This window comes from Juglans regia, chromosome 2 (assembly GCF_001411555.2).
Source record: "Juglans regia cultivar Chandler chromosome 2, Walnut 2.0, whole genome shotgun sequence".
Lineage (NCBI taxonomy): Eukaryota > Viridiplantae > Streptophyta > Magnoliopsida > Fagales > Juglandaceae > Juglans > Juglans regia.
This window is the reverse complement of record NC_049902.1, coordinates 36,239,539-36,301,169: the sequence shown is the minus strand read 5'-3', so window position 1 is coordinate 36,301,169 and position 61,631 is coordinate 36,239,539. Positions and strand designations below refer to the sequence as shown.

The following is a 61,631-nucleotide window of genomic DNA, read 5'->3' as shown; positions in this document are numbered from 1 at the left end:
TCAAACGTTGAAGCTTGATGTTAAATCTATAACTTTGCAGAAAATTTCAAGGGTGGCTTGTAATCTAGATCTGGGTTTTATTGGGTTTTCGCTAGCCGCCTTTTTCATATTGAGAGGCGTATTTGGAGGTTAATTAAGGTGGTGTTACTGTTGGTGACTTATGGAATTTTTGTGTTTGTCGTCTTTTAACTATCTCGTTTATTTTTATTTTTAGAGATGGGACGAGTTGAGATTAAAATTAAAAAATTGAATAAAATATTATTAGAATATATTTTTTAATATTAATTTTATTTTGATATTTAAAAAATTTGAATTATTTATTTTATTTTGTATTAAAAATTAAAAAAAATTATAATGATGGATCAAAATCAAAGTTTTCAAAGTTTTGAATTAAAGGCAAGGGCAGTAGTCTTTAAAGCAAACCATGTGATTTTCAAAATTGCTCATGTGATTTTGTTTCAAATGTCAGGTTTAGGTAGCTCGGGGACGAAGGCTTCCATTTATCTAGCTTTTTGTTTTTGAGAGGCGGTTCAGTAGTGGCAAATATTGAAAATAATTGATCAAGGGTAATGTTAGGGATCCGGGGATCTTGCTCCAAGGTCCCGCCCCATTTTTTTTTTTTACTTAGGATTAAGAAAATTTTGTTTAATATTATTGTGATTTTTTTTTCTTTTTTAAAAAATATTTAAAAGTATTAAAAAATGATGTGAAAACTTTTTTTTTTCACATCAATTTTTTAATACTTTTAAATATTTAAAAAAAAAAATAAAAAAATTGAAAATATTTTTAAACAACATTTTTTTGATCACTAAGTCCAAACTTTTATTTTTGAAATATAATTTTTTCCTTAAACTAGTCTACTGCCTAATATGGGGTAGGGATGGTCAATGGTGCAACCGCGTCCACCGTTCGTAGCTCCCAGCGGGGAGCTAGCTGTTAACTATAATTGTTCTTCTTATTTTTTATTATCTTTTTTATATGTATTTTTAAATATTTTTTAAAAAAATCAAAAAATTACAATATTATTAAAAAAATATTTTTTTAATCATTAAGTAAAAAAAATTAAAAAAAAAAAAAGATTTCAATAGTAACACCGAACTGTAAGAATAAATAGTGAGAGTATTATTTTTCTGATTCTCGCTAGTTATTTTGATGTGTTTTTTTTTTTACTTTTTTTTACATGTATTTTTTAATATTTTTAAATATATATATATATTTTAAAAAAAAAATCATAATATTATTAAAAATACTTCTTTAATCACGAAATAAAATAAAAAAAAAATTACCAGCGTGCCGCTCCCAGTAGGAGCTGAGAGCGGCACGCTTAGCATTTTCCTATGGGGTAGGGTTTCGCTCATCCCAAATTCCAAGCGCCTCCGCCCACAATCTAGCAGTTATTATTACCCACAGAAACAACAGTACAAATATGACGAATTTGGTGCTGCTGCTGTGATGATTTAGGCTCTGCAATATAATGAAGGTGCGGCAGTTCACAGGGGTTGTGCAATACCGAGTCTACAAAGCAATTAGCTGCTTCACACTCAACGGAAATGTGTATTTTGAAGGACCGTCAAAAATGTTGTCCACAAGGATGCGCTGAGCGGCCTCTGTAGGATGGAATGGGTCCCAGAAGAGGTGGTCGCTTCTGTTGGAACAATAGGGCGAAGTTCGGAAGCAAGTAAGTTTACCACGATAGTTCCCTTGTCCACAACATGCAGCTTTAAACTCATCAAATCCTGAAATGAAATACGACAATAATAGGTAATTCATAAATAGTTCCTATAATAAAACTTAACAGGAAAAGGAGCAAATTAGGTATATTTAAAAAAAAATAAGAAAAATTATTAACATGGACTAAAAACTTCCTTGTTTCGATCCAAAAAACTTTTCCATTTCCAAAAAACTTATAAGTATTAATCAGACCCGAATAAGTTCAAAAAAAATTTAGACTTTTCTATCAGTGATAATAAATAAATAAAATAACAGTACTGTTACTGTACGTACCATGAAGTTTTGCGTTCTGGATTAAGTCTTGCAAGATACCGTACGAATCGCAGTAAGTGTAGCTCATATTCTTGACTTCTGATTTCAATTTCCGCAACATCGGCTCAAGGCATTCATTGAACGTTACAATCATGGAGTTCACTACTTCGTTGCATTCTCCTCCGTCCCAAGCCCTCTGAAACGGGCAGCACCCGAGTGCGGGGACCCCCGTAACCACAAACTTACGTGCACCGTAATCGTATAGACGCTGTCCAGAAAAAATTCAAAACACAAACACATGGTGAGCTAATGATTTAAAACTTAAAAACTCATTTGTCTCCATGCACTTGCACATAGTACTGTATTTCTTGCCTTTGTTTCTTTCGTATCATATGATTTATGTAATACGAAAGATAACCCAAGCATTTGCATCTGTGCATGATATATAATTCGGTTTGGAATGAAATAAACAAACAAAAGCAGAAAATCCGTCTCTTTTGTTATATTTTCAGATCCGAAAATGAGATTGAAAAAAAAAAAATGGGGCGCTATTATATTACCCTTAATTGTTCTTTTAGTGCATCAAGTACAAAATCTATGCGCTGCTGTTGGGTGTTGTACTTGCCGCTGGGATCAGGACTCGCCACGTAATAGAGCATATCGTTGGTTGCAGTCACAATCACGAAGATAGATTTAGCAAAAAGCTTCTTCGCACCAGAGGGTCCTAGCTTTTGCTTCAACTCTTCAGATACCGTTGCAAAGTAGTCTACTTGTGTCGGCAAAGCTATTAACTCTTTCTGGGAAAAACCAAAAAAACAAACAACGCCAGTGGTCGAGTGTTAGCGGCCAGTTGGTGGGTGCAGGCCGGGGTTAGATGGAAGGTCTGAAGTTCGCGTGAATCAAAGGAAAATGGTGAACGAATGTCCTCTAAAATTCTTATTATTTTTTTTTTTATTTTACGCGGGGAATTTTCAGTCCCAAACGTAATTTATTTTCAAAACAATCCCTCTCTAAGATTTTGTCACGATAAAATATATCACTTCTACCAACATTCAAGTCTTACTATATATATATATATATATATATAGTTCATGGTTTCTAAAATTTTACTATTGAATAATTAATGTTGATGCAATAATGCAGAATGGGTGCACGTACGAAAAAAGGGAAAAGTGTACTAATTATAATTTGTTGTTTCACTAACATAAAGTGCCAATCCTGTGGTGTTAAGGACGCCAGCAGCTCCGGAGGCGAAGTTTCCACCAGTTAGCAACGACGTCGCGTTGTTGATTTTGTCAGGCCTGGATACCAAGGAGAGATATGGTGGTGGAGAAGGCAAGCCAATTCTCTCAGCTGCCCAACAATTCCATCCAACATCAAGATCATCGAAGTTAGTGCAGAGAGAATTAATATAATCACATAAACAGTAAATCTAGCTAATTTGTCCTGATTTCGAAAGGTCAAAGTAATATATATATATATATATATATAGTACGGTTATAAATATCTTTTTTCATATATATACATTAATCATTAATGGAGCATGCATGCATGGCTATTGCCTAATATTAGTCTAGATCTTGATGATCAGATGAGCTTTATCAAGTGATCAAGCACTGTTGCTGAAGGTGTATATATATATATATATATATATATAACTCTATATATACCAATGAAGTCTGCAATATTCTTGCCGTTGCAAAACCTCCCGGTAGGTTTCATGCCGGGAAAGTCGACTCCGTGCGGGAGGAAATTTGCTTTGACAATTGAATCCTTCAGGTAGTTGTTGTTGCCCACGTCTACTAGAGAATCTCCCAATATATATACGGCCGGGGCCAACTGAGCATCCGAGAAAGTGAAGCTCGACAGAAATATGAGGAGGAAATTGATCAGTAGCAAAACAATATTGGAATTAACCATTGTTGGAGTGTCAGACAACGTCTCAGCTGATCTGTACTACTTACATATCTTTCAAAATCTGGTGGGTGGTATATATATATATATATATATATATATATATATATATATATATATATATATGCAGGGGAAGCCAGTGGTTCCGTACGTTGGGTTTTATATATGGGGTCGCTATCTTGTAGAATGTAGACACGCATACCATTCAATATTCTAAATTTTTTTTTTCTTTTTTTTTTTAAATAAACAAGATTGGCCGCAAATAGTTATAAAGAGTATTTATGCTCTTTGGAATCAATAAATTCTCGCATCTAGCGCTATTCATGTTTAATTAGGTGTATCTTGTAAATTCCTTGGAATGAAAAAACCAAAAAGATTAAAAATAAATATAGATAGAAGTCACTATTAGGAGCATCCATTTTACACACATGATGTAACATTATGTAGACTATATATCTCTCCAAATGAGTGTTGGGAATAATCAACTAGAAGCAGCCACGCAACAGTGAGTGTAAAATATATACTGTTATAGTGACTTCTCTCTAACATTATTCAAAGATTAATCACCCACCTGCTGGTTGCCAGCTACGTTCTTATCAAATATATATATGTCCATGCTATTTGGCTTAGGGCACGTATGCAGCTTTCTTAAACCATATGCCTTGCCTAAGTTCAGATAAAAGTCCTCAAAAAATCATTGTAAAACTAGGTGGTCATATATATATATACAAGCATAAAATGTAGTACTGTAAAATTTTACATACATGATTTATTTTATTAATTTATTTTTTATAATTTTCAACGTATCAATAATTTGAGACGTGAATAAATATATATATATTTAAAAAAAATACAGGTAGCAGTTTTAAATTCAACACCAAACAAGAGCCAATCCCTATGGGATCAAATTCTCTTACCTAAACTTTAAAGCTTAAAGTGAGAAAGTATTGAAAAATCTTTCCATTTAAGAATCTTAATTGGCCCAACAAGAAAAGTACTGTGGCGCGAATTAGTACTGAATATTAATTAACCCACTTTCCGCAATGTGCGGGTACACGATAGTAGCGGTGTATTTGGTTATAGGAGTAGTACTAATGTTAGATATATACATTTGGATGAATTCGCAATATTTTGGAATTTTCAATAAGTGAATCTAAGGATCAAATTCCCTTCTCTCATGTGTAAAAGATAAAAGATATAGTTATAGTTGTGCAATAGTCATACATTTTTTTTAAAAAAATATTAGAGTCTATTATTAAAAAATTAATTTTTTTTTATATCGATGTCATATTAACTCTTTTTTTTTAAAATAATGCATGACATTTGTGTACTCGAATAAAAATATCATTTTTACTTTTTTTCAAAAATAATAATGATAGGATTATTATATTACTACTACTTCATTTATTATTTTTTTTATATTTGATTTTTTTAAAATTTTTTAATTTTACTTTATGATTAAGAAAGTAATTATTAATAAAATTATATATATATTTTTTAATTTTTTTAATATACTTAAAAAATAAAAAAAAATAAAAAAAATTTGAAATACACTTGAATAGTAGTTCGTCATTAATATGGTAAATGCCAGTTGTATGGCCTTATCCGGACACTACGCACGACTCGAATATTCTAAACCAAATGTCGAGAACTAATTTCTGCCAATCCATGAAATGGCTGGTTTCCTTTTTCGGTGGTCTGCTCACAGAGCATCCATCTTTTACAGTGCAATATCCATTTTGTATTAATATTAATTACTAGGTACAAATTTTAAATAAATAAATTTCGTATATATATATATTTTAAAGAAATATGCATGTCTCATTGAGAAAGAATATATATTTTTTAATTTCTTATGATGGAATCTATTTTTCTAGAAAAAAATTACAAAATTTATCCATTCATGACTCGTAAAAATTATTATTCAATATATATATATATATATATATATATATGGTTGTACTTTCCCTTCCCAAATTACAGTGTTTTCCACTTTTATTAGTAAAGCCTTATACTTTTTAAATGTAAAACTTTGATAGAAAATAAAATATAATATAAAAGAAAATGGAGGAAGGAGAAAGAGGAAAAAGATTTTAAAGACTAAATTTTTCCTTTCTGAATTATTGCTAAATACAAGACATTCATCTCTATTTATAGAAAAATTTAATAATTGAGATAAGCTGATAAGATAAATATCTTAAACATTATGAAAATCAAGATAATATCAAATTTAAGTGATTTGATAATTGCTTTGATATTATCTTCAACATTTCCTCTCAAATTTAAGGTGGAGAATTTTGACAACTCGAGTTTAAAATTTAAATGTAACATTCATATTCATTAATTGATAACTGATGAGACGAATGTGGCATCGTACAATGTAATGCTATTATGGCGTGCATTAAACAATAAAACTTTGTTATTCATAAGCTCTCACATACCATGCACACACAATACTTTCTTTTATTTTTAGTTTCTTTTAATTTTATTATTCTTAAAATAATTGAATTCTTTTCTTCGTCATCTATATATCATATATTTGATAAAATATAAAATAAAAAAAAAAGTGGTGTGTAATGTTTGCGGCTAATTATAAATATAATTTTTCGAGACGATATATTGTAATTGTAATTAGGAGTCTAAATTAACGGCAATTTTAAAGACGTAGGTCCTAAAAGAACGGCGAACTCATGCTGATCATAAAAAAGTTGCACGGCATTCACATTGATAGCCATATAATGGCGAGCGTACGTAGAGACGTCTAGACTGCAAGTAGCTGCGCGCCTCACATTCAATGGGAATGTGAATTATATATTGTGAAAGACAAATATCGTCTGCGATAAGGCGCGATCAATGAGCAGCCTCCGTTGGATGGTGTATATAGATCCCAGAAAAGGTCATACATTTATTCCAAATGACACAAATATACTTGATGATGGTAAATGGAAGATACACTCAATCATAGTACCTCACATGAATCTCATCTTAAGTTCTAAGTTATTAATATATATGGATCATTCTAGCCCTGGGCTTATAAATTATTTTTGTTTTTTTTTTTTGGTTTTTTTAAAGTATTTTTTAATATTTTTAATCTTTAAAAAAATAAAATAAAAATTACAATTTTATTAATAATCACTTTCTTAATTTAATTATTAAATAAAAAAAATTAAAAAAAAATACATGAGCGATAAAATTGAGGGACAAACTCATGAGGCCATATCTGACATTTTCCTATTAATATATAGGCACAGAAACAACAGTAAAATAACAAATTTTGTGCTGCTACTGTGGTTATTTAGGCCTCGTCCTGGCATTATGAAGGCGGCACTTCACGGAGGCTAGCTAGCTGTGTAATGCCGAGTCTACAAAGCAATTAGCTGCCTCAAACTCAATGGAAATGTGTATTTTGAAGGACCGTCAAAAATGATGTCTACAAGGATGCGCTGAGCGGCCTCTGTAGGATGGAATGGGTCCCAGAAGAGGTAGTCGCTTCTGTTGGAGCAATGGGGCGAAGTTTCGAAGCAAGTAAGTTTACCACGATAGTTCCCTTGTCCACAACATGCAGCTTTAATCTCTTCAAATCCTGAAATAATATTGAAATACGACAATCATAGATAGCTAAGCTAGGTAATTCATAACTATTCCTATAATAAAATTTAACAGGAAAAGGAGCAAATTATTTAGCTATACTTAAATTTTAAAAATAATAATAAAATTATAAATATCGACTAAAAACTTCATTGTTTCGATCTAAATTAAACATTTTTCAATTTCCAGAAGAAATAATATTATATCCTTTCTCCTCCATGTCTTTTTTAATCAATTAATACTGTACGTACCATAAAGTTTTGCGTTCTGGATTAAGTGTTGCAAGACACCGTACGAATCGCAGTAAGTGTAGCTCATATCCTTGATTTCTGATTTCAATTTCCGCAACATCGGCTCAACGCCTTCATTGTACGTTATACTCAGGGAGTTCAATACTTCATTGCATTCTCCTCCTTCGTCCCAAGCCCTCAAAAAGGGGCAGCACCCGACTGCAGAGGCCCCCATAACCACAAACTTACGTGCACCGTAATCGTATAGACGCTGTCCAGGAAATGTTCAAAACACAAACACATGGTGAGCTAATGATTTAAAACTTAAAACTCAATGTCTCTATGCAAAGGCTACAACATATACGGCCTTTTGCGGTGCTTTTGGTTCTGGGGATATAGATTCCGTCGCAAGAGCAAACGAATTTGAATAGCAACTAGATGTTTATCGGGCACTAATTGAAGCGCCGTCAAAACATACGCTGCAAAAACATAACGCAGCAACAGGACACCATTTACGGCAGTTTGCTTAGCCGCAGAGATGAAAAGCTAATGAAGCGAGAACAACTCACCGCAACTGGAGAATCATAGTGATGCCAATTGCCGACAGTTAGTTTAACCGTGGTAAACCATAGTTTTCGGCGCCGCAAATACCATAGTATTTGTTTCTTTCGTATCATATGATTTATGTAATACAAATTAAAGAGAACCCAATTCAGCAGTATTTGCATCTGTGATAATTCGGTTTGGAATGAAATAAACAAACAAAAACCGAAAATCCCTCTCTTTTGTTATATTTTTCAGATCCGAATTAAAAAAACATTGAAAATTTTATTACATACCCTTAATTGTTCTTCTAGTATAGCAGGTACCAAATCCACGAGCTGCTGTGGGGTGTTGTTCTTGCCGCTGGGATCAGGAAGAAGCGCGGAAAAGATGACATCGTTGTTTCCAGTCTCAATCACAATGATAGATTTAGCAAAGAACTTCTGCGCAGCAGAGGGTCCCAACTGTTGCTTCAACTCTTTAGATACAGTTGCAAAATAGTCTATTTGTGTCGACAAAGGTATTACCTCTCCCTGGGATGAAAAAAAAAAAACAAAAAACAAAAAACAAAAAAGGCACCAAACGGGCGTGAGCCAGTTGATGGCTGGGGCAGACTGCAATCACGTTTGATTTTGTAGATTAAATGAGTTGAATTGATATTAAAATTAAAAATTAAATAAAATATGATTAACATATATTTTTTAATATTATTTTTATTTTAAAATTTAAAAAAATTAAATTATTTATTTTATTTTATCTAAGAATTTAAAAATTTTTAATAATTAAATAAGATAAAATCACTAGAGAGGAATTGTAAAAATAAATGAGAAAGTATATATGAAGTTGGCGTGAAATTTTTATCATATAATAATTTTGATATAATACATTAAAAATATTTAAATATAGAAAATACTCTAACCACAAAAAAATTACACAAAAGTAATTCTATAAATTGATGGTGGTATAATGTGGTTCGTCAGATTATAAATATACTTTTATTGTAAAGTAGATCTAACGAATTATATAAAATTATATCAATTTATAAGATTATTTTTATGTAATTTTTTTAATGACTGTAGCATTACTATTTAAATATATTTCAAATCATTGTAAAAATGTCAAATATTAATGCGCAAAATTACTTAGAATTAGATTTTTCCTTTATTATTACTTTCTTTAGAAAGCCTTTTGTGGTTTCGAAAATTTTACTATAGAATAATTAATGTTGATTCAATAATGCAGAATATATAGGTGCACAAAAGAATTAAAAATGGTGCCGTACGTAGTAGTGCAATGCACCACGAAAAAAGAAGAAGGGAAAAGTAGTACTAAGTTGTCGTTTTCACTAACAAAAATTGTTCCTGTACTGTTAAGGATTCCAGCAGCTGCGGAGGCGAAGTTTGCACCAGTTAGGAACGACGTCGCGTTGTTGATCTCGCCAGACCTGGATACCAAGGAGAGATATGGTGGTGAAGAAGGCAACCCCGCTCTCTCAGCTGCCCAACAATTCCATCCAATTTCAAATTTTAGGTCGTGAAAACCTGGCAATATCAATAGTACTAATATATATATGCAGCAGTACTGTCTCTGCTACTGTATATTAATTGTCAAAAATGAAATTCATAACCATTCCCATATATACATAAATATATATATATATATATATATATATATATATAACTTCTGAATGCATGATATTCATGTCTGGTCTCAGATGCAGTAAATTATTAATTCTCGGTTAATTAAAGCTTTTACCACATGAAAAAGCGAAAACAGTTGTGTAGAGATCAGAATTATGAACAGTAAATCTAATTTGATCTCTTGCTGTACGTACTATAATAATGGAGCATGCAAGCATGCATGCATGGCTATTGCCTAATATTGATCTCTTGAGAGAGACTTGATCAAGTAAACTACTATTGTTGCTGATCGAGGTATATAATTCTACATATATATATGTATACCAATGAAGTCTGCAATATTCTTGCCGTTGCAAAACCTCCCGGTAGGTGTCATGCCAGGAAAGTCGATTCCGTTGGGGGTGAAATTTGCTTTGGCAATTGTATTCTTCAGGTAGTTGTTGTTGCCCACGTCTGCTATAGAATCTCCAAATATAAATACGGCCGGGACCAACTGAGCCTCCGAGAAATTCAATCTCCAGAGAAGGATCATGTGGAGGATATTGAGTAACAAAACATTGGAATTAGCCATTGTTGGAGTGCCAGACTACTGATCTGACGATGATCTATAACGTATCTTTTCAAAATCTTGTGGGTGGTATTTATATATATATGCAGGGAAGCCATTGGTTCCGTTGGGTTTTATGTAAGTACCAATGATCGATATATCGATGTAGATGCATGTTGTAAACAGTGGATCGAGTAAATTAAAGAACTGCAACAACAACATTCAACTATTGAAGTGTACGTACGTGCAGACGCATATATAAATATTCAACATAGGTTCTAAAATAGAGTACGTACGTACGCATACCTTTCATGATCAGCTTGTAGACGCATATATACCATTCAAGTTTTCAACTATTCTGTATACGTAAGAGTCGATCTTAGTACTGAATATAAAACCCACTTTCTGCGATGTACTGTGGGTACACAACAGTAGCGTTGTCTTTTGCTATGGTTATCATGATTAATATTCATGCGTATAGTTTCCGTCGAAACTCAAAAAAAAAAAAAAGAGTTTAGTTTCCATCAAAATAATATCAAGAATAAAATTGAAAGCACATGCAAACTTGGGTTTGTTTGGAAATACAATCATTTTCAGATATTTTCATACTATTTCATTATTATTTATAAATTATTTATTATTATTCTTACTACTATTAGCAAATCATCTATAATATTCTTAATATACAAATGAACCTTAAGATTTGCGTGCAGTTAAGTTTGGCACAATTCCCCCCTAGACAAGATGATACTGTCCAAGAAAATTTTTATGATCAAGTTAAAACACACTTAACAAAGTACTTATACGACATAATTTGATCGATTTTAAAAATAAATTTTAAAATTTAAATCTTAAAATCAAATCTTATATACTATTCAATAAATGTAAATGGTGTACTCTACACACATACTAGAATAACTTCATTGTCAACTGATAATTTCTTCCATATCCATAGAATAACTTCATTGTCGACTGATAATTTCTTCCATATCCATAATATGCTTGGTTTCCATTTTTGGTGGTATGCCCGTAGAGCATCCATCCCATGTTACTTACAGTGTAATTAGCTAGTGCAGTCCCGCCCCACCCCCAAAATTTAAGCTCAGTAATATCCTTTTTGTACCTTTATATGTATCACTTTCATATATATGAAAGTCATGAGAGGTGGCACATATATATATATATAATAATAATGTTATATACTACACTCTTATATCACTTTTATCTCATATGATTTTATTATTTAATGGTAATAAATATGTCATATCTTATATAATAGAATGAAATTGAAGTGAATAGTCACGTGGTTAATAGAATTTTCTCTATATATATAAACGGTTGTACTTGATCCGCTCCCAAACTACTACATTTTCCACTTTTATTAATATAATAATAAAAAAGCCTCATTTTTTTTTCATGTAAGGTTTTATTTGGACAGTGAGATAAGATGATATTATTTTAGATAAAAATTAAAAGTTGAATAAAATATTATTTTTTAATATTATTATTATTTTGATATTTAAAAAGTTGAATTACTTATTATATTTTATGTGAAAATTTAAAAAAATTATAATAATAAGATAAGATGAAATACTATTTCTGAATCTAAACCAACTTTAAAAAAAAAAAAAAAAAGTAGTTTGGTGGTTGAAAAAGATTGTTTATTAACAGCAATATTAATATCTGTCTCTAGATCTCAAGAAAACGGTAGCGAGATGAATGCGCGGCGTGTCAAAAGGTCGTACAATGTAATGCTATTGAGCAGTAGAATTTTAGGCACAATATTATATTGCGTATAAAACAATAAAACAAGATATTGAAATTAGCAACTCATGCATGATCATAATAAAGGCGCACGGCATTTATTATCGAAATAAGAACCTCAGTATGTAAGAGCCATGTTGCTCAGTTATCAGATTATCGAAAAAGACTTGAAACTTCTGTTTTTCCCTTTCATTTTATTCTGGAGGTACTCACCCTCTCGAAGTGAGATTACTATATATATTTATCAGATCTGTTACAGCATGATTCACATGGTTAGCCGTATAATGGCGAGTAGTGTAGAGTCTAGACTGCAACTAGCTGCCTCACGTTCAATGGGAATGTGAATTGTGAAGGACCATCAAACAAGTTGTCTACGATAAGGCGATGAGCAGCCTCTGTTGGATGGTATAGATCCCAGAAAAGGTGCTCTCTTCTGTTGGAGCAATAGGTAGATATTGGAAGGCAACCAACCTTTGCATTCAGGTTCCCTAACCCACAACATGCAGCTTTAACATCTACGAATCCTGAAACCAAACAGGAAAACGTTAGTTAATCACATATGAACAGACACTTGAATATAACCAATTATTTCTAACGAAATGATTATTTTCTGTTAAAATAAATATATTTTCATCGTAAATAATCCTTTTCATTACAAATAATTGATCAGAAACATCCATTTTTCTTATAACGATCTAGCTAGCTCTAATATTGTCTGCAAAATTAATTGAACTTGCTTGCTCAAGGAACTAGCTTGCAGGTTGAGAAAATTAAATTATGAGAAGGAAAGAAGCACTGTACCATAAGCTTGTGGTTTCTGGACGAAGTTTTTCAAGATACTGTATGTATCTAAGTAAGAGTAGCTAATGCCTTTGAGTTCTGATTTCCATTTCTGCAACATTGAAGTAAGGCCTTGATTGTATTTGACAGACAAGCGGTTTGTTTCCTCGTTGCATTCTTCTGTTTTGTTCTTATTTCTCTGTGATGGGCAGCATCCGATTGCCCCGATCCCCGTAATCACAAATTTACGAGCACCACCATTGTACATACGCTGCCCGGCCCCAAAGTTCATATTAGTTTGTATTTTTTATTTTTTAATTAAATATTAAAGGGAAGAAAGACCAACATCTGTCAAAAAAGTTGATCATCCTTTTGACGTTGTATGGTCTATAGATCAAAACAATTAACCAAAAAGTTAAGACACTTTTTTTTACCTTCAATTGTTCTTTCAGTGTAAGAGCCATCAAGTCCACGTACTGCTGTGGGGTGTTCTTGCTGCGGAGATCAGAAGAGCCGGAGTAACCAAAGATATCGTTGCTTCCAATCACAACGACAACGAGAGATTTGGATAAAAGGTTTTGTGCAGATGAGGAGGAGCCTAGCTGTTGCTTCAACTTTTCACACACCGTCAAGAAGTAGTCTACTTGTTTGGTCAGAGGTATTGATTGGCGCTGAATAAAACAAAACAAACAGTAAAGCATGTTAACATGAGGGCCAGGAGAGATCGATGCATGCACATTGATATTGGACTCTGTTTTTACATTTTGTTGCTTTTAATTTCAACTTTTGTATGAGTGGGCCACGCTTGTATTTTTTTGGAAAGAATGATAGGTTCTTGCTTTGGGCATATCAGGCCCATATTCTAACACAGCCCAATTACAGGAATTCGAGAAAAAAAATTTCTAATACTAATCACAACTAGTAGATATGTTTTTTTTAAAAAAAATAAAAATAAAAATAAATTCTCATTAATATTATAACAATTCGATAAATTCTATATTAAAGAGCAATCTTAGGAGAAAGTGGAATTTAATATAAAAAATGATATTTACAATAATAGACGTATAAATATGGGATTAATATAAAAAAAATTAATTAATTTTTTAATAATAAACTTACTATTTTTCAAAGCGATTGTAGCATTACTCATTCAGTATATTTGTTTCACTACTTACAATACGTTCGTCCATGCCATCAAAGATGCCGGCACCTCCAGAGGCGAAGCTAACACCAGTTAGAAACGAAGCGTTGTTCTTGTTGGAGTTGGATACAAGGGAGAGATACGGTGGCGAAGTTGGGAGGCCAACTTTCTCAGCTGTTGATCAAAACATCAAATTAATTGAAAAGTCGTGAAAAAAAAACCCTATCAGAATGCGGTAAATGCAAATTGCAATCTGTTTTTTAAATTATTAATGAAAAGGACGTTTCTGTGCCGACGATTGTTTTAGAATAAATGGTCATCATCTGGTTTATAGCCAGCTACTCATGTCAATATAGAACATATTTCACATCAAAAAAGGCGTGATTCCACCTTTATTTATGCACCAAAACTGGAACAAATTAACAATCCTGACAAGAAAAAGCAAAGCCATGCATTGAAAAGACTTATATGGTGTACTTGTACTTTGATCAGATTAAAATCAGTTTAAAGTTTTAGAATAAATGGTAATTTAACACGTTTGCACGTACCAAGAAAGTCGGCAGCATTCTTGCCATTACTAAACCTCCCGGTTGGCTTATGGGTGGGGAAGTCGAGGCCGTTGTGGAGGAAATCTGCTTTGGCAAGCGAAAGCGGGAGGTAATTGTTGTTTCCCACATCTACAAGAGAGTCTCCCAATACAAACACGGCCGGAACCATCCGAGCCTCCAAGATATAATTAGTTCCCAAGACGAAGAAACAGATGAAGAAGAGGCCGTAACTCACTAAGAAAGCTTTGGAAGCCATGTTTAATGGGGTGAATAGAACTGCAGCTAGCAGATCTTCGATCGGAAGTAGTAGTACTACTACTTAATTTCTCTATGCATGAGCTCTCTATCTCAAATTCTGTGGGGGCAGCAGATAAATGGTTGAGTTGGGTTTTAATAGATAAGAGCTGGATGTAAACTGGTCACGCGTCATCGATGATGGGAGGAGTTTGGTGTGTGAAAAGAAGATACATCGTACTCAGAGACCACTTGCGTGGACTGTTGTGGTCGTGGCTGAGGAAAAAAACTACTCCGGCCAAAAACATTCAACCCATTAATGAACAATATCTATGTCACTTTCTCAAACAACTTTCCAGCTTTCAACTTTAATTTCCAAATATATTAATTTAGCCACGTTTTAAGCATATCGATCGATCTAGGTTAAGGTTCTTGCTAAAAGGTACTATAAATTAGACACATATATATATAATATGATACGTACGTACTTAGCATATATATATAAACTATATAATAATAATATTATGTCTCATGTGACACCGTTTCATGTGAATTGTGACGGTACCTGATCATCAGTTCCGGCGGCCTCCACAAGTATTGATATGATCTATATATTTCTGAGAATAAAAATTAATTTGGTACTTTCGGTTTGCATATTTTATATATATATATATATATATATAATATGTTTAATCGGTACAACTACTAGATTATGGGCATCACGCGCATGATGCAGGGCCGTCCCACTTAGCATAAAGTATTATTATCATTCTAAAGCAAATTAATGGGTCCAAATTGTCGAATCAAGAAAAGTGTAGAAAGCACGGCAGGATCAGGCCGTCAGTTGAAACATAACAGTAGTACTGGTACCCCAATACGCACGTACTACAATATTATATTTATGTTCCAACTATATATATATATATATATATGAAAAATAACAATTATTTTTCAATTATCTCATGAATTAAAACAGGCGCCCTTATAACATGATCAACCGTTTTAACAACTACTGCATAACAAATCAAACCCTCATCGTACGTATTAGATATGATAACCCATTTATTAATATATGATACATCAAACATATATAACCACGATATGCAATATATTATTTCCACCGATCGGATATTCGGCGCAACATAAATTGTTGCAAATGATTATATACAGCAATTTTTTGAGTTATTTACGACTAATTTAAGCGTTGTAAAATGTTATTTTTTGTGTAGTGCGAATATATATATATATAGTTCTATGTATAATGTTTTTGGAGCTCAGGAAATTAAAGCGATCTAGCACGCATATATATATATATATATATGTATACACGCTACTCGATCCTGCATTTTTCTTGGGATTGATCATAAATATAAAGTATTATAACATTCATGAACTTATTTGGTCGGTTGTTGCAATATTCCATGCTGGCCTGCCATCATTAATATTGGAAAATATTTAGAAAGCAATTTTTCTATATATATATATATAATATTCACATGATCGTGCATAAAACGTAAATTTACGTGTTTTGTGCATGTATAAGGACTGGTCATGATCAGCTAGTGACATTAATCTTTCACGACTACGAGTGGCTTCTAAAGATAATTAATGATGACAAGTTAATGCGACTTTGACAAAACAAAAAAAAACAATGGTTTCGATTGATCCCGCCAGTCAACATCCATTAATTACATGATTAAAACCTAAATAGTACTTTGAAATAAGATCCTTTCTATATATCCAACTCATCATGATGTGATTGGGTGGAGTAGTTCAAGTACCAAAACGAGTGGTTCAGGCTAGTTAGTTCCCTTGAGCCACAGGAAATTCATTAGTGTGGAACGATAAACACAGCACGTACGCACCCTACGACCGGCCTCCATCATCTACTGCGCGCTGATCTGTCCGTCTTGGTTTCTTGGAAAATGCTAGATGTTCCGCTGGACTCTCGTCGGATTCTAATATTTTTTTATATATATATTTTAATTTTTTTTATATAAATTTTTTTAATAATTTTTAATATTTATAAAAAATAAAATAAAAATTATAATATTTTTAAAAAAAACTTCCTTAATCATAAAGTAGAATAAAAATTATTTTTTATTCTATTTCGTAATTAAAGAAATATTTTTTAATAATATTTTTTATTTTTTGATTAAAAAAATATTTTTTATTGATATTTTAAATTTATTTATTTTTTAAAAATATTACAAATTATTAAAAAAATTTATATAAAAAATAAATATAAAAAAGTAGATACTAAGCCCAGCGGGGCTGTAGCATGATCATTGTTTCTTTAGCCCTTCTTTTGGGATTTTTGTGCTTCAGAAATTCAACGATATGAACATGGAAAATCACAAGACTTCAAACATCCAATGACTTATGAACCAAAATTTTCTAAAATGCCGACTAGAATTATGAACCCAAAACGTGACGTTGAAGCACGGAAGTAATTGAACGAGTCCTTGATGCAGCTAATTTAATAATGGTTCCATTTTGTTGTTTTGTAATATAAACGCGTATGGACTTGAGCGTGCATGGACTCTAATATATAATATTGAAATAATATCATGAGTGTTAATGTTGTGTTTTGTATGACTTTAGGCCGGATTCCAGTAATTCGGATCTTGAGTATTTTACTTGCACACTTAAGAAAACACGGAGAGTGGGGGTTCTTGGTGGAGGCTGATGAGTCTTTGATGCTAAAATTAGTATATTTCCTTAGAAGTTTGTGCATGAGCTTAGAGAATTAAGAGAAAGTTCTTCGTATTTAGAGGTTGGCCTTTATACTAGATTTCTGGATGGGGACAACTCACACCTGGCTTCGGGGAGTTCTTGTCACTTCAACTGTTCGTTTAGTCCGAGTCCTTTAATGTGGTGTGGCTTCTGGGGCGGTATCATTAATGCGGCATAGAATTTGTAGAGTGACGCCATTAATGAAGCGTGGCTTCCTGACTCACTTTACCCTACGGACGCTCCCTATTAAGCCCCTCCATGCATGTTATCAGGAGATCAAAGACTCTCCATATTTTCCACCCACTTGCATGCATAGGTTCCCGAAGGTAGGGTGTTATTGGGGTGGTATCAGGGTGGCGAGTCCATCTGCCCCTACCGTTGGCTTTCCTTACGCGTGGGTTGCTTCATGCGTGGGTTTTACTCGTGGGCCAAGTACTCTTCAGAGGTCCATTGACTCCTTTTAGTGGAGAGTCGTTGGACTTGACTGAGCTCTCTGATTTGCTTCCCCCGTGGTCCATCGTGGGCTTGCTATATACGAGCAGAAAGGGGAAAACTCTTTTACAGTTACCTTACCAATTCTCATCAGACTAGTTCAATAGGAATTCTTTCTTACCTTCATCTTTATGCTATATATTTTTCCACAGTCGCTGCAGTTGAGGTTCTCTTCCCTAGAAATGGGCAGTTATTACTCTCCGAGCTCTTTTACTTGTCAGGTTTTGGGCTCTAAATTATGTTCGTATGGCTTTTTTGTTATTTTAACGATGTCAGACGATGATTCCTCTCCTAAATTTATTGACACGTTTTCTGACGATTGGATTTTGCACTTTATTGTGCCTTTCCAATTCCCTCAGTATTGATGGTGTCAGGCAGCTCCTTCTCTCCACGTCACATTGTTCAGTACATGTCGTGGGATGCATGCATGTCTTGCTAGCTTCGTGGGGCTCGTGCGTTCCCCCGACTTTGGAATGCTAACCATCGTCGAGATCTATTTGAATTCCCCCCCTTCGTCTTTGGAGCTCATGTCGCATCGTGTCGCGTGTTTTATGGGATTTGAATCCTTTTATATCCCTCATCTGACACATGGGTATAGAAGACCAAATGTCACTTCCCCCTTATATAAACACGGTTCTACCCCCCTTTACCACATTCTCGTCTCTTTATGCTCCAATTTTCTCATTCTCTTTGCTCTAGTCCTCTTCCTCTTAGTCGCTATTCTCAACTTCAATCTCAATGGCTCCCAAGAAGACCGTTCACCCAAGATTCCCGAGCAATTGGACAAGCCAGAGGTTTGCATCGCAGACAAATTCTATATCGATCACAATTGGCATTCACATGTCACCTTTGAGTTATTGTCGTCACTGGCTTTCACCTTTCATGTCTCAAAATAGGTAGTTTTTTACGTTCCTGGACCATGGGAAGGGGTTTTCAACGATGAGAGTTTTGCCTCAAAGGTTGCCCTCTTCCCCAGCATGTTCTCTTGCGAGTTGAGGTTGCTTTTCCCTCATCCTGTTCGTGACCTACTAGACCATCTTGCATTGATCCCCTCTTAACTCCACCCAAATGCTTGGAGGATCTTGATATGTTGTTGTGTCCTCTAGCGGTGAGCTTTGTTGAAGTCAGACCTGGAGCACGCTGACCTTACTAGCTGTGAGTTTCTCCTGACCCACAACCTCATAAAACGTGAGGGGAACATTTGCAGTTTTAGGGCGATGCATGCCCTCGTTTCTCTGGAGCCGCTTTATCATAAGGTCAAAGATTGGACCCCTAAATTTTTCTTTGTATTCGGCTGAGGGTGAGAATTTTTGGTTTGGCAAGTGAATCACTATGAGTTCCCCGTTCGAGCCACATGGGGGTGGTTCTTGACGACAAAGCGATATGACCAAAGGCCTATCCCGAGGAGCTACATAGTATCGCTCTGGTCAAAGAATGGGTACATAATCACCCATTCGATGTCATCTGGAGGCTCTCCTTCAGGAGGAAAATATAAGGGCCTTTTTACCTCCCCTTGGTCACACCGTTTTTTATGATTTCACTATTCCTATGCAGCCCAAAGCCACCCCAGCTCGGAAGCATTTTCTGAGTCCTCCTCCCGCAAGCAAGGAGAGGAAACTCTGCACAGAGGTTGCTAGGGCTGACAGTAGAGGGTTGTAGGCACAGTTGAAGATGTGGAGGTGGCTACCCAGCCATTCCTCGAAGAGAACCCAGTAGAGGCCATTCCTTGATCAATGACAGTAAGAGCTTAGGCAGAGTCCCTCGAACGGTTGATCAAGTGTTTGATGGATTTCTTCTCCGAGGTCTCTCGCATTGGTTTATTCTTTTCTGCATTTTATCGATTAAGAATCATGTATTGACTATTCCTACGCTTGTTTTTGTTGCCGACAAGGCTCATCTCAGTTGGCCGCTTTCATTGTGGATGGCCAGGAAGTAATTGAAGGGGAGAACCAGGACCCCCGCTCGTTGGCACGGCAAGTCCTAAGGTGTGCCTGGCTGGAGAGGGAGGAGAATGAGCGTTTGGAGGTGGAGCTAGTGAAAGTCGAGCTTGCACACGAAAAGAGCTAGGAGCAGGTCGAGTTGGCTCGTAATGATGTCTTGACTGAGTCGGCAGCGAGGATCTTGGCTGAGGGGTTTACGACTGTAAATGAACCAGTCTGTTCGATAGCTCACTCGGTACTCACTAAGGGTGAAAAAAAAATCAGTGAACCAGTAAATTGGACCGAAATGGATCGAACATGTGGGTTTGGTTCAGTATCGGGTTTGGCTCAGTCCGGTACCGATTTCATTTTTCTCAAAGCCGGTCAAAATCGGTCCAGTTTCGATTTTCTTTTTTATAATACCAGATTGGACCCATTCATATATATATTTTAATTTTTTATATTTTATAAAATATTTTTGATATTATATATAATTTTTATATATAATATATAATTACATATAAAATAATTTTGTATTATATGATAAATTACTAATTAATATAATATTAAATTTTAAAATCATATATCAGTATAGTTTATTGTATTAATAGTTAGACTATATCACTACGTATTATAATATACTATAATATATCACCATATTATATGCTATAATATATCACTGTAGTCTATAATATAATTCTAATTAATATTATAATATACTACAATAAATTATCATTGTATTATTACATATTATAATATACTATATTATATATTATATAATATATTGAAAAAATGGACCGAACCGGACCAGTTTCACCCCTAATAGTCACTCAGTTAAACTCAAATTGAACTCGACTCGTGAAAAAAAGATCGCCCATGAAAACAGATACCCACTCGATTAGTAAATGATACATACTTGATAAGACTCGATTCGACCTGACTAAGGCTAGTTATGGCCCGCTTGTTTATGCTCGAGTCGACTTATTAGTTCGACTCGATTAAAACTCATTTATATATTGATAAATATATACATACACCTATTAGCTAATAATATAAGCATAAAAAAATTTTAATTAAAATATATAATATGTAATCTAATTACTTATGTCTATATGTTGAATATATTTCAAAATTATATTCTCTTGTACTTGGTGGAGCGGTACTCTACCGAATACACGTCTTGGTATCTCACTTGGTTGGCATGCGCCTTCCTATTGGATGAGGTTGCACCCCTTCCAACGAATCCTCCTGTGATGGTTCTTATTTCCCTCAACAGTGGTCTTTCCTGATGTGGTGTGTAAGGAAGATCGTGCTGGGTTCCCGTGATCTCCTCTTCCACTCCTGCTCTAGCCTTTGGGCGGGAGGGTACCATAGTTTCGACTGCCCAGCCTACTTTCTTCCCTCTCTCAAGGAAAGGCAATATTCAGTGTTATGAGTGTTGGACTGATGGTAGGTGCAATAACGGCGGCTAGTGCTCTTGTAGTCGTCTTCTTGGGTGGGTTGACTGTCGTCTTTTTGGATGGTGAGCATTGGTCGATCAGATTGAAATCCAAGGTCTCTTGTAGGGGCTTCTTCTCTCTTATTGTCACGTGGCCCTTTCTTCGGCCTCTCGCCAGCCTTGCCTTTGGTTGGTGCCTTCCCCTTATTTTCTGCTTGTTCCAGTTCTTTCCTCTTTGGCTCAGTCAAGGCCTGAAGTGTGTCCTCGGAGTTAATAAAGTTGTTAGCTTGATCCATGAGCTCTAGCAGCGTGGCATGAGTTCTTTTTGCCAATTCCGCCATGAACTGGGATCAGGGCCGCACTCCTTCTAAAAGCGCTGCCAAAATTATCTTCTCCTCTTGGTCGTCTGTAGTCATAAGTTCTTTGTTGAACCTGGATAGGTATGTTATCTCTTCAGACTTTCGTCTTCCCCCTTCTTGATGGTGAGGAGGTACGCCGCGGGGCGTCTTTTTCTGCTACTCGCCATAAATTGTGTGAGGAACAGGCAGACCAGCTCCCCAAAACCGTCTATGGACCCGGGTGCCAAATACCAAAACCATACTTTCATCGGCCCTCTCAAGGTCAGCGAGAAAGCTCTACAGGCCACTTCTCCTTGGAAACCATGCAGGGTCATATGGGCTCTGAAAGTTTCTAGGTGTTTAAATGGGTCTTTAACCCCATCTTACATGTCCATGAGGGGAACCCAAAACTTTGGTGGTAGGGGCACATCCATCATCTCCTCGTTGTAGGGTAGGCCCGTACTGTGAGCCATTGGTCTACTGTTGACGATGTGCCAATCTTTCTCGCTATTTCTTCATATTTCCCTTTGAGGTTACGCAACTCATCCTACATGTTTTTTCTTTCTTCATCTGCGTCACCTCCCTCTCCTACATTTCTAGATTCTGCGTGCTTGCTATTACTTGAGCCTACTTCTTTTTCTGGCTTGTCGTTTCCACGTTTGTTGACGTTGCTTCTTCTTGTCCCCGAGTTGTCTGTGAACGAGTTTTCGTAGTCATACGAAGGACATGTGAACTCTATAGAGATCCCACAGGCGACGCCACTGTTGACGTCATATTTTGTACGCCTTTGGGTCGGGTTCCAGTAACTCAGGTCTTGAGTCTTTCACCTGCACACTTAAGAAAACACGGAGAGTAGGGGCCTTGGTGGAGGCCGGGGAGTTTCCGATGCTAAAATTAGTATATCTCCTTAGTAGTTCGTTCGTGAACTTAAAGGAATTAGAGAGAATTTTTCGTACTTGGGAGTGCCTTTATACTATGTTCCAAGGTGGGGACAATTCACACCTGACTTCAGGGAGTCATTGTCACTTCAACTGTTCGCTTAGAGCTAGGCCATTGCCAAGTCTAAATTTTAGCTAGAAGTTCAAGTTTTGACTATAGCTTTAACTTTTGGCTAGGTGAATCCATATTGGACTAGCCATCTTAAAGTCAAAATAATAATATTATATTATATATTTTAATAATATTTTACAATTTTTTTTATATATTTTGCAAATATACTTCATATATTAATTAATAATTTATATTTTACTTAAAATTATTGTTTCCTAACTATTTGTTTCCTCAACCTAATATTAACGTTTCATACTAATATTAACCGAGGTATTTAATCACATCCATTAGAATACTATAATGCTAATATACAAACAGATGCATGGATGAACCACCCATATTACTATATATTTATCCAGCTCACATGTGGTTGGGCAGCCACTAAATTCTCAAAAAATTTAGTACTACCAACATTAGAAGTTAGACACCTCCAGGGATATCAGGAGGCAGATTCTCCAATCCCACATACTCGATTTTAAGAAATGGAGTGACAATGGAAGTTGCCCAAGTTTTGGCAATGAAATGATGAAATCTTCTTCAGTATTGATCACACAAGAGAACAAATGGATGTGCCACCAGCATCAGCACAAACAGAAAGATGGCATTGGAAGCAGTGACAACATAAAAGCATATTCCTCTAATTTTTTAGCCCAACTTATGTTCTGCACTTTGAAGATGTTAAAAGGGAAAGGATTAGGCTCATAAGCTTAAATATAAACATGGTTCATATCAGAAAATAATTTAAGGAGAAACTTGATAATGGGTACCAGGCATCATAGTTCCCAGTTCTAGCAAGTTCAGATCTCACTTCAGATCTCACAACTACGTATCTATTTGTGTTATGCAATCTATTATCATAATATGGTTTATTTAAATCCTCCTTTGGCTTAAAATAGTGCTGCGACAAACTGACATACTTCCTTGGAACAGATAAATAGCTACTTTGAGCAGCTACAAAAGAGAAGGCTCACAATCAAAAAGATTTGAAAAATTATGTTTCCATAAATGACATCAGACTTCATAGAAGGAAATACTGAATATCACAATACATGTTCCACAAAACAATGAAGATTATATCTCTAGTCTCATAAAAGACTTTGTGCGGTTCATACTTAAGCCAAAAAACAATGGGGACTCTGTTTTTCAAGAATTTTTTACAAAATTCAGAACATAACAGCTTCTCTCCACCACCCATAAATTGCAGCAAGCCCCTAATCAACACAAGAAGATGAGCATCAAAATGTTCACTTTACTCTGCTCTGATGATAAAGTGTAGCTTGCAAGGGGAACGATTAGGAAGTCTAATCGCCAGAAATAAAAAACTCATCCCTATGAAATAAATGATACTATCTGTGATCAAGCAAAATAAAAAAAAATGAGAAGATAAGTCCTTACACGCCAGAAACGGAGAAAGGCTAAAACAAAAGATTGTTAAACGAATATCAATTGGAAATGCAGCATGTCATTGCTCAATTATTTGGGCATGAAGGCTATCTACATTCTATGGTATGATTAAATGCTAGAGACTTTTTTTTCAATAAGCAAATGCTAGAGATAGATTTACTTACAGTTAGTAGAATTTATCGAAATTGCATGTTTATGTGGAGCACATACGGTGTAAAGTCCTTTATAACTGCGTGACTGAATCATGGAACAAAAAAAAAAAATTGCTTTTCTCAATATCGCTAAACACAAAATAAACATTTATGAACATGAAATTTAGGATAACATATGCTGTGTAGGAAGATCATTCGAATTGAAATCGCACAATGCATGAATAACGATTTAGGTCAGCTAAGTGATGGGACTAGGATATTGATCTCATTTTACCAGAACTGGGTCCTTAATGGAAGAAATTATTATTAATAACAAATATTTGCTCTGTAAAACCGGTGCCAACAGCTTATACTAATCAAACCCTAAAGATAACTTAATCTATAACGACTATCACTATCCTTGGACCTGAAAGGAAAGTAAAAAAGACAACCACATCATTTGAGATGAACCTGAAACGATATTTTATGGGAAAATATCATTTTCCTGATAATTATTCTAGAACAACGTTCTCAACGAAAATCTATAAGAATTGAAAGTGTTCTCCTATTAAAAAACATGCAGTATTTTGCTTGGTTGATAAGAAACAGTCAAACTAGGTAAGACTACCCTAAGTTCGTTTTATCGGGAAACAAGCACGGGGAAAATAAAATACACAGTGAATAGATAAGTAATTACTGGAAAAAATGACGATGCTGCGAAAGATCTCGATTCCTTAAAACCTGAAAATTTGTATGAAGAGTGAGCAATTCAGAAACTGAAAAAGACAAACGCATAGTTCGGATAAAGAAAAAGCGAACAGACCAAAATGATGGAGTATAGTGCGTGGTGGGTCGGAAGCGACTTCCATCGATGAAATCCCTCTCTCTGTGGCCCGCTTAACAAATAAGGTAGTACGAACGAAGGTGACGGGTGTGGGCTGGAAGACGACGGCTACACGACGGAGAGAAGGCGTCTTGCGGTTGAAGAAGACGCAGGTCTCTTTGGTGCTCGCGGTTGAAGAAGACGAAGGTTACGGAGATATGCGTTTCGGGATGAAGAAATGAAAACAAGGGAAATAGACGAAGAAAGAGAAAATAACGTGGAAAATTAAATGAAATAATAAAATATTAGTTTCAACTATGAACAATAACTCGTTATATTTGGAAATGAGTAGAATTTTACTGTAGCTGAAGTATTGAATCTTGAACTTTGAACTAGTCCAATGTCGATGTTTTTTTTTTACATATAGCTAAATTATGGACTTGCTTTAGCATTTGGCTAGTCTATTGTCAATGCTCTTAGTCAGAGTTCTTTAATGCGATGTGGCTTTTGGGGCGGCGTCATTAATGCGACATGAAGTTTGCGGAGTGACGTCATTAATGCGGTGTGGCTCCCTGACTCACTTTACCCTGCAAACGCTTCTTGTTAAGCCCTTTCATGCCTATTGTCACGAGATCAAAGGCTCTTCATATTTCCCGCCCACCTGCCTAGTAGGTTCCCGATGGCAGGGTGTCATTGTGGTGGTATCAGGGCGGTGAATCTCATCTACCCCTGTCATCCGCTTTTCCTACGTGTGGATTGCTTCGTGGTTGAGTTTTGCTCATGGGGCAAGTACTCTATAGAGGCCCACTGACTCATTTTAGTAGAGGGTCGTTGGACTTGGCTGGGCTCTCTGACTTGCTTCTCCCGTGATCTCTCGTGGGCTTACTATACGGATTGATAGGGAGGAAAACCCTTGCAATGAGTTTGATCTCAACTGAGACATTTTGACTAAACTATAGCGCGATGCAAAAAAGGTGACATTTTATTTTCTAGGAGATTAATGCTAGCTAGCAAATTTATATGTTATTTAGGCATTTTTCGTACGTTCTTTTTTCTAATTAGTTTCTAACTTTATTGTCGGTTTGAATTAAAATAATGTACATGCATGTATATTAATGGCATTGATAAAAGAATTAAACGGAATAGTATGTGCATGAGAAATTCTTTTTGAAATTAAACACAAATAGTGGACAGTATTGTTCCATAGCTATCCAAAGGTTTTAAAGTTTAAAGTCACAATAAAAAAACACATCGTGTTTGAGGCGTAATTGATGACCATAAACATGACATGAGTGCCATTGGAAGCTTATGATCATAAGAAGTACTGTTTTATAGATTCATTTTAGAGAAGTGCTATAGTTACAAAAATATCTCATAAATTAAAATAAATTAATAAATTAATTGATATGACTTTATGTAATATGTTAGATTTATTTTATAGTAAAAATAGTTTTACAATATGATATACAACATCAAGCCACGCTAATTTGTAGGATTTATTTTTATGAGTTTATTTTTATAAGATCTTTTTGTAATTAAAACATTTATCTTTATTTTATAAAACAAGAAATATTATATTCATTTCGCTTGAAATCGAGATGATCGTAGACTCTAGCCTCAAATTTATAATGACCAATGAGTCTCACAGCTTTTATGTATGTGTGTGTGTGTATATATATATAGAGTTAAGTGTGATCATCTAAAGCAAATGACCAAATCTTTAGACTTCAGTACTGAACTAATGTAATAACGAAAAGCATGCAACTTTTACCAATAAAGAAAATCACGATTTAATTGGTTGTTCACAACTAAAACTATCAAATTTGTCATAATCACAAGTATATATACATACATACATACATATATATGTGTGTATGTATATATATGTGTATGTATGTATGTATATGTTACGTCCTGACAAAAATAGAATTCTGCCATGGATTTCTAGAGAAATCAAGATCAAGGAATGAAGACTGAAGATACGCTTTCATGAACAGAGAAAACAGAGAGAAAATATCTTGGAGTTTTATTTCTGAGATAAACTTTTCTATGTTCCACGTATGGCATATTCATACCCACATCTAGAATGACAAAATAGCAGTCAAGTAAACTGATAGTTACATCATACTATTAAGTGCAAAAATGTAAATTGGCGAGTACAACTACTACGAAGAAACAAAGAAAGAATGCATATTTCTAAGATGTCCTTTTAAATGTTCATCCAGTTTGAGAGTCATTTATAGAACATAAATGATATTTACAGTTATGGAATGTGTAAACACTTTCATAATTCTTTTAAAAAAATGAATAAATATGAGACACACATAAAAAATAAAACTAATTTTTTGATAATAGACTTTACTCTTTTTTAAAATGATTGTGCTACTCTTATGCACCTCGCGATTGTATATAACATTCCTCTATATAGAATCCACGACATACATATCCTGAGGGGTGATCTTTCTTGACGAGATTGGAAGAACGGAAGTAGTACTCGGCTATATATTTAATTACTTCCTATCAAAATGTAGAATTGAGACTTTGATAAAAGCTTCTGAGTTCTGAGTGCCGGAGGGTCGTAGCTGTTGCTTCAGCTCTTCATACACTCGAGAGAAGTAATCTATTTTCTTTCCAGAGTTATTGATCGATGCTGTAAGAATATAAAATAAGAGACACAGAAAGGCAAGTAGCGGGGATAGCTCAGTTGGGAGAGCGTCAGACTGAAGATCTGAAGGTCGCGTGTTCGATCCACGCTCACCGCATTTTTGTGTTTCTAAGGGCATTTTGGAGAGATGAAATGAGAATTTTGTAAATAGTAGTGAGATAATTTAAGTTAAGTATTTTTTAGATTTTGAGAAAGAAGAGAAAAAAATTGAATAAAAAATATTATAAAATTAAATATTGTTAGAATATAGTTTTATTATATATATATATATATATATATATACCTTTCTGGAGAGATAAAATGAAAATTTTATAAATAGTAGTGAGATAATTTAAGTTAAGTATTTTTTAGATTTTGAGAAAGAAGAGAAAAAAATTGAATAAAAAAAATTATAAAATTAAATATTGTTAGAATATAGTTTTATTATATATATATATATATATATATACCTTTCTAGAGAGATAAAATGAAAATTTTATAAATAGTAGTGAGATAATTTAAGTTAAGTATTTTTTAGATTTTGAGAAAGAAGAAAAAAAATTGAATAAAAAATATTATAAAATTAAAATATTGTTAGAATATAATTTTATAATATATATATATTTTTTGTAGATTTAAAAAATTGAATATTTTTTATTTTTTATTTTAAAATTTTAAAAAGTTATAATAATTAGTTTAAAAATTTTATATTTAAATTATGTTTAAAATGAGATGAAACGAGAATAACTGAAATTTTGCCATACCAAACGTTCAATTGCCATCGAATATTCCGGCATGGGTAAGAACCGAAAATTATCAACAAGTTCAAAAGAAAAACCTCCGCATGACCAATGGATGAAGAGACAATTATCAATCTGCTAGTCTTTTCTCTTGTGGCTATAACTCGAAGCTAGCCAAAGTACACACAGAAACTTACTAATTAAAGTCCCACTTATTTGAATTGTTACACTTGTAAGGTGTTATTTGTTGGTGCAAAAGGGGCAGCAAAATAAAAAATAGTCAGAAAAAAATTTGTTTCAAAGCGTATTATAATATTATTTACTTAAAGACAATATTTATCTTCACCAGTAATGATATGCATACAGATTACAAGCGAATTTACCTCTAATATATAATGAAACTCAGAATAAATATATTTGTCAAACTGCATTATTCACACATAAAATTAAATCTCGAATATTTTTAGATTTTGCTATTCAACTAAGAAATTAGAAATATGTTCTCTCAAAAATAAATAAATTCTAACAAGTTTTGAATAAGTGAAAAACTTGGGAGAGAGAATTTCAAAATTGAATTTTGAGAATTTTGGGATACTAAATAAATAGGCCAAATGTCTATTTATAGATGACCAAAAGATACAAACAAAAAGTTATATTATTTTTCATTTTTCTGAAAAGGGATTTGGAATATATATATATATATATATATATATATATATATTAGGACAGGATCAATGTGCAAATCACGTTTGCTAGTTGGATGAAATGATTATTTTAAAAAAAATAATATATATTTCATAAATAAAGTTGATTTCAATTAATAATTTATAGCATAGGGGAAAAATGTGAATTCTAGCAAATATTTGACTGTAATGATAGTTAAGTAGAGTATAATAATTACATATTTGCATAAATTAAAAGATAAAAACATTAGTTTAATACATATTTATAACATCGATAATGTATAGCAAAATTATTCGCTATACATTTATTACAAATCCAATAAAAACAATAGTTTAAAATATGATTCATTTGATGCTTCCACAAATAATTTATGATCTAATTATTTGTCCATTGGAAACAATATTTCAATTTTGTACCAAAATGTATTTCCTCCTAAGTTTAATTTCAAAATAATGCACATTTTGTCTTACTTGCTCCATCACCTTTTTTTCCTTTTTTTTTTTTCCTCCACATTCCACAAAAGCCTGAATTCAATCACAACCGTTAATAAAGACATGTCATTGCTTAAAAGTGATGATCATCGGCCGTTAACAATCTAATGCCCCCCAATCCACCGCTCCGTGGTCTTTCATTCATTAATGGGCTCCACCGTTAACCATTAAACATTACACAGCGAAGCAGCTTATTATTATTTCCTACCTTGACCATCGTTAGATCATTAGCATTGATTTATCCATATATATATATACAAAATTATCTCTTTTACATAATTACTTTACTATTCAAACAAAATTTTCACATTGCCTTATACATGTTTGAGACAAAATAATAATAAAATAATAATTTATTATTATTAAATTTTTACTAAAATCAATTTTTTTTATATATATTTTGTAATTAGCATCAACTACATTTAATATTAATAATACAAATGCAATAATAAAAAATATAATTTTTTATATATATTATATTAAAAATATAATAAAATGATAAAAAATATATAATATATTATAATGATAAAATAAATGTACAAGTGAATATTTGTTGTGTTGTTGAATGAAAGAGAAAATGAAAAGATTGTGAAAAAGAGAGTGAAAGAAGAGAGAAATAATGATTAAAATATGTTTTGGAGATTGAATAGTAGTTATCTAAATTTAGATAAGCATTGTTCATAACTAGCTAAATATTTAGATATGTCTAAGCCAATATAGAGGATTTAGGATCATATTTTACAAATATGACTTTGCATATACATATGCATAGTCTAATGTGGATGCTCTAAAAGCCCTCTACTTTTCCAATAGAAAAAAGCTAAATGCAGTCGGCAAAGCCCACCTATGAAGATAACAGCAAGTCATTGGCTCGAAAGGTAGTCTCTTTTGTTTTGTTTACTGTAACAAGTGGTGTCGCTTTGAGTGCTCTTGACGACCTTGCTATTTATTGTAGTTGTAGCAGCAAGGCCTTGGAGAAAGCCAGTAAGAACCAGGCAATCATAGACACCATTAGGGAACCTATTGAAAATGGTCCATGGTACAGTGCATCACTTGCAGTAGCTCATAAGAGACATTATGTGTCTTGTACATTTCCTATGTCTGGACCACAAGCCACAAGGCTCTAGAATTTTCCAGTTGAAGGCAATCCGTGATGGAGATGAATTTTCCAATTGACTCCCCTCCCTTCGAAGACGAAGAACTCGACTTGTTTTTGTCTCTAACTCTTTTCTTTCTTAGTTTTTTACTTCTATTTTTGTCTGTTTCTCTTTTCTTTTTTTCTTTTTTTTTAAGTGGCAGGCTAACGTGGCAGTGACTCCCCGACGTTTGCACCTCCCGACTGAACGTAGAAGAGTTGTATTATTATTTTTTACAATACAAACGGAATTCATGGGAGCTGACGGAATACAAGAAAAGTTAATAGTAAAATAAGAAAAATGATTGTAGCAGTTAGATAGTCAGATAATCACTTGTCATAATATTAGGAAATGGTCCGGGTGCGTTAGTTCTGAAATGTATTTGATATAATGATTTAAATAAAAAAATGAAAAAATTGGTAACTTATTTATCTAAAAAAAGAAAATATAATGTTAAAGAAATATAAAAAGTAAAGATTAAAAAAAATTTAAATTTCAGCAAAATATGAGTATTGGTCTGTATTCATATTGGATTATCTATTTACTCTATATATAATAAAAAAATATTATTAAATTTTTTATTTAAAAAAATTGAAACAAAAAGAAAGGAAAATGAATACACTGTCAAAACTAAAAGGACATGAAAAATAGACTTCAATTCATGTGTGTCACGGGGCTATTAAGGGCCTTTTGGTAAAACATGATTTTTCATTAAATTTTACAAGAGAGCTACATATCAATTAGTCAAAGGTCTTAAGGACTTTTTGGTAGAACTGGATCATTCATTAAATTCTACAAGGGAGTTATATATCAAATGATCAAGGGTTTTAAGGATCTTTTGATAAAACAGGACTTGATAAAAAAAAAATTAATGAAAAAATAATAAAAATTACTATTCACAGTTAGATAATCACTTATTATAATAGAATAGATATAATAGAAAATAGATATATTTATATATATATAAGACTCCACTGGTTGGCACCAGGTTGAATCACAGCGTGCGCACATTGGGAAAATTAATTTTTTTCCCATACGTTGCAACGCCTCATGATGCGTTGCCCACCTCGCGCGCGGCCCTTGACGTTTGCCATGCGTTGCAGCGCTTGCCCCGCTTAGTCTGTGCTGATTGGACTGCATGCCTTAGGCTGCTTTCAATGTCAAGAATTAAAAACCCTATGTGACGTAGGTGTGGCTCGACCCTCAGCCATTCTGGCAAATCTAAAGCATCAATGCCACCAATCCATTTATGGTATGCAAATAAACACAAAATACCATAACTTTCATCAACTTTCCATACTTCTCTCTTCCACAATAATTCACAACTTCCAAATTCATCAACTTTCCATACTTCTCTCTTCCACAATAATTCACAACTTCCAAAATCAACCCAAAAGAATTAATATCCAACTGGTTGACACCAGGTTGAATCACAGCGTGCACGCATTGGGAAAATTAATTTTTTTCCCATACGTTGCAACGCCTCATGACACGTTGCCCACCTCGCGCGCGGCCCTTGACGTTTGCCATGCGTTGCAGCACTTGCCCTGCTTAGTCTGTTTGGATTGGACTGCACGCCTGAGGCTGCTTTCAATGTCAAGAATTAAAAACCCTATGTGACGTAGGTGTGGCTCGACACTCAGCCCTTCGGGCAAATCTAAAGCATCAATGCCACCGATCCATTTATGGTATGCAAATAAACACAAAATACCATAACCTTCATCAACTTTCCATAATTTCTCTCTTCCACAATAATTCACAACTTCCAAAATCAACCCAAAAGTATTATTAATAAATATAATATATAATTAATCATTTTGAAAATATTTCCAACATTATTGATATATATTCTCTACCATGAATTAAGCACGTTTTCTTAAACCAGAGCCACTTCTTTCTATAACATTCATCGGTACCAATACTAATCATGTGAAGAATCATGGGATTTTGTTTTTTAATGTTGGGGCCACCTAAGAATGGCACATACGTTTTTATTGCTGGCCTTGGAAGTCTTAAACGGCTACTAGCTGCCTCACATTCATTGGAAATGTGTATTGTGATGGACCATCAAAAATATGATCCACCAAGATGCGATAAGTTGCCTCTGTAGGATGGACCCGATCAAAAAATACATGGTCGCTTCTGTTGGAGCAATAGTTTGCAATTGGCAGGCAAAATATTTCTGCATTAAGGGTTCCCAGCCCACAACAGGCAGCTTTAACCTCTACAAATCCTGCAAATCGAATATGAAACATCTTTGATCGTTATTCTGCTTGTTCTTAAACGAAGATAAGAAAGTAAAGATAGATCAGAATGAAGTAGAAATTATGAAAAAGGACACTAGTTCTGACAAAAAACCATGCAACAGAATGGACTCATTTTGGATTGTGAGGTTTATTTTAAGAGAAGTGCTACACAGAAGTCTCACACTCTACACACCACTTTAAAAATATGTGATTTTAATATGAGGATAAATGAATAAAATCACATATTTTTAAGTGGTGTGCAGAATTGTGAGGCTTATGTCTAAAATTTTTCTTATCTTAAAAGAGGTGATATGACTAGTCTTTACCATAAGCAGCTGGATTCTGGATGAAGTTGAGCAAGACTTTATAACTATCAGAGTATGAGTAGTGTAGGCCTTTCAGATCTGATTTCAATTTCTGCAACATTGATACAAGGCCTTCATTGTACTTAACAGACCAGTAATTAATTTCTTCGTTGCATTCTTCGTTTTTGGTCTCCCTCCTTCTTGCCGGGCAGCATCCTAGTGATGGTATCCCAATAATCACAAATTTACGGGCACCACGATTGTATAAATACTGCAGAATGATGATAAATAAATGATGAGCAAATTAAGACCTTAAGTCAGGAATTGTAGTATACTGGTTACCAGATCGAACTCGATTGTCAGCTTGCTTGTTAAAAGTGACCCTCAAATGAGACCTCATTTTCAGGTACTGACTACTGATCCATTACCTTCAATTTTGCCTCTAGTGTGAGAACCATTGAATCCACATACTGCCGTGGGCTAGTCTTGCTGCGGAGATCGGACGACCCGAAGTAGCCAAGGATGTCATTGTTTCCAATCACAATGGCAAATATTGATTTGGATAGAAGCCTTTCTGCACCAGAGGATCCTAGCTGTATGTTCAGGTCTTCATAAACAGTTGCGAAATAGTCTACTTGTTGTGTCAAGTGCACGGACTGGAACTGTGCCAATAGATTGAAAGAAAACAATTGGTAAGCTAAAAAGAAAATGATTTACACTAAAAAATTTTCACAATACTTTACACAACTATGTTTTAAATGAGAGGTATTTTTATAAAATATCTTACAAAAATAATATTATTTTTATAAAAATATCTTCATCTTATAACATTATTGTAAAATATATTATGTGTATATCATTACTCTTCATCAAATGTCTGTGGCGTCAAAACACAACAAAAAATATGTAAAAGTGGATTTCCAATAGTTTCCAGCTTTGGGTACATGGACCACATTCCAAAAGCCCAACTCTTGGCCACATCTTGCTTTTGGGTTTTCCACAGTTCAGTGGTCTTTTTTCTGAGCCAGTTTCGAAGTGATCTTTTGAACAACGTCTTGCACAACTGAAAATGAAAGAGCATCATGGGTATTGCTTATTTGAGTAAGGTTGTTTTTGTTGAACAAGAAACTGCACGGGAAATCCTCTCTAAACCAAGAGAAAAAATGGGTTTCAAAAGTAAATTAGCTTTTCTAGGCCTAAAAACATAACTTTAAGAAACGAAAGTTATTGCTTCACCTACCGCATACGGGTCTGTGCGATCCAATATTCTAGCACCTCCGGAGGCGAAGCTAACACCGGTCAGGAACGACATTTTATTCTTGCTGGACTCGTTTACCAGAGAGAGATATGGTGGGGAAGTTGGAAGGCCCACTTTCTTAGCTGCGGAATGCAGTAATATTTGTCTTAAATCGAGAGTTCCATAACGGAAAGGAACAGATACGTATTGGTCAACACGTGAAGGTATATTACATATAACAAAAAGGATGATTCGATCCACTTACCCAGAAAATCTGCTGCATTCATGCCATTCGTAAACCTGCCGGCCGGTTTTTTGGTGGGGAGGTCGATGCCATAGTAAGGCAAAGTTGCCTTTGCAACGGAAAGTTCTAGGAAATTGTTGTTGCCAACATCTACCACTGAGTCTCCAAATACGAACATGGCTGGAACCATTTGAGCCTCTGAAAAATTGAATCTGATTATGAGGAAGAAACTCGCTACAAAAACAATATTGTATGCCATTGTGGTAAACAAAACACGCGCATAAACCCTCTCTCTCTCTCTCGTGCGCGGTATACAATATATGTCAGCGCGGGGGGTCGGCCGGGGTTGCGGTTTTATGGTGGGCAATGACTTGACGTGATGGACATTTATGTCCATAAACAATGTTGTAAAACGTATCTCGTTATGGATATTTATGTCCATAAACAATGTTGTAAAACGTATCTGGAGCCTGGATTGGATTAGTTATTTTTTCAGAGATTTTAAGGTAAGAGCTGCTGGTGTATTCAATTTGCCCAAATTTTGTTCAAGATTTAGTTAGGTTGCACAATAATTCATTATAATAGACTTAAACAAATAAACAGTAATTTTTTATTTCATTATTTTCACTGGTTAAATCTTTCATATTTCTAGCGTGATATTCGTTTCGCACGATCCACAACTCAAAAAAGTTATATTTGTCTCAAAACATTTGTCTCATCTTTCGCCCAAATCCCATGAGCTCACACCAACACATACAATCTGCAACTTCTCTCTATCGAAATCCCACACCCAAATCCCATGATCTCATGCCATTGAAGTGGACTGCAACTTCTCTCTGTCAAAATCCCATTCCCAAATCTCAAAATCGTTGTCTCCCACGATACAATAAGTGTGCTTTTCTACAACTTTTCTTTTGCAACTTCGTCGAAGTCATCTTTCTCAACAACTTCTCTCCGTCAATTTCTCTGTAATTTCTTCTCCGTCGAGTTCTTCCTCCAGTAACAACTTTCTCTGTAATTCTTCTCTGTAACTTGTCTGCAATTTATGGTCTAATTGGTTATTTCTTATTTGTCGAGTTCTTCTCCCACTAGGAATGCTTTCAGAATTCATCTCCGTCGAGTTCTATTATTAATGAGATGGATGATTTGTTATTTATGATCTGATTGATTATTTATTCTCCGTCAAGTTCTATTGTTAATGAGATGACTGATTGATTCATAAATTATGTCTATGGCCTTTGGACTCGATCAATGGTGCACATTTTTTTTTTATTGGTAGAACGGAACAAAATAAAATTAGAACAAATTTTCTCAACTTGGGTTGCATTCCCATATCATATTAAGCTTTCAGATTTTTGTGATTGTCATTCTGAATGCACACTTCTGTGCAGAATTAATGATTTTGGGTTGCTATTTACAGTATGTAAGCTTTCAGATTTTTGTCCCAAGGGTGCACAAGCCCTCGGCATAGTGTTTGATTTTGAGGTTTGAGTTCCTTTTTTTGGACAACCAGTGCCCATGTTTGAGACTTCTGGGATCATAGGCACACTAAGAACTGAATTCATTACTAATCAATACTCGGCTAATGTTTCTCTTAAATCATAACCTGTCCTAAATACATCTTTGAAAGTACATGCTAAAGGGTAAGCGTCAAAGTGGAAATTTTGAGTTAGTCATTCCTAGGAGTTCTTTATTTGCTTGCTTATGTTTGTAGGCAGGCATTTCTGTACCTATCATTATATTTTTGTCATCTTTGAAATATATGAGACATTTTCTTGTTTGTGGTAACAATGTTTGAACACACATTCTTGATCTCAAAGTCTCATCGAAGTGTTGAATGCTATATGTGATTACCTAACTATTATTATTGTGTTGGTGAAATGTCAATGACAACAATAAATATTAATACGACAATAAAAATTAATACAACAATACACCATAAAATATTAATTCATCAACACAACCATACAAAAATATATCTGTTGAAGAAATATAGCCGTTAAAAATATAGCCGTTGGAAAAAATAAGGTAGTAAAAAATATATCCGTTAGAAAGATATGACCGTTGGAAAAATATGACCGTTGAAAAAATATAATCATTAAAAAAATATAGCCATTAAAAAAATATATCAATTGAAAAAATATGACCGTTGAAACTATATATTGGTTGGAAAAATATGACCGTTGAAAACAAAAGACCATTAGAAAATTATATTTGTTAGGAATAATTTGAACGTTAATTAATATGTACTTTTTTAATAACGAATATTTATTCCTAATACACGTTAGGATTCACTAGTGCACTAATTTTAATTTGAATATTTATTCATTATTAAAAAAGTACACATTAATTTTTTAATATTCAAATTATTCCTAACGGATATAATTTTCTAACGGTCTTTTTTTTCAATGGTTATATTCTTTCAACTGATATATTTTTTCAACGGTCATATTTTTCCAACCGATATATTTTTTAAAGGCTATATTTCTTCAATGGTTATATTTTTTCAACAGTCATATCTTTCTAACAAATATATTTTTTACTACCTTTTTTTTTTTAATGGCTATATTTTTGTATGGTTGTATTGGTGTATTAATGTTTATGGTTGTAACTTGTGTTGGTGTATTAATGTTTTATGGTGTATGGTTGTATTAAAGTTTCTTGTTGTATTAAAGTTTATGGTTGCATTAATGTTTATTGTTGTATTAATATTTATTGTTGTCATTGACATTGCACCAACACAATAATAATAGTTAGGTAATCACATAGAGCATTCAGCACTTCAATGGGACTTTTAGAAATAGCAGTCGATTTGCCAGCGTCGTCGGTGGCAATGAAGGAGAGAAAAACACAATGATTCACAATAAAAAAAAAAAAAAAACTAGAAATCTTACAACAAATATCATTGATCTTATAACAAATATCATTGATTCACAACAAAATCAACAAAATACAAAACAATAGGCAAATCTGAGAGAGAGAGAAAATGATGTCGTTTTCTAGAACTGGGAACGATGGAGAGGGATGGTTGGAGGCTGGGCTCGCTGTCGCTGAAGGCCGGACTTGGAGGGCTCGAAGATGCGCTGCTACTATCGTAGAGAGAGTTTGAGAGAGAGAGAGAGAAATGAAAAATAAGAGAAGATGTGGGGGTGGGGGGGGGGGGGAATTAAACCAAGTTTGAAACGACATCGTTTCAGACTTAGGTTTAATCTTTTTCTGCACAGTTTTTATGAAATGACGCCTATCGATTCATTTAAATATATATATAATTATATCGGTCGGTTCACCATTTTGAACGGTTCAAATCGGGACCTAATCGGACTAGTGTCGGCTTCTTCAAATTCCAACCGCATCCCGACTGGTTCTAGCTGGTTCCTGACTTCGGAGGCCAGTTCCAATCGATGCCTGTCTGTTTTATCGGTTCCTGTTCACCCATAGTTTAAACATTTTTACCACAAACAAGAAAATGTCTCATATATTTCAAAGATGACAAAAATATAATGATAGGTACACAAAATGCCTGCCTACAAACCTAAGCAAGCAAATAAAGAACTCGTAGGAATGACTAACTCAGAATTTCCACTTTGACGATTGCCCTTTAGCATGTACTTTAAAAGATGTATTTAGGACATGTTATTATTTAAGAGAAACATTAGCCGAGTATTGATTAGTAATGAATTGAGTTCTCAATGTGCCTATGATCCCATAAGTCTCAAACATGGGCACTGGTTATCCAAAAATAGGAATTCAATCCTCAAAATCAAACACTATGCCAAGGGTTTGTGCACCCTTGGGACAAAAATTCGAAAGCTTACATACTGTTAATAGCAACACAAAATCACTAATTATGCACAATAGTGTGTATTCATCATGGCAATTACAAAAACTCGAAAGCTTAATATGATATTAGAATGCAACCCAAGTTGGGAAAATTTTTTCTATTTATGTTCTACCACCAACAAAAAAAAAAAAAAAAAAAAAAATATGTTCACCATTGATTGAGTCCAAAGGCCATAGACAAAATTTATGAATAAATCAGCCATCTCATTAATAATAGAACTCGACGAAGAAGAAATAACCAATCAGACCATAAATAACCAATCATCCATCTCATTAACAATAGAACTTGACGAAGATGAATTCTGAAAGCATTCCAATGGGAGAAGAACTCGATGGAGAAGAAATAACCAATCAGACCATAAATTGCAGACAAGTTGCAAAGGAAGAACTCGACATAGAAGAAATTGCAAAGAAGTCGACAAAGAGAAGTTGCAAAGAAAGATGACTTTGACGGAGTTGCAGACAACTTCGACGGAGAGATGGTGCAGAAAAGCACACGTACTGGATCGTGAGAGATGACAATTTGGGATTTGGGCGTGGGATTTCGACGGAGAGAAGTTGCTAATTGTATGCACTACCGTGAGCTCATGGGATTTGGGCGAAAGATGAGGTAAATTTTTTGAAACAAAGATGACTTTTCTAAGTTGTGGATCGCGTGAAACGAATACCACGCAAGAAATATGAACTTTTTATGATAAAATAATATTTGGCCAGCAAGAGTGGCCAAATTTGGCCAGTGAAAATAATGAAAGCTAAAATTAATGTTCATTTGTTAAGTCCATTATAATGGATTATTGTGCAACCTAGCTAAACCTTGACCAAAATTTAGCTAAGTTGAGTCCACTTAGGGCTATAATCAAGCCGAGCCAGTTTTTGGCTTGCCGAGCTCGGCTCGACTCAAAATACTCGAGCTCGAGTTCGAGTCCGAGCTCGAGATTTTTTTTTATTCTTTGTTCGAGCTTGACTCGATAAACTAAACTCTCAACTCAAACTCGAGCTCGAGCTCGAGCTCGAGTTCAAGCTCGATTGTTTGTTTTATGAATAAGATTTAATAATTAATAAAATAAATAAATGAAATATCTAATATTGAATTTATATAACTAACAAGTAGAACTTCTATTGAATTATAAAATTTTAAAAAATTTATAAATAATTAATATCTAACCAGTTAATATTTATCCAAAATAACAATATATTATATGCCTACATATATTATAAATACATACACTTAATATGATAGAATATGTATATTTCATATATGGTTCTCACATACTAGTATATGAAATTATTAAATTTTATGGACTAATTATTATACAAATTATAAAATATATCTATGAAGTATATTCACTATATAAATATAAATACTTAGATTATAAATTATATATTTAATTATAAAAGTGGTATGTTTATATTATTAACTAATACATATATATATGTATATATACATAGGTGTATATATATATATATATATTTATTAATATATAAATAAGTTTTAATCGAGTCGAGCTAACGAGTCAACTCGAGTATGAACGAGCAGGCTTTAACGAGCCTTAGTCAAGTCGAATCGAGTTTTGTCGGGTATGTATCATTTACAAATTAAATGGGTATCAACTTTCACGAACGTTTTTTTTTTCACGAGTCGAGTTCGATTCTAGTTTAAATTTGCGAGTGCCGAGCGGGCTATCGAACATATTGGTTCATTTACAACCCTAAGTCCACTACTAGTGCTCTTAGAATTAAAATAAATAAAAATGTCAAAATCAATATTTTAATTGAATAGTGATAGATTTGTTGAGTCTATTATTTGATGTTGTTGAACAGTGACTAACTAAATTTATAAAAGTGAATTCTCTAACCAAATTTTGGCAAAACTTTGTTGATTCCACTACTAGTACTCTAAAACCTTATAAAGAACAGTTTGGAATTTTATTTTCTTTCTATAGTTAACATTTACTACTCTAGTATTTCAACTCTAAATCCCCTCCTTAATCAGTATTGATGTTATGGAGTCATTGACTAGATACATTTGAGGCTAAAATTAATTAAAAAAAAATGCAGTTGGATTTAACTGAATTGCTTTAGATACATAATTTGATCTTATGATCTTCAAGTACAAATACAGGGTAGAGATAACTCACTTGAGATCTTGATGCTTTTAAGGAAGCATACAAACTCTTCATGGCCAACAATGCTTTTGACCACTTCTGCCAATTGCCTTGCAGGTAAAGCTAGCCAGTCCGCAGAAAAATAGGAATCCAATATTAGCTTAAATTGTAATGTTACAAATGAGAGCCATGTTTGCTCTTATTCTGCAAACACCGAGGAGATTATCGATCTCACCCAATTCCTACTCTACTGAACTAAAGCACGACAGGAGGAATTTCTGACTAAGATCAAGAAAAGAAACACCCCCTTCCCAAGAATAAAAAAGGAAAAATCTATGCATACCATGAATATACAATAACAACTGCTGGTGCATTCCATTGCTGGGAATATATAGGCCAAGGAGGAGCATCCAGGCAAATCCCATATTATATAGTTCTATTTCAGCATCCAAATTACTGAATTCTTGATAGCAGAGATATCAATTATAATCATCACAGAGCATTTATGAAAGCCATCAATGAATCGACATCTCTCTTCTCCAAGGGGTGTACTTGATGGGGCAGGACAAGGGTTTGAGGAAAAAGAGTATTGTGGGAAAGCTCCCTAGCAGCAGCAGCAGCTCTTCCTGTGCATATGCCTTTCGCTCACCATCAGCCCTGAACTTCACCCCACTACCTGCAGGCTTCTTTGATAATTCAACATATGATCCTTCCATCACCTTTTTAAAACCAAAGAAAATTGTTAGACAAGGCATAAAGTTATGAGTTCCAAATAATAATGGTTAGAGCTTCCAGTTATATTCACCCGGCAGGAACAACACCATGGTGCATAAAGCAGAACAAGCCATGGTTCTCTTCGATTCTCTAATACAGCCAAGTTCTCTACCCTAGCTCTACACAAATTAACCAAATTCTGGTCGTTGAAGATGTCAAGGACTGTAGCCATCCCATTTGTGGGGGCAGCCCCATTTCCATTTCCATTGAGCTGGGACTCTTCTTGTTTGTAATTTCCTTTATGAAGGCCACGCTCCTTAGCCTTGGCAACCTCCCACCACCACCCTCCCTCCCTCTCATGCTACCTTGGTAGAACTGGCCTTGTGCCCACCTAAGAGGCCTAAAGTTCCTGCCTCTGCAGCACTCTTAGGGCAGGTTTTGGGAGGGGAGATGAGAATTTTGTGTTTTGTTTGAGGGTTTAAAATATTGTATTTTAATATTATTATTGTTTTGAGATTTGAAAAATGTGAATTGAGATTCGAAAAAGTTCAATTGTTTATTATATTTTGTATGGAGATTTGAAAAAGGTGTAATGATGAGATGAGATGAGAATTTTGTGTCTCATCCCACCCCCCAAACCTACCCTTAGTGTCCATTTTCATAAAAGGAGAATACTCCCTTACTTCTCACTAAAGCTTGAACTTCAACAGCATCAGGGAACACGTACTCAATGTGAATATCAACGTGCTTCTCACCAGTATCAAAGAACTGGTACGTGTCTGGGTTTAGTCTCCAAGTGTCCAGGCTAAACCCCTGAAGGGGCGACCTGTTAGCTTAGCATACTCAATCAAGACCACATCTTCAGCTCTAGTGCACAAATCAATAGCAACTAAAATTTAGATTCCGGTGCGTAGGATGCAAGAGTTCATAATTCTAGTTGGTTGGAATCTAAAAAAAGGGTTCAAATTCTTCCAATTTTTAAGTGGGAATCTATGTCACCATAACTAATCTTTCCACCATCCAAAATAGATGGGGATTTCCATATCAGAGACGCTTCTAAGCGGCCTGTCTGTTTTTCAAAGAATAACAGTCCTCCAATAATAGGGTGCCACCTCAGAAATTACACCATAATCAGGCTAGACTAATGCGCACAGGATTGAATTGCAAAACACTGCAAAACAGTTCACTTCATCTATGCACGACTTGAAATCTTCATTTAAGCCCGCGTGCGTCACCAAGCAAAGCACCACCACCAGCATCCGCTGCCACCAGTCCACCATCTTAAGGCCACAAAAACAACTACTCACTCAATCACACGCAAAAAAAAAAAAAAAAAAAGACATGTCGAACCCACCAACCCACAAACCATGTCTTTCCAATTTTGTAATTCAAGTTCATCATCATCTATTATTAACCTACTTTTGAAATAGAATACGGTGGCAACTGGTTGTGTCATTGCCGGTGCGTTCCGGTTCAGGCTTGGACGCGAATCCCATGAAGAAAAATACAAAATACTCTACCACTACCCGTGCCCCGACGATGCTTTTGCTGCTTTGGCTGCGCACCTTTACTTATCCGCCGTGTCTCTTCCAGTCCTCTTCTTTTCCAACACCATATACAATCCCATCACACCATCATAGCTTCCTCTCCATGAAATCGGCGACCTTTACGGAGTTCTCAGGTGGAAATTTGGGCACATCGTTTATCTATCAAATGAGCAATGAGAAAGCACAAAGCAAATGGGCAAATGGGCAAATGAGTTTTGTCAATGGTGATGGCTATATAAATAAATGTTGGTGAGGATGGTTGAAAATTTTTGTGGAGATGGGTTTAATGATGTCAGGAAAGAATGGAAGATGATAGTGGTGGTGGTGATATGGGTATTGTCAATTGGAAATAATGTCGGTCTTCTATTTGGGTATTTTTCTCAAATGAGTTTTCTCTGGAAATCGATTTTCCTCCATGCCATTGTCTGGGTCGAGCTCCCTCGGGGGTTGAGTTGCCGACGAGATGAGTGTGGGGTTGAGATTCGAGTTCAATCGTGGGGTCGAGTTACCTCCGGAATGAGTGTCGAGATCGTTTGGGAATGGGATGGAGGGGATGGTGCGGAAGACGAAGAAGTTAGAGACAACTATATGGGGTCTCATCGGGTGTAGGCAAACCCAAACTAAGTAAAATAAAATGCATATGTGGCACCCAACTACTGGAAGACTGTTTATTGAAGAAGAGCAGATTGACCGGACTGCAGCTGCCTCAACGGAATAATTTCTCTTTCCTAACTATATGTCCTGAAAGGAAAGTAGACCAAAAAAAAGTAGAGGCTCCCTCTCCAGAATGACATGGACGAGAATTATGTTTCTCAGTTAAACTCCAAAATGTCATCAACTTCCCTAATTTCCTAAATTTGTCGCCACCACGGTAGTCTGTGCCATTCTACAATGAATCAAAATGGTACACATTGTTTCGCCTTGTCCAATATTTAACTAATTAAAGGGATGGGAAAGATAAATGTAGAGATACCTAAATGCAATGGCGACGTCATTGCCAAGTTTCTCAAGGGCTTTATCAATAATTTCAAGCGGGGAGGCGTGGTCCATCTCCTTCGTCAATTTCTCATAATCTTCAGTCGCTATCCTATCTTCAACTTATGCAAATTCCCAATAAGCAAGGCACAAATATTTTAGTCATCAAGCTCTTGGATAACATAAACAAAAATAGCAAGTGTAAATGAAAACTGTTACAGAAAGGAAACTCGTATTTTTACTGCCTATAGTGAAAGAAATTACCAAAACCTTTTATTTTCTATCAGCATCAAAACCAATTCTCAATCGAAGAATCATTAATACCCTAATTTCTGTATAAAATTTACTGAATTAATCACCATTAACTGAAAATCTACCTGGACCAACCACGGTTGCAGTGAGAGGAACCACTAAATCATTCCCCAGTTCTGCGAAAACTGGTTTTACAAGCGCGTGAAACTCTACAAACCTTAGAAAATAGGATCTTCATTCAGATAGATAGCAACTAGCAAGAGAAAATCATTCGAAGGAAAGAAGAAGAAGTTAAGAGAGCCATTAGAGAAATCTGAAGCCGATAGACTCTGCTGCTTTTCTCAGTGATAGAAGCGTTTTATCCATGTGGCTTGTGTGTGTGCGCGCGCGTGTGTGAGAGAGAGAGACGAAGAGAGAGTTTTGTGGCTTCTTGTTGCTCTACTCGCGAAGACAAAAATATATTCTCCTTCCGGGCAGAACCCTCTATCGACTCCATTCTGCCGCAAACTCGTGCTCTGCGTACTTACGTTTTAATTTTTAAAAGAGAATATATGCAGACCAGTCAATCTGCTATTTTTCAATAAATAGTCTTCCGATAGTTTGGCGCCACGGTTGTATTTTAATTTACTTAATCTGGATTTGCCTACACCCAATGAGACCCCATACAGTCGTCTCTCACTTCTTCGTCCTCTGCACCATCCCCTCCATCCCATTCCCAAACGATCTTGACACTCATCTCGGAGGTAACTCGATCCCACGACCGAACTCAAATATCAACCCCACACTCATTTCATTGGCAACTCGACCCTCGAGAGAGCTCGACCCAGACGATGGCATGGAGGAAAATCGATTTTCAGAGAAAACTCATTTGAGAAAAATACCCAAATATAAGACCGACATTATTTCCAATTGACAATACCCACATCATCACCACCACTATCATCTTCCATTCTTTCCCGACATCATTAACCCTATCTCCACAAAGATTTTCAACCATCCTCACCAACATTTCTTTATACAACCATCACCATTGACAAAACCCATTTGTCATTTTGCTTTGTGTTTTCTCATTACTCATTTGATAGATAAACGATGTGTTCAAATTTCCACCTGAGAACTCTGTAAAGGTCGTCGATTTCATGGAGAGGAAGCTATGATGGTGTGATGAGATTGTATATGGTGTTGGAAAAGAAAGAGGACCGGAAGAGATACGACGGATAAGTAAAGCTGCGCGGCCAAAGTAGCAAAAGCGCTGTCGGGGCACTCGTAGTGGTAGATTATTTTGTATTTTTCTTCATGGGATTTGCGTCCAAGCCTGAACTTGAACGCACCAACAACGACACAACCAGTTACCACTGTATTCTATTTTAAAAGTAAGTTAATAATGGATGACGATGAACTTGAATTACAAAATTGGAAAGACATGGATGGTGGGTGGGTGGGTGGGTTCGACAGGTCTTTTTTTTTTCTTTGCTTTTTTTTTTTGTGTGATTGAGTGAGTAGTTGTTTTTGTGGCCTTAAGATGGTGGACTGGTGGCAGTGAATGCTGGTGGTGGTGCTTTGCTTGGCGACGCACGCGAGCTTAAGATGAAGATTTCAAGTCGTGTGTAAATGAAGTGAACTGTTTTGCAATTTAATCCTGTGCGCATTAATCTAGCCTGATTATGGTGTAATTTTGAGGTGGCACCCATTATTGAAGGGCTGTTATTTTTTGAAAAACAAATGGACCGCTTAGAAGTAATTCTCTTAATTTAATTTGTGACTTCTTTTTTTCTTTTGTTTCTCGAACTTTCTTTCTCCTCTCTTGTTCTCTAGCTTTCCAAGATCTTCCATGGCAGAGTTGAATTTTTGTCATCTTTTTAAGTCAACAACACAGTTTGTCGGATCAACATGAATTTTGACATTATGCTTTAGCACGATCAAAATGAGGTTTTCAGTTTCATAGTCACCACCAAATATTCACACTATGCTTTAGCAGGCCAATTAATCGAAATTATGGGCCATACAGTGGGCCTGACTTTTTCCGCACTCAAGCGCGAGTGGACCTTGACCCTTACAGAGAGAGGGAGTTATATCTGCCACGTGTACTATATGTACCTTATTATGTTTGGAGAACCAACTGGGTCGCTTTCTTGCCGTAGGCTGCATGCAGTCAGTCATTGTAATTTGTAGCAGCAAACACGTTCCGCGACAAGATTCCAGTCCCCATGGAGACGGAGAACAGCTAGAACAGCTAGCTCTCAATTCATTTATTTCATTATTATAAAACACTCATGCTTTTGATTCTCCGCCCTCCGATCATCCTAGGCTCACTCTGTTGCTGCAGCCTCACGTTTTAACCGTTGATGCTTTTGATTTGATGGCAGTGATAAGAAGCAGCAACGGAGTTTTTTCAGAGAGAGAGAGAGAAGTAAAGTATTTGAAATGACTATTGAATTACAGGCTATTTACAGCTATGGGAGGCAAATTGTGTTTACCTCTCTTGTCAAGTCAGCAATATTTTACCTAACTGAGTTAAATGTGTCAATTTTTTAAATTTTAATCTAATTTATTTAAATAATAAATATCATTCATTTTAATTTATTTAATAATTAATTAAAAATATATTAATATAATATAATTTATTTATATCCATTTATTTCATTTAAATAGATTGAATCAAAATGTATAATTTATTTAACCTGATTAATATAATTTTATATAAAATTTAAAATTTATATTTATTAATAATTACAATATCTTAACAAATATAATAAAATTAATATTTCAAATTATACAAAAATAAACATGAGCATAAGTCTAAAATTATAATCTCAACAATAAAAATATAAATATTTTAAAAAATATCAATATTATAATTTAACAATAATAAAATTTTAATTTTAAATAAATTTTAAATATATCAAAATGAATTAATTTTATATTAAATAATTTGATTATCTATTTATAAATCTTATTTTAACAAATCAATTATTTTGTCCCGAATCAATTAATATTAAACTAAAACGTGCTAAATTCGTCTCGTGTTGAATTCACAGATCGCCACCCCTGCTTACAATTTGCTTTCCGCCTTCTATTAGGTCGCGCTAGTCTGTACCAAACAATCAACCCAGTTGAAATACGAAAACGCTTTCTCTACGCGTTTTAAGGCGCGTGTAAATATACTTCCACCTCTCCTCCCGTGATTGTATTTGTTTTGACCCAACTAAAGAAGAGGATTCTTTCAAACACTTTTATTTCGTTAGCTTACGAATTTGATGTTGTGTTGTCTGAGATAAGTGGAATTTTGACAATTTGATGTAACCAATACCATGCACTTGAAGGAGGAACAACCAACTTTTCTAAATTCTTTAATTATCCTCTTTTTATAAGCTTTTTATTTTATTTTATATATAAACAAACATTATTAATTAAACCTTTATCTAAAATATGACAGAACGAATTAAATATAAAATTATTCAAAATATGTGACATAAATCTATACAATAGAAGATAATAGATTCATGATGAGAAATAATATCGTGATGCTTAAAAAAAATCTTTATAGGATACATAAGTGGTTTGAATTCATATATGAATTGAGATAATTTGTGAATAGTAGAATAAAAGTTAAATTATTTATTATATTTTATATGAGAATTTAAAAAAATTATTTTGAGATTTGAAAAAATTAAATTGTTTATTATATTTTGTATAGAAATTTGAAAAGGTTGTAATTATGAGTTGAAGTGGATTTTAAGTGTAAAAGAAAAAGTGATTTTCACAATACTTTTATTGTCCAACATGAATTTGTAGTCTAATAACTCGATTGACTAATTTTATATTTAGATATTGAGATAATTTTAAATCATATGCCAATAATAATGAATAGTAATACAAAATAAAAAATATTATAAATTATTTGTTAGTGAATAAAGTGAGGTATTATTATTTAATTATTATTATTTGTTAGCCAAAGACAATCGAAGGATTGCTATCTATTATTTAATTATTATTATTTATTATTTAATTATTAATTATTAATTATTTAATTATTATTATTATTATTTATTATTCACAAAATATTTCAATAGCAAAACGCAATCTAAAAGCATCTATTGGTCTATGCATATATATATATATGTATATATATATGCAAAATCATATTTATATAATATGATCTTAAAATTTTTTATATTGACTTATACATATTTAAATATTTAACTAATTATGAACAATACTTATCTAAATTTGTATAACTACTATTCACTCTACAAAATATATTTTAATCATTATTTATTTCTCCTCCCACTCTCTTTCTACATTATTTTCTTTTCTCCCTCTTTCAACAATACAACAAACATTTACTTACACATTCATTTTATTATATTTTTAATATAATATATAAAAAATTATATTTTTTATTATTGTATTTATATTATTAATGTCAAATGTATGTAATAAATATTAATTATAAAATATATATAAAAAATTAATAATAATAAAATAATAATATTTTATTATTATTTTATCTCAAATATACATTAATCAATATAAAAATTTTATTTAAATAGTAAAATAATTATATAAAAAAATTGATTTTATATATAAATATACATAGATTAATACTAATGCTATGAGACGACTTCAATTAGGAACGTCAGCAGTTAGTCCATCATGGGACATAATATCGTGCATGTTACTCCTGCTGCTCTTGGACGGGAAGGCACATGCGGCGAGTAAGATAAACGCGCAAAATCGTGCGGTCGAAGAATCTCATATCGAACGAACAGACAAAGGCGAAAAGACGTAAGCAGGAACGGGCAGCAGGCGAAGGGACACGCAACACCGCATGGGCAACGGGCAGCACCAGACGCCGTATTTTTCCACTTACGCCGTTTTACACGAAGAAAGCAGAAGAAATCAATTATTTGTTTTTGTTACCCAAACTGAGCCCCGAACCTGAGGTTCGTCGATCTCGAACAGGTTCGGACCTCGCGAAGCCTCTCGAAAAGATCCAAGCCACCGTCGAAAATAATGGAACCAAAGAAGAGAGAGACTAAGAAAGAGAGCTAGAGAGAGAAAGTAGTGAGAGAAAGTAGTGAGCCTGTGTCGTAGAGAGAGACATATGGGCCAGATCGTGAAGAGGAAGAAGAAAGGGAGGCCATCAAAGGCAGATCTGGCGCGCCGAGCTGTAGAGTCGGCGGCGGTGGCAGAGGCGGACGTCCGGCGGAGCCACCGTCGCCGAAATGTGAGGTACAACATCGACTACGATGACTACCTGGATGAGGACGACGAGGATGAGGAGGAGGACCAGAGGAGGAGGGAGAAGAAGCTGAAGCTAGTGGTGAAGCTGAATCAAGGGAGCGAGCCACTGGCTCAGCAGAACCAGTCTCACACGGGGGCGAGTGAATTGTACTCGACAGAGTACGCGTCGGACGACGAGTGCGAGCGGAAGCCGTTGAAGAAGAGGAGTATCGGCAATGGTCGGGATGAAGATGCTGACCAACAGGACGAAGATGATGATCATGGTGATGGCGGCGATGGGGATGAAGATGATGGCGAGGTATGTATTGGATCATTGTCAGGATCTGAGTAAAGAGTTAAAGGGGTAGAAGAAGGTGGGGTGCGGGTGTGTGTCTGAGAGAGGGAGAGGCGGAGAGAGAACGTGGGGGGCACAGCTCAGCTGAAATCGCTGGGGTTTTCTTTTTTGGTACAGACTTCAATATTACACTCTCCCACTCTGTGTCGGGCAATGAGAGGTTGTAACGGTTGGTTTAACTGTAAAAAACTAACGCAAAACCCACAAGAATCTGATCACGCTCCCCCACATCTCTCTCTCTCTACCCACATCTTTCTCTGTCTCTCTCTTTCCATATCTTTATCTCTCTCTAACTGTGCTCTGTCTACCTTATCTGTCTCTGTCCGGTCTGTCTCTATCTCACACTCGTAAACGCAGTCCTAATCCCGCTTTTTTGTATTTTTTTAATATGGGTGCGCGGTACTTATTTGTGTTTTTGTGGTGGGTTACAACTTACGGGTTTTGATAGGAAAGGGGGAGGAAGGTGGACTTGAAAGGGCTCGATTCTTCTGCAGGTTCGTTTTGGTCTACAGTTCTTAATTTTGATTAATGGGTTTATAGGATTTGATACTTTGTCGAATGATGTTTGGGATTTGGTACGGGCTTGTTAAATTTGGCTTTTGTTTTGGTTAGGGACGCCATCGGATCTTCCTTCCGGGGTGCCTGATAAGAGGACACTGGAGTTGATCCTTGATAAGCTTCAGAAGTATGGGACTGAATTCCTTTCTTCTTTCTCTCTATTGTCGATTACCTTCTTAATTTGCAAAGCTTAGAAAGTTTCTGATGTTGATAGCCGAATGTTGGCAGGAAAGACACGTACGGTGTGTATGCAGAACCGGTTGATCCTGATGAGGTGTTTGGAATTCTTTTTTCTTCATATGTAAATGGTAATATGGATTTTGAAACTGTTTTTACCGGGTATTTATTTGCTATTATATTTTTTGACTCCAGCTTCCCGATTATCACGATGTGATTGAGCATCCAATGGACTTTGCCACCGTGAGGAAGAAGTTGGCAGATGGATCGTATTCTACCTTGGAAAAATTTGAGGTCTGTACTAATATTTTAGTTTTGCCTGTTTTGTTACTCGAGTCTTTGGGGACATGGGACCTCATAATAATGTGGCCGTGTTGCTCAGGTGGAATGTGGAGGAGATGAGTGTAGTTGGTTTAGGTGGTCTTAATTTATTTATATCCCATCCTTTTGTATGCCTAAATCATGATTTTGAGGAAACCCATTATCACTGACTATAGTGGTAGGGTTTGTTAAGTTGTTAACGGTGACTGGGACATGGGGCTGGCTGCGTACTGAAAAAACTTTTTTTTTTATAAAAAGAAATTAGCCAAATAGAAAGTTAACTGAAAAGAATCTTCTCTTTTTGGTTAATTACATGGTGAAAACATTTATAAACAGTTCGCGTGCATTTTATGGTTATTTGTGTTTGTATCAGAGAGAGGGATAGTAGAGAAGAGGAAAACCATTCCAATGTTTTGAATCTGGGCCTTAAGGGAAAAGTCTTCTTATAATGCAGACGTGGTTCATATCCTCTTATAGAATATAATGGCAAAAATGGGGAAAGGAGTTCTCTGTTTTGGTAAAGATATTTTGCATTGGCCACCCCCTACTTTTGTCTGTATCTTGAACTTCTTTCTCAAGAAATGTTGGCAGTATTCTATGTAATTATGTAGCAGTCTGCAAAAATACTCCATTTTTGTGTTGGGTGCCCTCACCCTCGCTGCCATTGAGGATCATGCTGATTCACATGGCTCCATCCATATTGAGCAGGGTAGGCTGCACTCAATTCTAAGTCTGCTCTTTGTCATTCATATAGCACACATCAAATGACAGGCTTGTAGGGTTATGCCTTAGTTGAATTATGATATGTGATCTGAGGGCCATCGCATAGCCCCCATCATATGTCAGACTTGTAGGATTTCATTTTTCCTGATTTAGAAAGACATAGTTGAAAATTCTGAGATGTGTTTTTTTGGCACCTTATTTTGTTTTTGTGGCTCTGAAAATTGAAAAACTTTCTCAAAAAACAGAACCAAATGGGCCCCTGGTTTTCTGTTTCTGCAGTCATCTTTATTTTGTTTGATTTTTTTTTTCTTTTCCTATGGGGAACGCTCTAGTGAAATATATCTGATGAAAATTTAGTATTGCATCCTTTTAGGAGAATAATTTAATTCCTGTGAGTTTTATTCCATATTCGGATCATAGGCATCCGGGTTGAATGCCTATATGTTTTTTTAGAATATATTTCTTGCTATTTGCTACCAAAAGAGGTGTTTATCTTGTACAAATGCTGTGTCGTTGAGCTATAGCTTTGAGTTCTTCAATAAAATTCTTGGTTAATTGTTAAAAAGAAAAATGCAATCAAAAGAAAGAGAATGATTTGGTGTTCTCTGCATGGCTGCTTTTGTTAAGTTAAAGTTGTTACTTCATTCGTCTGTTATAATTGTAGTTGCCCTTGAATAAACACTTTAAGTATTGCTAATCTTATTTTCTTCCATTCGATTTGTAAAAGAATGCTTTATTATAGATTTATGTTTATAAAGTTACTTATAAAAAAATATTTTATGTAAAGCTTGTTTCTTGAATGCAGTGTGACATTTTCTTAATATGTTCAAATGCCATGCAATACAATGCACCGGACACCATCTACTATAGACAGGTATAAAACATTTGGCCCTTTCTTACTCTTTGACACCGTTGTTTCACTATCTTGTTCTGTTTGTTAGTTTTATGACACAACTATATGTTAAAAGGCTCGTTCCATTCAAGAGTTGGCAAGGAAGAAATTCGAGAGGTTAGGGGTTGAATTTGAACGCTCTGAGAAAGAGTTGAAGTCTGAACAGAAAACAAGGTCCAATTTCTTAATTAAGAAGTCGGGGAAGAAGCCTTTCTGCCTGACCTCGCAGGAGCCCATTGGCTCTGATTTCTCCACCGGTGCCACTCTTGCCACAATTACAAATGGGCAGAATGGTTCTAATATGAACCAAGGTGGTGGTTTTGAGAGGCCTTCTAACACTGATGTTGTAGAGACTAATCATTCCCTGATTGATACCAATTTTGAGAAGGCAGAAGACTTATCATCAGGTATCATAAAGAAGGTTATTTCCTCCCTCTTCCCTTAGATTCAGAAATTGTTGTTAATTATTTCTAGCCAATACAGAGTAGCTCTTTTGCAATCACACAATTATGTCAGGCCTGTAAAGGACTGATAGCCTGCTTATTATATTTTTTCTTTCAAGATTAATCTTCATTCTCTCATGGCCACTGTTCACACTAATTGCTTTGGTTCTGTAATATTTTAGGTAAGGGTCTACTCTCTAAATTGGGAAGGAAGCAATTTGTGTATGATGATAACAGGCGCACAACATATAACATTTCCAATCAACCAGCAGTTCGATCAGACTCAATATTTACCACCTTTGAGGGTGAACTTAAGCAGTTGGTTGCTGTACGGCATGTGGAAATAAATTCTTTTTCTTGAATAGATGGCCTCTGTACTTGTTTTTGTTTTTGTTTTTTTTTTTTTCAAATTTTGCAATTTGTGAATCAGGTTGGGCTTCATGCAGAATTTTCTTATGCAAGGAGCCTGGCTCGTTTTGCCGCAACTCTTGGACCTGTTGCTTGGAAAGTTGCCTCCCAGAGAATTGAGCAGGCATTGCCTGCTGGGTGTAAATTTGGCCGTGGTTGGGTTGGAGAATATGAGCCACTTCAAACTCCTGTACTAATGCTCGAGAACTGCACTCAGAAAGAGCCTGGTTTAATTCCAAAGCTTCAGTCTAATGCTGATTTGACAAAGGATGACAAAACTAAGACTCATGTTTCTGCTATGGAGCTTCCTATAAGCGGGCCTATTTCAGATGGAAAACAATCTTCGTTTTATCCATCCGGTGCTCATACGTCAGCAGGGAAATTATCTTTCTCTGGCTCTGCTAGAACCAAATCCAGTACTCCTGATAATGCCATTTACCAGAAGCAAAATCCACAATCCAGGGATTTTACCAAGACTAAGAATACGGTAAGCAAGCAATTTGAATTGAACTCTTTGCCCTCTGCCCATCAAACTAATGCTTTGCTTATTGCTGAAAAGCAGTTTTCAAGTAATTCAGAAATGGCTGATACAAGGTCCAAAGAGTCGGTATCAAGAAACATAAATCTTCTGCAGTCTGTACCTGTTAAGCAGCCTGATACAGATGGAGTTTTTACTGGAGTGTTACCTAATGGAAAAATCAGCAACGGGGGCTTGAATAGTAAGATGAGTAGACTGTCTTCTGACACAGCTCCTAATCACACGCCTAGAGGAACATACTTTCCTCATGGACAAGAGCGGGGTTATAGTGACCCAGCTCAGTTGATGAGAATTTTGGCTGAAAGGGCCAATAAGCAGCAGAAATCTTCAAATCAATCCCCAGTTGAAACCCCAGAAAGAGTGCCCGCGGTTCCATCTGTTAGGAGAGATGACTCTTGCAATGCTGCAGCAGCTGCTGCCCGTGCATGGATGTCGATTGGGGCTGGAGGCTTTAAACAAGCAACAGAAGATTTCAGCTTGCCCAAAACTCCTACTATTTCTGCAGATCCATCATACAACCCAACTCGAGAATTTTGTCAACAAATTTCTCAAGCACGGGAAGAGATTCCACTTTCTAGAGGGATGCAATCTCAGTCTGAGAGGAACAGTTTTCCCGTGGCATTTGTGCCACAACCTGCTCATGTGGCCAATGAAGCCCAACTTCGAAACCGACCTATAGTTTTCCCTCAATTAGCACCTGCTGACTTGTCTAAGTTTCAGCTGCAGTTCCCTTGGCGAGGTCTCAGTCCTCATACCCAGCCAAGGCCTAAACAACAGGAAACACTTCCTCCAGACTTGAATATTGGTTTCCAGTCTCCGGGGTCTCCAGTGAGACCATCTACTGGTGTTCTTGTTGATTCCCAGCAGCCAGACCTGGCTTTGCAACTCTGAGTGAGTATAGGTTTTCTGAGGAACCATGCAAATAGGGGGAGCGAGCAGAGGTTACTTTGCTCCTGTCTCGACGATATTGACTTTGTTGAATCTCCCATACCTAAATTGTACCGAACGTTCGAATGCCATTAGTTCGATATGACAGATGATTTGGGTATGATCTCTCATTAACTGGGCTTGCTTGAAAGGAGGAACGATTTAGTCTGGTCAGATGTGTTTGCTTGCGATGGGATGATTCCAGCAGATTTGGGGAAAGAATTCAGCTACTAGTTTCGGGCTTATATTCTATATGAGGATTACTGGCAGGCAGTGGCAAGAGTTATATATGTGGGAGATACATACAACATTTGAAAATTTTGGCAGAAATGAATATTAGCAATTGCTTAGAAGTTAAAGTCTATAGTAAAATGCCTTGTACATTTGTTACCGGTGGATGAGAAATAGTTGTTTAGCTTCTAGTCGTTGATGCTGATGATGCAATGGCAATTCCAGTTGGTACTGCTGATATTATTATGTAAATGAATATTTATAATCTCTGAAATGGAAATTTCTAACGCTATCTTCTCATAATTCTCTAAATTCCTGGAAATGGGGTTTTTACTTCTAATAAGTTGGTAGTTCCACTTTCCAAGCCGATGAGCGTGTCAGTCAAGGATGTTGCTACCAGCTCCCTGACCGTCGTAGATTTCTCAATTTTGTGAAGGCGAAGGTCACAGTACGAGCAAGAAGCATCTCTGTTTATGCAGCGACGACTCATTAGACATGCAGCATTGCCATAAAACTGCAGTATAATTGGTTAGTCTACGAAAGTAAAATTCATAAATTGATGCGCGCTGTTTGTACTCCTACATCAGATTGTAAAGCTTTTTTTTATTATTTTTTTTTAACTGTAAAGAATAAATAATGTATTACATCTGATCACGGCAGTATGCATTCTTCTATGATATCTTTACGTGGACCAACATTTTTAGTTGTAAATAGCGCTCATAAAAATGAGATTTAAAAAGGAAAAAAAAAAAATTCATTCAAGGATCAAGGTGCTGAATAAACAAAGTAAAATGTTAGTTCGCCCTCTCACTTTGCCCATTCATTTTGAATGCTTGTGTATTTATTTATTTTTATTTAATGACTAAGAAAGTAATTTTTAATATATTGATTTTATTTTTTATTTTTTAAAAATATTTAAATATGTTAAAAAAATATAAAAAAAAATGAGAAAAAATATATATCATAGCGATTAAATGGAGCGGTGCTACTCTGCGGTCATAAACAAAGCAGGTTATTATTTTGCTTTACATGCCTAAAATGTAGGCGCATCGTCAAATCATGGTACGTAGCTCAAACCCTTAGGCTGCACCACAGAACAGAAGTTCAAGCATCCTGTTCAGGAATCACAACTAAAGAATACACTGGATCAACCAATTTGACAACAACCGAGACAACAAACAAAATTTCAAAAAAAGACACCTGCTAATTAAGTGGATTTACAACACAAATGAATAGACATGGTTACAAGAGTCATCCGGCTCATTGATCTGCAACGAAATCTTTAGCAAGTCACATGAATAATACAAACCGGCGGATCATGGACTATCAAATCAATCGCTAAAAGCTTTGCTGCCTTCTTCTCATCGCGAGATCAGAGGGGTGAATGAAATCCAAAGGCTTCGCTTTTTCCCGTGAAGTTTCTTCTGATTCCTAAGAACACAAACATCCCCGTCACATATGTATCGTTGTTTGGACTGGCCGGACGGCTCCGAGAAACAGCTGAAAAAGTTTGAGAACAAAGCCATGTCCATGCAGGCTTCGTTCTCAAAGCTCCGACTCTTATCTCCCACAACGTACACACATATATATATATACATACATATAGAAGCAGGCATTTTGGTTGTGCAAATAACCAATTTTTTCCCACCTAAGGGCGGCCTTGTAAAGTCAGCTGGTCAATATTAGTTGGCTCTGATTTTTGACAAACGAAAACTCAAAACTCTTATTTGCCTTGAATTCTTACAATCCGTTGTTGAAAGCAGCAAAACGTGTTGGAACAAGGCACCGGATCGTAGGGCTGGCTAGCTTATCATAACTTATTAGGCGGTCTGGTTGGTGCTAATTCTGTGTTTAGACTTTGAAATCAGTTGAATTGTAAATAATAATATTTTGTGAATCTATTGAGATGAGTTTAACTTCTTAAGATTGAGATAAGTTTTAGCTTTTTAGATTGAAATGTATGAAGTAGATTGAGATGAATTTAATTTTTTTAAATTGAAGTAGTGAATCTCCATCAATGATTAATTTAAGATAAATTAATTTAGTTCAACAACCAAGTCTATTTTAATTGTTATGTTGCACGAGTCTATTTTAATTGTTATGTTTCATGTGCAAAATATTTTCAACCATTTTTTATTTTATATTGAGAGGTCTCATTTGGATAGTGAGATGAGATAATCTGTAAATAATAGTAAAATGATTTGAATTAAGATGTTGAGGTGGTTTTGGAAAAGGAAATAGAAAATGTTGAATACAAATATTATAAAATTAAAATATTATTATAAAATTATTTTTAATATTATTTTTATTTTCGGATTTAAAAAAATTAAATTATTTTTTAGGTTTTGTTTGAAAGTCTAGAAAAGTTGTAATGATTAGGTAATGATTAGATGAAAAAATTAAAAATTTGAAATTGAAAAATATTTATATTTGTGATATTTGAATATTGAGATGAGATGGAATCTATGTTGATCATCACGACGAAACTATCTTGTAGTTGCTGCTGTTGTTGTTTTTTTTTGTTTTTTTGTTTCTTTTTAACAATCAGGACGAAACTATGTAATGCTTACATAAATGGGTCAAAACATGCAACACTAGCCTAATCAATGACTTTCTTCAATTTCTTGTCTTAAATACGTTTTACAACTCATTTAACAATTCAAAAAGATCAGATGAACACAGCATATATAAGATTTATACATACATATCCATAGATAGTACTGTAGACCTTAATATTAAATTAATATTGTAATGTATCTCAAGTTGGCTTAAAAATAATTAATTAAAGGAGAGAAAAAAGAAAAACTTGATCGAACGAGTCTCCCTTCAAACCAAATCTAAAAGAAAAAAGAAAAAAAGAAGTATCAAAATTGTATTATTATTAATATTGTTTTTTTTTTGAGACAATGAAATGGGATGGTGAGTTCTGACCAAGTCACAGCTAGCTAGCATGCTGTCTGGTAGCTTAGAGTAAACCCCGCGCCGTATGTATACATAGTTTTTTTTGTGATCTAGTATTAATAACTTACGCGGTAATACATAAAATATAACTAAAATTTGTTTGATATTAATTTGTTATCTTAATTGTCGGGTAGGCCTTCTAAATATAATCATCTGCTCGCTAACTTCATTCAAATCTTTGATTAGTCGTTTCTAACAACACTAAGGCCAGCATGCAGCACTTCAACTCTCTCTCTCTCTCTCTCTCTCTCTCTCTGCCTACAAATCCGATCAGTCTCCACCATCAACTCATGATAAAGATAATAACTACTTACTAGAAATTTAGACAAGCCTACTTTCTAGGAACTCCTTCAACTTGAATCTAGGCTACATGATTTCAGAATAAGATTAGCATCAATAAAATTGCATAATTTGTGGTAAAAAATATATGAATTTAATTTGGACCGTTTATATTATCATGTTATATATGATGCTCCATTCTGTGATTGTGCGTCTTTTACAGCCTCGTTAATTTTTGGACCAAATTAAAATGGCCGAAAGAGATGCATCCTTAAAGGGAACAAACATCAGTCATGTGTTAAGTCTGAAAAGCCTCTTCTAGTCTATGGCATAGTACAAACGCATTTACTAAGTACTTACAAAGAGCCCACCACCCTGGCAAAACTCCATATGTAACCCCCCCCCTCCCCAAACCCAATATTGCTGGATAAGCGCGTGTTCTAGAGGATAAGGGTATCTTAGAAATTCTAGAACTTGATGATCTATTGTCACTGTTTTCCCAATTGCTAGATGTGTTTTTTTTTTTTTTTCACCACACTCGTGAAAACTGAAAAAGTGAAAAACCAAGGCTGTAATCCGCTCGGCAGCCAGCTGCTTGTGAGCAAATGGGATAGGACAACAGCAAAAAAGTGCTGTAAAGGATAGAACCTAAATCCAAAATGGGTAAACAAAAGCGCCTAAAATGGAAAACCATGAGGTTGGAGAAGTACCCGGAACCGCAATACTAGGTTTCTCTCTCTTTCTCTCAACCTCCCTCTAAATTGCTCTCACTCCCCCACACCACCTTCTCAGCTTTGTGGGTCCCAGTCACAGACAATCTCTCCAATTCCATCTCCATTCTCATCTCGACTCTGCAACCAATACCACCACTCTTGCAGCCTCTCTCTCTCTCTCTCTCTCTCTCTCTCTCTCTCTAAGAACCCAGAAACCCAAGAGCTCACATTCTTACGTCTTCAATCTGAACTGCAATTTCCGTTTCTGGGTTTTCCTTTTTCCTTCTCGTCTTCTTCTTTTATGGTGCAGACAGCCCTCGGAGACCCAGAAAGCACTTTTGAAAGGTGCCATATCCATCTAGTTTTTAGTGCCATATTGTACAAAAGTAGTTAATAAAAAAATAATAAAAAAAGAGAGAAGATTTTGTAAAGCAAAATCCAGAGGGCCCACCCGAATCAGAGGCAGTGCAGCTACAAGCAATAATAGAGTAACTAACCGAGTTATAAGAAAGTAGTGTCCTATAAACGAAGCCGTGTTTGGCCGCTGGGAATCTTAGTTGGTAGGAATGACACCCGGCAGCAACAACAACACACCCGGAGCACAGAACGAGGGAGTTGGGTCCACGGAGTCTAGCGCGGGGGTAGGTGGGGCCGAGGGTAATGGAGGTCATGGAGGAGGGGTCACGCTGAAGAAGGGACCCTGGACGGCGGTGGAGGACGCGATTCTCACGGAGTACGTGAGGAAGCACGGGGAAGGGAACTGGAATGCGGTGCAGAGGAACTCCGGGCTTGCTCGCTGCGGCAAGAGCTGCAGGCTCCGCTGGGCCAACCACCTCAGACCCAATCTCAAGAAGGGTGCCTTCTCCCCCGAGGAGGAGAGGCTCATTCTTCAGCTCCACGCTAAGTACGGCAACAAATGGGCTCGCATGGCTGCTAGGGTACATACAAATTTACCTATATGCACTAGCATGTTTGCCGTTTGGTTAATTGGGTTTTGTTTCTCGCTTCTGCTGTTTCAATGTTTTTGGTTTTCTTTCTCTGTCCATCTTTTAGCTCATCAGTGTTATCTATAACTTGAGTTCTGCACTTTCCTTTTCCATTTCCATTTCCATTGAATTTAACCCTCTTTTAAAATATACGTCGGGCTAGTTCTTGTGGTTTGATAACAAATGTTGTGAGTTTATGAATAGATAATTTGTTGGTAATTATGCCTACAAAACCCCATGCAGTTCAATTAATTTCCTATGCCATATAAAACCGGGCTTTTCCTTTTCCTGTTGTGTTCTCAGAACATATGTTTGGATGTTTTTTTGATGCGTTACAAAACAAAACGTTGCCTGGTTTGTTTTGCATTGACAATGACTCTGTCTCTCTCTTTGCCAGTTACCTGGACGAACAGACAACGAAATCAAGAACTACTGGAACACCAGGGTGAAGCGGCGGCAGCGGCAAGGCCTCCCTCTCTACCCACCTGACATCCAGCCATCATCCCAATCCCAATCCCAATCCTATTCCCAACCCACCACTCCAGCCTCCTCTACCCCTTCAGCCCCATCCACACCCACTAACCCAAACAGTCCGAGCTTCCATTTCCACTCCCACCACCAATATCCTTCTTTAACTCTCTCCCCCACCCCACCACCCCACTCTCCTTCTCACCAACCCCTTTCTCCACAGCCCTTCACCACCGGCACCTCTTTCCCTCTCTTTGACCCCACCACCACCTCCTCCTCCTCGTTCACCTTCCAGCGCCCCCCTCCGATCCTAGGCACCCCTATTCGCTTCAAGCGCTACCGTGACTCCACCGGGTTCTCACTGCCTATTCCGTCAACAACACAGAGTAATAAAGCTCCTCTGGGTCAGCTTGCATTGACCCAGTTGCCTGATATGGCTTCCTTTCAGTTCCCAGTTACTTTTAGCCACAGTTCGCCGCAGTTTCCAAGGACGCAATTAGAACTAGACCAAATGGTGTCGCCGGTCTTTGCTTATTCTGTGAAACAGGAGCTCCCTTCAAACCAATTATCATCCCATCCTTCTCAGGCCGAGATGTCGGAGATTACCATCGATACCAAGGTTAATGCGGCTGCGAGTCAGGGCAGTGGCAATGGGTTGTTGGAGGACTTGTTGGAGGAGGCTCAGGCATTGGCAGCGTCAAGCCACGGTTTGAAGACACAGAGTTTTTTGGAAGAAAAGCGTGTGTTCGAGGGGTTCAAGCTGGGTTCTAGTTCTACTCATTGCTCATCTGGTGACTTCTCTTTCTAATTTGCTTAAACTAGTACTAATAATATATAAGAATCTATGTCTTAGTGAGTTCATTGAATTATTGCATTTTAAGTTATCGTTGAATGCTGTATGATTGTTGTAGGCTATAGAATTTTGATGCACTGTTTCTGTTTTCTACGTGCTCTGTCTCTGGGCTGTGCCAGTGTGTGCGAGCTTAAGATATTTTTAGACATTAATTCCAGTTTTCATGCTT

General features: G+C 35.4%; 6 protein-coding genes and 1 non-coding gene across 7 annotated transcripts in view; 3 read left to right on the top strand and 4 right to left on the bottom strand.

Moving 5' to 3' along the window:
* Window positions 1-1,298: 1,298 nt before the first annotated feature.
* On the bottom strand, window positions 1,299-3,950 carry LOC108984331 (GDSL esterase/lipase At5g55050-like). Its single transcript, XM_018956254.2, has 5 exons — window positions 3,654-3,950; window positions 3,188-3,336; window positions 2,544-2,780; window positions 2,005-2,251; window positions 1,299-1,736 (listed from the first exon to the last, which is right to left on the bottom strand). Exons 1-5 carry the CDS (start codon window positions 3,901-3,903, stop codon window positions 1,516-1,518), a joined length of 1,104 nt encoding a protein of 367 aa, XP_018811799.1. The 5' UTR covers window positions 3,904-3,950; the 3' UTR covers window positions 1,299-1,515.
* A 3,135-nt stretch (window positions 3,951-7,085) lies between these two features.
* Window positions 7,086-10,512, bottom strand: LOC108984341 (GDSL esterase/lipase At5g55050-like). Its single transcript, XM_018956264.2, has 5 exons — window positions 10,223-10,512; window positions 9,609-9,754; window positions 8,555-8,791; window positions 7,737-7,986; window positions 7,086-7,480 (listed from the first exon to the last, which is right to left on the bottom strand). Exons 1-5 carry the CDS (start codon window positions 10,467-10,469, stop codon window positions 7,260-7,262), a joined length of 1,101 nt encoding a protein of 366 aa, XP_018811809.1. The 5' UTR covers window positions 10,470-10,512; the 3' UTR covers window positions 7,086-7,259.
* A 1,770-nt stretch (window positions 10,513-12,282) lies between these two features.
* Window positions 12,283-15,064, bottom strand: LOC108984307 (GDSL esterase/lipase At5g55050-like). The gene is made up of 5 exons (XM_018956223.1): window positions 14,679-15,064; window positions 14,165-14,304; window positions 13,424-13,660; window positions 13,011-13,260; window positions 12,283-12,733 (listed from the first exon to the last, which is right to left on the bottom strand). The coding sequence occupies exons 1-5, from the start codon at window positions 14,932-14,934 to the stop codon at window positions 12,513-12,515; spliced, it is 1,104 nt and encodes a 367-aa protein (XP_018811768.1). The 5' UTR covers window positions 14,935-15,064; the 3' UTR covers window positions 12,283-12,512.
* A 12,868-nt stretch (window positions 15,065-27,932) lies between these two features.
* TRNAF-GAA lies at window positions 27,933-28,005 on the top strand. Its single transcript has one exon. It is a non-coding gene; the product is annotated as a tRNA-Phe (tRNA).
* Window positions 28,006-32,704: 4,699 nt separating this feature from the next.
* LOC108984296 (GDSL esterase/lipase At5g55050-like) lies at window positions 32,705-35,286 on the bottom strand. The gene is made up of 5 exons (XM_018956205.2): window positions 34,992-35,286; window positions 34,730-34,869; window positions 33,918-34,151; window positions 33,511-33,760; window positions 32,705-33,171 (listed from the first exon to the last, which is right to left on the bottom strand). The coding sequence occupies exons 1-5, from the start codon at window positions 35,227-35,229 to the stop codon at window positions 32,951-32,953; spliced, it is 1,083 nt and encodes a 360-aa protein (XP_018811750.1). The 5' UTR covers window positions 35,230-35,286; the 3' UTR covers window positions 32,705-32,950.
* Window positions 35,287-49,358: 14,072 nt separating this feature from the next.
* LOC108984282 lies at window positions 49,359-55,505 on the top strand. The gene is made up of 10 exons (XM_018956188.2): window positions 49,359-49,948; window positions 50,433-50,478; window positions 50,597-50,669; window positions 50,771-50,816; window positions 50,915-51,013; window positions 52,569-52,637; window positions 52,732-53,062; window positions 53,281-53,426; window positions 53,529-53,993; window positions 54,069-55,505. The coding sequence occupies exons 1-10, from the start codon at window positions 49,511-49,513 to the stop codon at window positions 54,933-54,935; spliced, it is 2,580 nt and encodes an 859-aa protein (XP_018811733.1). The 5' UTR covers window positions 49,359-49,510; the 3' UTR covers window positions 54,936-55,505.
* Window positions 55,506-59,700: 4,195 nt separating this feature from the next.
* Window positions 59,701-61,631, top strand: part of LOC108984259 (transcription factor MYB120) — a 2,969-nt gene continuing 1,038 nt past the window's right edge. Inside the window, exons 1-2 of the mRNA XM_018956156.2 lie at window positions 59,701-60,093; window positions 60,539-61,400. Of these exons, the coding sequence (XP_018811701.1) occupies window positions 59,722-60,093; window positions 60,539-61,400 (1,234 nt within the window). The 5' untranslated portion in view covers window positions 59,701-59,721. The remainder of the gene's footprint in view (window positions 60,094-60,538; window positions 61,401-61,631) is intronic.

What these genes read in the sequence shown, in the direction of transcription:
- LOC108984341 (XM_018956264.2), bottom strand. Translation starts at nt 10,469, where the DNA reads ATGGCTAATTCCAATGTTTTGTTACTCAATATCCTCCACATGATCCTT. An exon ending in GAATATTGCAGACTTCATTG is followed by an intron (nt 9,755 to 10,222) that starts GTATACATATAT and finishes ATTGTTGGGCAG; the next exon opens with CTGAGAGAGCGGGGTTGCCT. An exon ending in CCAGAACGCAAAACTTTATG is followed by an intron (nt 7,481 to 7,736) that starts GTACGTACAGTA and finishes ATATTATTTCAG; the next exon opens with GATTTGAAGAGATTAAAGCT.
- LOC108984307 (XM_018956223.1), bottom strand. Translation starts at nt 14,934, where the DNA reads ATGGCTTCCAAAGCTTTCTTAGTGAGTTACGGCCTCTTCTTCATCTGT. An exon ending in CACTGAAAGAACAATTGAAG is followed by an intron (nt 13,261 to 13,423) that starts GTAAAAAAAAGT and finishes GGGGCCGGGCAG; the next exon opens with CGTATGTACAATGGTGGTGC. An exon ending in CCAGAAACCACAAGCTTATG is followed by an intron (nt 12,734 to 13,010) that starts GTACAGTGCTTC and finishes GTTTGGTTTCAG; the next exon opens with GATTCGTAGATGTTAAAGCT.
- LOC108984282 (XM_018956188.2), top strand. Translation starts at nt 49,511, where the DNA reads ATGGGCCAGATCGTGAAGAGGAAGAAGAAAGGGAGGCCATCAAAGGCA. An exon ending in CTACCTTGGAAAAATTTGAG is followed by an intron (nt 51,014 to 52,568) that starts GTCTGTACTAAT and finishes TCTTGAATGCAG; the next exon opens with TGTGACATTTTCTTAATATG. An exon ending in AACTTAAGCAGTTGGTTGCT is followed by an intron (nt 53,427 to 53,528) that starts GTACGGCATGTG and finishes TTTGTGAATCAG; the next exon opens with GTTGGGCTTCATGCAGAATT.
- LOC108984296 (XM_018956205.2), bottom strand. Translation starts at nt 35,229, where the DNA reads ATGGCATACAATATTGTTTTTGTAGCGAGTTTCTTCCTCATAATCAGA. An exon ending in ATCGCACAGACCCGTATGCG is followed by an intron (nt 34,152 to 34,729) that starts GTAGGTGAAGCA and finishes CTATTGGCACAG; the next exon opens with TTCCAGTCCGTGCACTTGAC. An exon ending in CCAGAATCCAGCTGCTTATG is followed by an intron (nt 33,172 to 33,510) that starts GTAAAGACTAGT and finishes TTCGATTTGCAG; the next exon opens with GATTTGTAGAGGTTAAAGCT.
- LOC108984331 (XM_018956254.2), bottom strand. Translation starts at nt 3,903, where the DNA reads ATGGTTAATTCCAATATTGTTTTGCTACTGATCAATTTCCTCCTCATA. An exon ending in GAATATTGCAGACTTCATTG is followed by an intron (nt 3,337 to 3,653) that starts GTATATATAGAG and finishes ATTGTTGGGCAG; the next exon opens with CTGAGAGAATTGGCTTGCCT. An exon ending in CACTAAAAGAACAATTAAGG is followed by an intron (nt 2,252 to 2,543) that starts GTAATATAATAG and finishes TTTTCTGGACAG; the next exon opens with CGTCTATACGATTACGGTGC.